Here is a 72089-nt window from a genome sequence, read left to right as displayed (position 1 = left end):
GTGCCACTTTTGGCTCGTGGACAGCAGACAGTGATGCCTGAGGGAAGAGAAACACACTTTTGAACACCTGTTCATTCTCTCCTTGCACACTAGCATTGGCACCCATCCTTCCATCACCAAGGACTGATTGTCACATACGTGGCCACACACAAAGCCTGCCTGGCAGACAAAGAACTCATAAACCAAACACTGTAATCTACTTTGCTGGCAGCACTCAATGCTATGGATGCAATTGGGATAGTGGTCTTGCTGACTTGGCAAGGGTTTCTTTAGCTGCTTCTGTTAACATTTCAAGATTTGGCTGCCACCAGGCCTTCCCAGCTGCCTTCTTTCACTGGCTTAGTTCAAAGGCCCGAGTGAACTGAGTGTATATAGACTGGTTCAACTTTGTTCCACTACATATATACACACATGCAATTAGCTGCATTTATTGAGTTGAAAGTGGTCTCCTATCGACAGTCGAGAAACTGAACATAAATTTTGAACTTGCAATTAAAAAAAAAAATTAAACTGATAAAAAAGTAATTTATATTGTTAAATATTGGGCAAAAAGGATGTAATGTAAAATGTGAGACATAAAATACATAGGAAGTGTTCTGTATTTCTGGGTGTTGTATGAGGCCTTAAGAAATGCTCACCTGAAAAAGCATAATGTGCTGTTTTTACATAGAAGTGAATCTGACATTATATGTTGGATTCTAGCCTCGCTTTTGGTGTCTTTGGCAAAAAAATGTGCATGTTGGCCTGAAACTCCAGTGGAATTACAGCAGGCTGAATTTTGCTCTTTGTGATTCATTAAATGCTTGTTTACCTCTGCCTTTGTTGGAATGGGCAACAAAAACAAAACATTCTTTTTTTTGGGAAATCCCTTGCTTAAAAATAGAGGAAATTAAAATTACTCTTCCCCAATAACTTGCACCACTGAACAGCAGTGGAAGAGTTACTTTCTAACGGTGCATCATCAATTTTGCTTCATTTGCCCAGTGTGGAATACACCTTTGAAAAGTGGAGGACAAGGTGAAAGTGCCTTTAGAATACAAATAATTAGCTTGGCTTGTTTTTTTTTTTTTTTTTTAATGAGACAATTCAAAGTCAGAAAGACTGATTACATTTTACCAACTGGAAATCCTATCCTACAAAGTCAGAAGGCTATTAGCATCAAGAGGAATGACACAACGTGGGAAAGCATTGTCACCACAAAAGCATATTACGTCAGAGGACATTAGCAGCTTATAACAGTTTTGGGGGGTAGTTTGTTCAATTTTGCACTAGTTGATTTTGATTTTTTTTTCTCCCTGAAACTATTTTACATATATTTATATTTTAAATATTTTTTTTCTTCTGCATCAGAGATTTCAAATGGTTTTGATTTATTGACTCTAAGAAATACCCAGATTCCACAACAGGAGATCCTGTGTCCCCAGGTTGAAAATCTTGCTCTATCTTTTAAATTAAAAATAAATTATAGTTTTATAATGTGCTATGAAATTTAAAAAATGGCATCACAAAAATAGTTGTATTTCTTTAAGGATACTGTGGTTTTCACAGCAAGGAACAGTTCCCAGCATAATTAAAGTAACAAAGTAAATAATAAAAGAATGGAGGATGGCTATAAAACACTTGCACCTGAGGTATTTCCATTTGCTTGATGTAGACCACTTATTGCAGATGCTGGCTGAGTCCTCACCCTCCGTCTCTGATCCTTTATGAGTGTGATTCATTCATTCACTTCTGTTCTCTACACCATTAATGGAATTGTCATCCCTTGAACCTGTCTTTGTGTAACCAAGGTTCTCTATTTTCTTTTGCCCTCTTAAAATAACGTTCAGACAGTGATGAGTACATCTAGATTCTTCATCTCTTCACACCTCCTCCACTGTTCTTTACAAAAGGTATTGGTACTTGTTGCTTTGAAAAGACTATGAAAAGGAAAAAAGAGAAAAAAAGGAACAGAATATGCTAACCAAATAGATTTCCTAAATCACTTTCCTTTTGCCAATCCAATATATTATAAATATAATATAGATTCTTAATATATACTCATATATAATTATAAATATAATACAGATTTTATTAAATAATGTTCCTTTTAAAGATGCATTTCTTGTGTATATCACAGCACAGATCCACTAAGTACACATTCCTCGAAATGATAATTTCCGTGATGTGGGAACCTTTGTTCTGAGGCTGTAATCTTTAGTATTACAAACTTGATAATGAAGTAATGTTTGGTCCCTGATATAGGTCTGAATAAAAAAAAAATTAGTTTCTGGTATTTTAGCAAAACATTTATAAATATTTAAATGTTGGCTTTTTTTAAAGGAAATTATATTTTGAAATAATATACACAATTACTGAATGTACATAAAAACAGTGAGAAAATTAATTTTTAAAATAACATCATCAAGCTTTTTAATTTTAGTAGAGGAAATCAGGTTAAAAAGAGCAAAATATTTATAGTCAAATTCTTTTTCTTTTCTCTTTGCCTGACTTTTCTCCATGGAATATATTTCTGATGCAGTAATTTCACATGTATAAAAACATCCTCTGCTGTAGTTTGGACAAGTCTGCTGAAGGCGTGGCTATGTGTGGGTAGGGCAAAGCCATGTAAAAATATTCATGTTATCTTTAAATGAGCTATTCTAGAAACTTGGTTCAAAAGAATTTCTTTAGTGGGATCAAACACTATGGGAAAAATCGCACATCACTATTTTCCAGTACACATTTTAACTCATTTAGGACTGGTTCCTATAGCTTAGTTAGGCACTGCCTACTCTGAGTTAACATTTAGTGAGTTTAATGCTTCAATGGACAGCTCTTGTAGGATAATGTCCTATGGCTCAGTCTAAGTCTACTCTGATGAATTTTGCTTCAGAATGTGTGAAGTTTGGACTGCATCAAATACCTTGACGCAGAAGAGAGCACATGGCACTTTTAATGGCACAAAAGGGAGGATATTGCCTGCCTTGCAACCTGGTCAAGAAACTGAAGGAGCAGATGGCAAAGAAATTTACTGTGCTGACTCTCTGCTCTAATCTCCCTCCACAGCAGTGATGGGTTCATATTACACTGCTTTATGATTTCTCTCCTCAACTGCTCCCTGTAACTCGAATTCTACAGCTAGACAGGTATAGGGATATTCAGTTCAAGATTTTTCATACCATTATTTAAAATAAGTGAATTTTAATTCAGGAGCAATGTAGCCAACCCCTTGATATTTTCAAGCAATTGCAATGTTCTCACCACCTGCGGGGTCACAGATGCAAGTCTCTGCCTAAGATATAGCCACAAGGGTACATAGATACCTGTAGCGGGTTGAGTTCGAAACCGGGCGGAAACACCAATTAAATGTAGTGGTTTTGGTTCAAAATATTCATTACTTACTTATTTTCCTTCTGTGAGATAAGAATTAGGAGAAAAGCAAAGCAGGCACAAACCTTAAAACAGTTGCAGTACAATGAAAGAGTTTTATTACTAATAGAATTAAAAGTAAAGAGACAATAACAAAACAAAATTAAAGCAAATCCCCCCCCCCCCCCCCCCCCCAGCACTTCTCTCCTTTTACCTAGCTCACACAAGGGATAACAGAACATGGGATGTTAGTCAGTGTTTCAGTTCTTGAAAAGTCTCTCTCTTATGCTTAAGGGAAAAAAGGGTTTTTCCTTCAGTTGCACGTGGTTCCCAAACTGCCACCAACAGCAGATCCGCCCGGAAACAAACAATCTGCTGTGTGTAGAACATCTCTCCCATGAAAAATCTCACAGTTCCTTCACACTGCAAAACATGGGCCATCACATGGGGTTATTCATCTTTTTAAGGATAAGTTCTTTTGGCCTGCACACAAAGGCTTTTCTTCGCCACAAGTCTCTAGCAGCCTCTTACTACTATAAAGCCTGGCATCGGCATTCTTCACAATCTTCACAGGCACACGAAGATACTCCATCCCCCCATGTTCTTCAAATGGATTAAAGAGACAAACAGTTTGTGGTATTACAGTTTCTTACCACGGCATGCAAGAAGGTTTCTTTTAAGCTGCCCGCCAGAATCGCGGCACCGCCCTCTTTTCTCCCGCCGCCATTTCCAGCTCCGTCCCACGGGACTCACTTCTCTTTCTCTCTGACTCTGACACCGCCATGCTGAAGAGTGTTCTTGTTCGGCCTTTACGGTGGGGAAAGCCTCGCTCCCTCTGTGCTGCTGGCTGCGTGGTGTCTTCTTCAGTTCAGCACGAAGTGTGCTGGCTGCAGACAGGAGGCTCTGCCGGCTCCCGTTGACTCCGCCGGCTCCGCATGGAGAGGAGAGGGACCCGCCGGTCCCCAGAAGCCACGCTGGATGGTTTTAGCTGTGAGCAGTCCATGGCTGGGTTTAGCTGTGAGCAGTCCATGGCTGGTTTGAGCTGCCTGTGGCTCTGAGGCAGTCCCCCCCCCAGCCACCCAGGGTCCGTGCCGCAGCGTTGGGAAAGGGGGAAAGGGGGAAAGGGGGAAAGGGGCAGTGACCCCGGTCCGGCCTGAGCTGCCCCCACCTCCCAGCAAGCGAGCTCCGACCAAAAGGGGAAGTCCCGCCTTTCTGTGCGGTTTAAATATGTAAATTGTGAGAAGCGTAATTGGTCTTAAAGACTGTCCATCAACTCAGGGTCAACCCAATACAATACCTTCACTATTAATTTTAACTTCATAAGAAAACAGTATTTTTTCTTCTAAGTAATTGTTGTGTATCATGCTAACTTTATTCTTAAACTTTATTGATCCATTTGCATAAATATTTGATGATCATACTCAAGCATATGATTAAATCTCATGTCTGTATTGAAGCATACTGATCAATATTTGATTCTTGTTCACTGCAGAATTGTTAAGGATCCTCAATAAGCAACATAATATTTTCATCATGAAAGGATGTTATCCACTGTCATGAGGCATGCCATGCTTTGGAACACAACTCTATCTCAATATCAAAAAACAGTGCAAGATTTCAAATTCCATAAAATTGTAAGTGGCATTCCTCTCAACAAACTTTTAAGTGCTAATGCAGAAGGCAGGTACATCTGGGTTATTCAGCTAGATTCTTTTTATTGGAGAGGGCATTTAAGTGGCATTAATGACACATTTAAATGGAATTACTAAATCTTACATTTATTATGATATTTTAAGTCTGTTAGTCAGGATGAGGTGAGGTGCTTTCTAGGAGTAGCTGTTTCTCATAGCAGTCTGAAAAAGGAATACCATTAGATATAGATTTCTACAACACAGATGCCTATGCTAGAGACATTTTGAAAGCTACCATTGTTGTCTGACTATAAAGGCATCTTCTGAAACACAGCCAGAGAGAGCTATACTGGGCTCTTATGTACATAAGATTGTTAAGTTTAATTATCTATTTACGCTGTGATTTACTTCAGTTCACCCAACCTACCTCTTGGCCATATTTTTTTCCGTATGAATAATGCAAATCATATCACTCTTTCCTCTCCTCATGAAAAAAAAAAAACCAAAACAAACCAAAAAAACCCAAGGCGGTTATATTTCTGTATGCAAGAACTGAGGAGAAGAAACTAAATACAATCTATTCTGTGTAGCATACATGTTCTATTAATATATGTAGGATAAATAGCAAGATACACAGGTGAATGAACTTCTTGTATCCATTATCCTTCTCTGGTTGCAATATGTTGCTAGTATAGCATTAACTTGTGATAAGAATGTCTGCTGCGCCAAGTAAGATAGGAGTTGAAAAAGAAAATAAATGAATTTGATTTGTATTCTCAAGGCCAGTATCCAGCCCAAAATGCATTATGCCCATAGCCAATGGTATGTTAATTCAACAGAAACTTAGTCCAAAGACCTTTGCCTGTATCTTTTCCAAGCTGCATTACTAAACCATTCAGAACAAAATAAATAGGAGAATAGGTCATAAAGGAATTACAGTCCCAAAGGTAGTTGACTGAAGCTCAGATGCTCTTGGCAGCATGACAAATGATGTGCATATGATCAACAAAAAGCATGGAAAAAAAGCAAAGGGTAATGACATATTTTGCTATTGTGTTTGTTTTTCTTCCATTTTGTTCATTATATACAAAATTAGAGGTAGAAGCCACAGCCAGAAATCAACAGCTCAACACAAAGTAAAACAGAACGCCTACCCAAATAGCTGGATTAAATAAACTGGGAACAACACCAGGAGCAGCAACAACACAGAAGAGTGAGTCAGGAGGGAAAAAAACCAGACCCAACAAACAAACAACAAAACAAAATACACAAAACCATCATCTTTATACCTTTTCAGTGATGAAAAGATTGTGAAAATAATAATAAACCGAAAATTAAATCATAATCAATGTTTAGTTTTCACATCTGCTTCAAGACAAATTCCTATCAGAAATCTCAGCAGGAATACTGCACCTTCCCTGGAGACCTGCGAGTTCCCACCTTTGCTTGATGGCCTCAGCCACCCTTGCTGTGTCATCTTCATCACTACCTGCTGCACACAATGAAGTTGTTGGGAAAAAGGAATTTTCTTCGTTAACAACAAACCTGATATGAATCCTGCAAAATTCTCTATGTTTACAGAAAAGATATATGTAAAAGTGGAAAAAATATAAAATATCAGAGCTCCTGACAAAAAAAAAAAAAACCTAAAGTTTGTTAAAAGACATTCCATGCCATAGAAAATTTTAAACAAAAAATATGCCTCTAGTTCCAACTTAACGTTTTCATGTTCATTTAAACCTGTCTTTACAAGAATGTTTTGTGCTCTTTAAATTCACCCAACCTATTCTGTGGGCTGTGCAGGAGGATTTAGTAAGTACAGGAGCCTTATGCAGACATGTTCATGTCAGTAAGCTTTCGTGTTTTGATCCCAAGGCAATATCTTGGCAGCTGTACTTGTGAGAGAATGTCCCTGAAATCTGCATTTTGCACAAGTGAATTAATAAAAACACAAACAACATTTTGCCTTGTTCTTCTGAACCCCTGCAATGTAACAGCTTCAGAAAGAATTATTCAGGTGAGCCTGTGGAATAGATGGCAGGGTAAGAACTCAACTACATTTCACTATCTATCCTTCCATTTTGTGTTCCAAGATTCTGTCTTTATTTCAAAGCTTCCCTGTGAGAGCAATATGGGAGATTAAACAGAGACTGAAAGCAGTGCAATCATGTTATGTTTTTCTTCCTTTTGCAGTTTAAAAGATTGGGGTTTATCCATCTTTGTGTTCTTCATTCCCTCAGCTAAACTAGACACCTCTGAAATTTTGTGTTGCCCTCTGGGTTAAAATCCATCCTGGACTTAAATCCATATATATATATCTCCATATCTATCTATATTGTCTATCTTTCTCTCTATAAATATGTGCATGTGTAGATATATATATATAATATATATATATATATATATATATACACATATTTAAATATAAAATGGGTTTCTTTGGCTCTGACTTTCCACAAGACCTTGAGCAAACCAGTTTGCAGTTGTCTGATCCAGTTTCCTCACCTGGATAATTTTTAAAGGCTACTTTACTTTCTCTTATGCATTGACATTACAAGCTGAAATTACATTATTGCCAGAAAGCCTATCACAGGAGTTTAGGAAGCAAACAGAAATGGATGAGAGACTGAATCCCTCTGAAAATCTCTTAAAATAGCATTGGTGGCTCTTCCAATTTAGGAAAGGTTACACTACTATTGCTCGTGGCATCCCTGTTGTGCATGTAAGGAGAGAAAATTGCTCTCTAGAACTGACAAAACCACAAGCTAGAGATTCACTACATAAACAGATAAAATGTTAAAACATGTTTCTCCTTTCTCTGTGTGGGTTGCACTTGTAGATTTGGTTTATCAGCTCTGCACTCTCCATACACACATTCAAAATTCAGGTGATTGTTAAAGACTTATAGGTTAAAACCATAAATAAGCTATAGTCCATCAATATAATGTGCCCCATCTTTTTCTTTTATCAGCCAAGTGAGAAACACAGGCATAGCCATTGAACACTGGTTTAATTGAATCACAGTTGCTTAAGTGCTCTCAAGAGGTGATAAATTAAAAAGTGTTTTATCGATGAAAGAAATGGGTTTCTGCAAGTTGAAGAAGCAATATGGCATGAATCTAGTAATAAATTGTTGGTTATCTACTAACACCAAATTGCTACCAATAAAAATTATCTGTGAGGTTTTTTTAACAAGGAAGGAACAATAAACGGAAGATTCTAGCCCAGACATTACTTTGTTTTGCTTTTTTTGGTCAAATTAATGTCAAGTTAAATGGAGAGCTGATCAAATTATTTCTTGAAGGCAATTATTTCACTTAATCTGATTTATTTTTCCCTGACTAAATGTTCCCCAAGGAATGCTGATTAGATGATTTTATGTCTCTTTTCCGAATTTTGAAACTATGACCTTTTCTGCAAATTTCTTTTTCTGAAAAGTTCTTGTTAACTTTTAAAAGAATTTGCTTTCCCAACCCATATTCTACTGGTTATGTAAAGTCACTGAATAGGGTTTACCTGCAAAAATCTTTTCTATATTTTAATAAAAGGTTTTTTTTTTTCCTTAGAAGTTGCTAGGTAAAATCCTGACTTGTCTAAAGTTAGTTGATTTTAGCAAGGACAAGAAGCCATATTGCATGTCTTGAAAGTAACTAAAAATGCAATTGAATAAAACAGAAAAGGCATTTAAAACTAAGTAAAAAAGAATGGCATTAGGTAAATATTAAAAATATTCCCCAGTTATGATCTCTGCCTTTTCCTCCTGCACTGGTTTTCACAGTTAACTTTCTATATAGTTGTAGTTGTATAGTACCTTGAATAGAGCAATAAGTTTTGGATTTGTGACTGAAACAGTGTTGGTAACACACTGACAATTTAGCTATTGCTGAGCAGTGCTTTCACATCATCTTGGCCTTTTCTTCATCAGTGCTGGGGGTGCACAGGCATTCAGAGGGGACAAAGATGGGACAGCCTCCCTTTTTTTTTTTTCCCTAAAGATTCCTCCCTTCCTCCCTTCCTCCCTCCCTTCCTTCCTTCCTTCCTTCCTTCCTTCCTTCCTTCCTTCCTTCCTTCCTTCCTTCCTTCCTTCCTTCCTTCCTTCCTTCCTTCCTTCCTTCCTTCCTTCCTTCCTTCCTTCCTTCCTTCCTTCCTTCCTTCCTTCCTTCCTTCCTTCCTTCCTTCCTTCCTTCCTTCCTTCCTTCCTTCCTTCCTTCCTTCCTTCCTTCCTTCCTTCCTTTCCCTTTCCCTTTCCCTTTCCCTTTCCCTTTCCCTTTCCCTTTCCCTTTCCCTTTCCCTTTCCCTTTCCCTTTCCATCTTTCTTCTCCCCTCCCTCCTTTTTTTTCAACATATAATACTCTGAAATTATGTAAGGACTGTGTTACAGCCTATGAAATGCTTCGGAAGCCCTGATTTGAAGGCATGTAAGAAGGCTCTGCAGGGGGACCACTGCTACTGCTTCCCCTGCCGACTGCTGGGAACAGCCTCAAAGAGAGTTGTCCCCAGAAACACATCTGAATTTGATCACAGAAGGATCTGCTTGATTCTCTCCAAAAAAAGATAAGACCTGAACAGGGAAACAGAGATGTTAAGATACTGGAGATATTCTCATCCTTCTGCAGGGTCCCAATCAGGAAATCTCATTTTGCTGTGCAAGTTTATGGATACAAAGAGAGAATCTTTCTGATATAAGAAAGGCAGGCCTTTGATGTATCCCAATATCAGATATTTCTGGTTCATCAGACAAACTGATAAAGATATTTGGACTTTTCTGAAAACTTGAGGACACTGCTTGGGAAGTCCCTTGGAATTTCCCTGGAGGAAACCAAAATTGAAAGATTCAAATTTAGAAAAAAGAAAACAAAATAAAATATTTTTTTTCAGTCTACAGTTATTTTAGAATGTCAACAATTTTTTTCAGGATTTTATCAATATGGAACAATATTTTTGTTGGAAAAAAATTGTTAATCTCTTTTTCTGTTCTGTGTCTTCAGAAACAATATCTTTTATTTATTTATCCTGCTGGTAGTATAAAGTTATAAGAGTTTTCCAGCAGCAAAATATAATTTTCCCATTCAAACTTACAAAATAAATATCTACCTAGTGGATAATTTTATAATAAAACAGTAAATGAAATACAATACTGTTTCATGTTCTATGGCCTTACCTCTCAGGGTTCAGAATAAGACTGAATATATTATGTCTTTGGGGAGTGTGTGATAAAAATTATCCCTGTTTGCACATTTGTGTGCTTAAAGAAAGTCTTTACAGTTCCACCCAGGTTAATAATGAAATCCTAGCTGTTAGAACCTCGTACACGAATATGTTTCTGAATGGATGTTAGTTATAAAGTAGTCTCTCCATCATGTGTGAGAAGAGCAACACAAAGCAAAAGCCCAGGAGTGATTCTTGCTAACCAAGATATTTCCCTAGGTCTCTGCCACAAGTACATTTCACTGTCATTAGAGAAACACAGGCACTTCCAAAGGGCTGTCTAGAGCATGGGCTCAGCCAGTCTCTGCAAGGCGTGGATGAATGTGGTATTCTTAAAGTACTCTTGCTAAGTGCTTCAGGAATGATAGGATGCATTAAAAAAATAAAAAGAGTTACATTTTCTTTTTTCATTTGTATACTTTCTTGTATCTTTAGGTTGTTTTACGCTCAGCTGGTGAGGGGTTTGATCAACCGTTTCCATTAAGGAAGTATTAATAGGGGACTAAACAATCTGTTGCAAGAAAACTAATTCCCTTTAGATAATGCTGGCTGCATGGAAGGGCAAAACCCTTCAGCAAATACACAAAAGCAAAAGACAAACCAAAGCCAAAATTAGAAGTAAGCATGTTCTGAGCCAATGCAGATTCATCCTGCAGCTGCAGAGGAAAAGTCACCTGCCCGATTTGTGAAATCATGAGGAGTGTGAAGAATCACAGAAAAAAAAGAAGCATTTGGTGCCCAAAGCTGGGCTTGAGGGGTGAAAAAAGCTGGAACTGGGGAACGCTCTGCAGCCAGCTGTGAGGCTGTCTCTGCTTCCCAGAGGAATGACCCTTTCAAAGCACAACCTGCTTTTCCTGCTTGGCCTTTGCCCCATGTCAGGACACAGACAGAAACAGAGACATGTCATAAATGCCTAAGCATAGCAGCATGGTAGCTGTTCCCACAGGAAGCTTATATTCGAGCAATTATAAATTCAGAGGAAAGGCCATATTTCTTTCACAGTGCATCTCAGTTGAAAGCAAAAAGGAGATAAGAAAAAAAACCCAAGACCACTAAGTTTTGAAGGGAGTCACAACAACGCTGAACGCATAGGCAGTCTGAATATGACTTCATTTGCTTAGTTAGTTACTTGCTCAGGAAAGTTAAGGCTTTGGTTTTTTTTCTTTCACTGCCTTCTCTGTATTTAATTTCAGGTTTAAACCTAGAATGATACATTGGTACAGTGTAGTTAAAATTATTCAAGTGCTTTAAACAACTATCATTCAGTGCAATCAGAATGGGGATTAGACAAGGTAAAGTGTCAGAGTATGTTCTTGCTTTTCATTAAAATTCAGGTTTCTGAGAAGTGGCACATTTTGAATTTTGATCAAATTGATTTATTTCCATTAGTCATAAGTGACAATTAATTGTCTGTTGCATTAATGAGAGATTAGATTATTTTAATAGAAAGATCCAAACCCAGTGTTCCCTTTCACTGTAACCAGCCCCTTCAGTCATCCTATTCTTAACAGTTAGAACACTAATAAAATCCTAATTTAAATAGGAATATCACCATTGACTTCAAACAAGGCCAACTTGCACCCAGTGTAACTCATCCCATTTTAGAACAAGACAGAACCTTCTTGTGATTCTGTTCAACAGAAATTGTTTTCTTCCTTCCTGAAGCTAAATTAGTCAATATTTAACTCAAAGTTTTGAATAAAGCTAATTTTTCAGAGGATTGCCATTGTTGATTTACAGTGATCCTTTGTTGAATTTATAAATTTAGAGGAAAGAGATGCACAAAATATTAAGGAAAAGGCAAGTGATATTCAAAGAAAAGTACAGAACTATGGCTTCTCTAAACCAGGAAGGTAGAGAAGGAATATGCTTGGTCTTTATGAAAACGTTGGAATCTACATATTGGATACTATTCCATCCACTTTCAGCAACAGAAAGCTGTTATTCCAAAGAGCAAATATCTGTCCTGGGTAAATTTGGGCTGAAAATCAAAGAGATTCCTACATTTGTGAGCAAGCGGGTTTTAGCAGACCTTTCTAAGTGGATTGAAGGAGGAAACACAGATGGTTTTACAAAGGAACACTTCCTACAATCATTTGTTTGTCATAGTATTGTCAAAATAGACCCAACCCCATTCCTATTGTGAGCATTTAAAGTCAGCAAAAAAGACCATGCTAATGATCTCAGCTTCATCGTCAGAATGCAACACATTACAATTAAATATCTGGGGTGGTTTTTGTTGGCAGCTTCTATAAACCTATTTGGGGCTTTCTGAAGTCAGCTAAACTGTGCTCTTTTTTCTCATTTCTAGTGAGTAACAAATATTGTTATAGCACAAGATTTACTGACCTACCCCTATCTGACCAGAAGTTAAGCTTTTAATTTGATCTGTTTTCTAAGGTTGTCAGCAGAGGTGTGGGCAGCCTTGAACATCAGTGCAGCTCCTTCTCAGATGGGTTTCCAAGACATGGGGACAAGCGTCTCCTGAGATGCTTATCACATATCCACTGAGCCCAGAGGAAACCAAGACAGTTACCTGAGCCTACAGGCCTAACCTTCCATCAGCTAAAAGGATTCAGGAAGAACCCAAACCCTACCTACCACCTGTATCTGCTTGTATGAGTTAAAACTTCCTTTTGAAGACTTTACAGAAATCTTTTCATGGTGCACCTGAAGATGTGAATTATCTTTCCCGTGTGTGGTTTGAGTGGTGCTAATACAAGACAGTGAAATTATTTTTTGTACTGATCTCTGCCAGAACAGACATTTAAATTTGTTCAGAATAGCTCATACTGTGCAGAGCAGATCCTCTTTGTGGCACATTCAACTTTCTCCTCTCCTTCATCCCAACCCAACCTCCAGCCTACAGACACAGCTGCAGGGAGGAGTCAGTCAGACCCTTTCTGCTGATTTGTTTGGATTTTCTCAGAGTTTTTAGGTAGTTGATCATCCCTATTCATGCATATCTCTATGTTCCACTCTGTGTATCTCTCCATCCCACAATTCTCCCTAGTCACTCTCTTTTTCTGCCTTTGATCCCCTCCACATCTATTGAGTTTTTCCACCCTAAGCTCCTGATAAAACCATCACAACATCACATTCTTATTTTAGCCCTTGCCTTCTCTGTGAAAGCTTGAGGTCCGAGGCAGGAGTCTCACCACTGGGAGCCAGTCTTGTGTGGCTTCTCATCACTGACATAAAAGAAAGACCAGGCAGTAGTAACAAGTAGCCACCACTTTATCACTTGAGGGAAATGACACTACTTTGGGTCACCTTTTGGATCAACTGGTTTTAAATTATACAGGATCTAGAAGAATGCTAATGTGCAACATGCAGGGTAATAATAATTTTTAAAAGTAGGGTGATTTTGAGATTAGAATTATAAATTTTTCATAAAATCAAATACTTTGATGGACGAAAGCACCTGGGTTTAAACATGCTCTTTTCAGGAAATACTGATATAAACACTAATAATCATAAACCAGAAAAAAAATAGAATACTCACTGGTTAGTCTTCCAAGTAAGCTATTTGATTTATTCCACAAATTTTAAATTCTAATAATCCTTGTCTGTTGAAAATTGTATTTCATTTAGTGGGTGGACTGTATTTGAAATATAAGAAGTGAAAACACAGTATACAGACTACTTTACTAGATGTAGAAAACTGCTTGTTTCCAAGCAGCTAAAGATAGATACTGCATGAAGACTTTGACAAGGCCAAATACTCATTTTTACCTTTAAAAACACCTGATTTTAAAGTCTGTAACTGTGAGAATAAATATTCTTTTAGCACTAGTTCTGTGTGCAGCTTGATGTTCGTCACTGTATCCATGCTCTACAAATATTATTATGTAGTGGAAGTCGGAATTCTGTTCTAAATTATGTTTCTGTAGTGATGATTGAAATAATAGCTAAGAAAGAGGTTTCTAGTGTGAGCTTTAGTTGTTAAGCAATTATTCTTTTTACCATTCATTGTAAGAAGAGGCAATATTTCTAAAATCAGTGTTCCTAGAATTTCTGCCTGGCTTTCCTCCCAGGTAGTTCAGCAGAAGCAGCTCATCAAATTCTAAGATTCCTCCAAATGTTTTGCTCTTAGCTATTGTGTAACAACTCCTGAGTAGTCTTATACTCATGTAATCAAAGGGAACAGCCAGAAAATACTAATTTTTGGAGAAAGGATGGTCTAATTCCTTGACTGGCTCAGCATGTGTTCAGATGAAAAGCAAGTTCTCACCAGGGAGGCAGAATGATTGGCACAGCCAGGAAGGCTGGATGGGGGCTGCCTTGTTAGCATGGACCATTCAGTAGGATTAGCTGTATTCCCAAACATATCCAAACATCTCGCCTCTCAGAACTGATCACACAAGGAAACAGGAAAAGCAAAAGATTTTGGGGCGATGCACATTCCCATCCCTGCCCAGTGCTGCGAACTACCAGCACAGTGTTCCAGCTCACTGCTGAATTCTCCTGAGCAGCTCGGCTCAGCCCTCTCAGAAGCAGAAACTCATGGTGGGTGCCTGAAATGGCTCTTTTATCATTGTCTGAGGGGCTGCTGTGAAGCTTGTCACGGTTGACCAGGGCCAGCTCCTACCTTCAGCTGCCACAACCTCCTGCTTCAACTTGCGGGCACACATTCTCTCTCTAAAACCTCGTTAGGAAGAAAATTTTGAGTTTAATGAGAGTATTTATTTTTCTAATTTGCTTCGAGTAGCTGAAATAAGTAATGGAAGTGGTGTACCACCTCGAGGACTCCTTAGAGCGAATAAGTACAGGCAACCTCTATGCCCCAACCTCCATGCACACATGTGCACACAGGCGCACACACACACATGTGCATACATAATTTGTGACTATCTTTCCACCTGTGCTGACATGGATGGGAATTTATAACTGCATTGAAAAAGTTACAAGCAGTACCTCAGAAATTCCACATTTTACTGAGCTGTGTTATTATGGCACATTTGTCAGGCAACCAAATGCTATGTCAGCCCCATAACCGATTGAGAGCAACATCTGTAAGAATATTTGAGGAGAGGAGGAAACAAATGTTCAGTTTTCATTCCAGCATTGCAAAGAAACTAATGGCCATAAGATATTCACAAATAGAAAACACAGAAATAAATAGCGTATCTAAAAGTTTATGTGCTAAATGTTACAAAAAGGAAGGGGAAAAGTAACAAATAAATGCAGTACTTTTCAGACAGGAAAACAACCACAGCCTTTCCAGGCATGTTTTAACTCAGCCATATAAAACACCTGGCCCTAAAAAAGCAGACCCTTTTTCTTTCTTTCCTGACAAATACATGAAGCTTGAGCAGGAAGTCCACATAAGCTTAAAACTCCTTTGTGAAAGACCTCATTTAAAAAAAAAGAAGAAAAACCCCACCAAAATTTATTAAATAGTTTCTTTGTAATTGCTATGAACTGCAAGAGCAAATTCCTGCTTTTCCATTTAAGAATGTTTTGTGAGGAGTAAAGAGGTCCAACACTACTGAAGAGCTGGAAAGCTTTGAGTGGAGGAAAGAGGTAGGAAAGCCTTTCTCAGATGACTCTCCTCAGCCCCTGCACCTGACCAATGATCAGATGCTACGGACTCTAAGAAGATTCCTCAGCTGCCTTGTCTGAGAGATAAACTGAAGTGCAAATAAAAGGCCGCATCAGGTAGTTAACAGAAGAGATGATTTGGGCATTGCTCACACAGCTCCTGAATCTGAGGTGCTGTTTGAGATCTGCTGCAGCAAGGCATCCCCCAGAGGGGGAGTTGTGGAGAGCAAGGCTGCCCCTGTGGCTCCCCTGCCAACAGCACACACAGCAACGCTGAGAGGCCACTTGGAGCTTGCTCAGAACCCATCCTGGGTTACACAGGAGGTGCAGGGACCAGCCTCCTACAGCTCTCAAAGCGCACAGGGAGCAGAACATTTCTAATCACACAGAAAAATCTCAAGCCTGACTCTTTATGATTATAGAAATTTGTTGAATCAGTACTTCTAAGAAGAAATCAAGGAGAGAAACATACTCTGGTAGGAAGGAGAATCAATCCCCGAGGACCTGCCAAACTTAGATCAAATGGATTTGGGAAGAAGGATGTGCAGCAGGGAAAGAACAAGCAACAGCTCTACACACTCCAGCTGTGTGCCTGGTCTGTGTTGCCCTGATAACCCAAGGGGCTCTGCACTTTATATTCCAGTTCTGAATGGAAAAGGAAGAATTCAAAAACAAAAATGAAAATAATTTTGAGACAAGTAATTTCAAAGTGAAAAATCAAAACATTTCTATTTTTTCAGTCTTTTTTCATGTTCTGATTTAAGACAGTAAAACAAGTTCAGTGACTCAGTGTCACAGAATTGCTTTTCGATTTCATCCTCTTCTCTTTTTTTTTCAAAGAACCCCCATACTTTGAATGTAAATGCTGTTTCAGACAAAACTGCTAGATTGTGCTGGTAGGTGAAATAAAACAGACGTTATAAGCTACAGAACAATAAACAAACACATTTTTAAAATAAGGCACTTAAGAACCTCAGTTTATATTAAAGGACAATTTTATTCATTAACTTAATGCAGCTTTCTGATTAGTCATATTTTCCATCATCACCACCATTTTACTACTTTACCTACTGTGTGGTCACATTTATGGGAAATTTAATTCATTCTAAGAATATTTTTACACGTGGGCTTTTGTGCCCTTGCCAAAATCTGAGAGCAGATTAACTTTTCCCTGCTAACAGCAAATACCTACGAGGCTGCTGCAAGCACCCCTGACACTTTCCATTCTTTAGCTTACATGGAAGGCTGTTCAAGCTAATTACAATGGAGGCCATGTTTCCCCTTTCCTGAGGGAAGGTTAATAGAGAAAGAACTTTACACTAATAAAGAATCCGATCACTCTGTGGCAGAGGCCAGGCTACGGGCAGCTGGCTGCTGTAGCACTAATGCTTTCTTAATGCTGCTGGTGTACAGACCTGCAGCAGGTAGCAGTACAAATACAGTTTATTTTAAGCCAGGAGAGTGGCTAGTTTCAGTTATGAGTTGGCTTAATTATGTATGTCTCCTACCACTTACTCAAACAGCAGCTTCTTCGTTGCTATGCTAGTCAGCCACAGCTATTAAAAAAAACGTAGAACAAAAGTCTCATTTGGAGATGTGTTAACAATTATTATGTGGTACCAGTGAATGAATTTTTTGTGGTGTGAACTCTCTGGTTAGTCAATAGACTGCTAAATTTTTCTGCATGCAGTAAGGCAGATCATGAGGGACTTCCATATGCCAAATGAAGGACCAAATCTTTCTGCTCACTTCTAAGAGTCTAGAATCACAATGAGATCAAAAGGCAGTTCCAAAAACTCCATCGTACTGTCCTGCAGAAAATGCACACCTTCCCCATTCAAGGGCTAATAAAGTGGCAGCTCTAACTCTTTGATAAGCTTATTGAATTATGGGGACTAAATGTTAAAACCTGCATAAGTTACCCCCTTAGAACAAGAGAACTATTCAAAACCCCTCTGTGGAGAGAAACTACAGCCCTCCTCTCCTGAATCCCCTTTAAAGTATCTCTGTAGCTCTGCCTTACAGTAGCTCTGACTACTTCCCTAACATGAAGCATGCCAGCACAGGACAGAACTAGATACGGCTGTCAAGTGCTGGCACATCTATGAAAATCAGGATGAAAGTAGTCTACTATTTGTTGATGAACAGAGGCTGAATGGAGTCCTGAATTCTTCATGTTACAGCAAAACAAAATGCAAGCATTTTGCAAGCAACCAAAGGACATCAATGTCTATTCCTCCATGACAGTATTTTTTCAGTACTTTCTAAAATAAGTAGGCTGAACACCAGGAAGAGTACCAAGGGCATTTCTTTAACTGGATAGGAACTGATGTGGCCTTGCATCATTTTGCCATAAAAGAAGCTGAGGCCTCACTCTCAAAGATGTTATTTCACACATCTCTATAACCAACACCTGAATTTTGATAATCCAGCAGCAGACCCAAATCATAAGCCATAGCTTCTCCATGCACACCTACAAAGGAAGTGCTGAAAATAAGTCGGTCACACATTGCTATGGCAAATGAGCGTGTCTTTAGACAATGTTGTATACCAGCCTTTCAAAGTAGGGGCCTACAAAATCCCAAAGGCTGTCTTATATCCAGGGGATCTTACTACCTCTGTCAAGTAAGTTGGATCTTCATTTCCAATGCCATATTTGAAATTCACATGCCTTAAAATTAGTCACCATTAATTTCAGAACAGTGTACATACAGGTACTCACACTGCAAATTCCTGCACTGAAACTGCTGCTCAACAGCCCATGGTCAAGAGCCAAACTGAATAGGAATAACACCAATACCCTTGTTGATGGCTGAGGCAGAGGGATCATGCAGAAGTGCTATTCAGTATTCCCTAACCTAGAGTAATTTATGGTTCCGTTCTCTGTTGTGTGGGGGAAAAATTCTGAAGTCACAAAACCTAAATTTGTTTTATGAGCAGCGAACTTAGAATCACTACCAACTTCACTGTCAGGTCCTGCTGTCCCATGGCATTCTTGAGTCACATTAATCACATGCATTCTGACACAGTGGACCCCACAGACCACATGACTCTGGGAAACTATGCACCACATCAGCAGTATTTAGTCTTGAACACAAATACAGAATAACAAATTGATCTTGTTTCTTGCCTACCAGAAAAGGAGATTTTTGATGCAGTAAGAGGTCACTCTCCAGATGATGTGCTCTTCAGTGCATTGCTGCTTTTGGCATTTGAAAGCACGGAGGATGAGTAGAATTAAACACGCAAGAAGTATTGTAAAGCTTGTAAAGTACAGAAATGCTCTTCATTATGCTCATATTATTGTATTATAAATATTTTATCCCTGTCCCCTGAATTATGCATTTTCTGCACATTCATACCGAGTTCTTCCTAAAGCTGTGGCTAGCCTGTCTCTCTCCAACACTTTCCCTCCTCTCTTCCAGCACACAATCACTTACTGTCTGCAATTGCACTGTGCTCTGTACACTGAGTCCATTTGTCCCAGCCTGTCACCACAGTGACACGGCAAGCAGAGAAACTGGAAACAGAGGAGTGTAGGTTACCAGAGAGGGTCCCCTGAGGACATGGGAGCACTACTGAGCCATGAGAAAAAGATCAGCAGGGGAAACAGGAGAGGCCACCTGTGCCTTCGGCAAGAGGTCAGGTGTGCACATATTTATTTCAGGGGAACAATTACCTTTATACTTAAGCACAACAACCAAGAGAAGCACTTTTTGCCACACATTAATGAGTCAAGACATTGTTGCTTTTATTCCTTCCTGTAACACTTCCCTGAAACATAAAAAAGGAAGGTATCTGGTAAGTTCTTAATCGGAGTACAATGGTATGAACACAAACTGCATCTTGTTACACACTGTTTTTTTCCCTTCATTAAACAGGCTGAGGCTCCCCTCTCTCATTTTCTTAACGAAATAATTTCACAAGGCTGTGAACTAACATCCAAGTAGTCAAGACACATTCTCTATGACAAAGCAATACACAAAGTGAACAAAAAAAGACAGACCTCACTGAGAAAGTATAATTCTCTGAGACGTGTCATACCTGCAACAAGAAATCTTGCAAATAGCTAACAGAATTTCTGCTTATGTTTATATTCAAGAAGGAACACAGTCCCCAATTATAGTCCTGGTTTGTAAGACAGGCAGAACATAAATGTTTGCAGTGCAAATCTAAGTCTTAGTTTTAAGCTTCTTTGAACTGGCTCAAGGAATAAAGCTTTCGTGTTCAAGAGATCCCCCAGAGTGAAATAAGAAATGTTTGGTGAAACTAATGAGCCCTCAGTTAGAGAAAACTTTGCACCTAACTTTACCATTTGTCAAGATCCTCTTACAGTTAAGAATTCTAAATTAAAGCTCTTGCTGCTGCATTACAGTAGTACTCCATAAGGCTTTTTGTGTTGGAAATTCTAACAGCCTTCAGTAAATGCAGGTATCCCTAGTGTCATCTCATACACACCATTTCGATTACTCGTTAAGAAAATGCTTGCTCCAGAGAGATTCTGGTAAATGAGTAACCCACTCATCTGTCTAAAACTATTAAAATTATTATTTAGGGCTTGCAGAAACTATACCTCAGCAACTGCTTATGTGAATTCAACAGATAATGCTTTACACAACAAAATGTTTTAAGTGGATACTACCCTTAAAGAACATTCTACAAGTTTTAAGTGAGCCCATGGCAAGATTCCAGCTGCTGCTGGTCATTAAACCACAAAATATCTGTTTTGTCATACAGCAACACAACACTTGTTTCTAACTCTTGAGATGCAGTGTAAGCTTTACTCAGGGTTGGCTGCGATTTATTTTCCCATCACATCAATTTACGATTTAGCTTTCAGCTGGGTAAATATCCCCAACTACCAACTCACTAACATCTGCATCTTTAGAGGGGAGAAGAAAAAAAGAAAGAATGAAGGCAAGCAAACTTGCAAGCCTTTAAAACAGATGTTTGGTTACATCAGTGGTCTTAAAAAGAACTACTAAGATATTGCAACTATCTTGCAAATTTCAGATTGCCACTGTATTTAAGCACAATCCGCTTATTAAACACAAAAACTCAAGCTAGCAGAAAAGAGGACTTTGGAGCTCTCATTTCCATTTCTGGGCATTTAAGGCATGAAATAAAAATTTAAGGCATCCTATGTCTAGATTGCTAAATGAAACTTGATGGAAAGCATTTAAAACTCAAGTCATTGACCCTGAACATTTATTTAGGTACAGACATCCAAGCCTTTGGAAGATTAGTATCTCTGCAAGGGAGAAGATGAAAAAGGAATAAAATGACATTGCCACTGTTCTCAACCTTCACCCACTACAGAAAATAAATTTAAAGCTTGTTTTTCATGATGGACCTTTAACATAGAGTTCTTAAGGATAAACACTAAATCTGGAGTTACTGTTTTTAACTTCAGTATTTTTTAATATGTCAAAAAAGCAATGTCTGGTTATAAACAGGAGCTATCATAGCCCCCGGCTCTCCTCTCCCTAAAAACAGGGTCATTGGGGAGGCGGGTGCAGGGCAGAAAAAGGAGAGATATATTAGTGAATCAAATTTTAGATTGCTTGCCTTATTAACCTACAGGTTTGTGCTTAACTGAGGAAAAATTAATCTCTTTCAAATGCACTTAATTATAATCAAATACCCATACCAATGTCTGTCACCACATCAGCGCATCTGGCAGCAATGAAAACAAATTAACAGTAAGTCAAAAAATCTGGCAATATGATCAACTGAAACACACAAAATCCATTCTGTAGACTTAAGACCACCAGTGCCTAAGGATGGATTAACTTCCTGTCTCTAATACTGGTGTCTAAATTAAAGGGAAATTGCATTGCAATCTGGGTACCAGGTTTCTGGCTACAGACAACTAAAAGCCCTTAGTTCAGGCAACAAAATCTTTGCTCTCACTTTAGCCCTGATGCCTGTGATGGCCTGTTCTAACAGCTGCTTTTAATTTAGTTTAAAAGAAGCTATTTGGCAACCATGTAAGTTTACACCTTCAAAGCAAGCAGATTTAAAAAGCCAATGTCCTGTAGAATTAACCATTTTGAAGTCTCGCTGTTTTAGAGCAGTGATGACAACAGGATTCACGGCTTTTTTAAAAAGTAGGCATCTGTACATAGAAAAACAAAACAGTGTTTTCACTCAGTTTTAACTACAATTTTATAGTAAGCAATCCTCTTTCTCTGACTTTGTATAGTTAAAGATATTGGGTTCATTACTACAAATATAATCCAGCAAGAGTTTACAATTGCTCAACTTGACTGAGCAATTAAATACAGCACAGATCTCATCTATAACCAGAGAAAGGCAGCCAAGTAAGGAACAGAAGCATGAATTAAACCAAAGAAAACATTATCTTGTTCTTGGATTACCTCGTGTTGAGCAGGGAGTGGTTGCAGAAGCAAAAAAGAGGGAGAAAGGGTATGGGAAAGCAAAGACTCAGGCACACACTGTGTACTTGGCAAACACTTGACACTGAGCAACTCGGAGAAGAGTGAGGTTACCAGACAGATATCCAGTGCCTTTTTTCTTTTACTTAATAGCTTGATATGAATTTGTGCATCTGCTGCATATATCCCTCCACCAGATGCAGGCACACTAACAAAGGCACGGGCAAACTGCTGGTACTACAGCCCTGTGGGCACGAAAACCGAGTGTGTGCGCGCACACATCTGATAAGGGGAATTCACACACTGGAAAATTTACAGCCTTGTTTTGGTTCAAACAGCTTCAACCCACCTTACCAGTAGCTGTGGCAGGACCACACCCACTCTTCGAAGATGAACACATTTTACATAGTAAATCTAAAGGTACATGTTTAAGTCAAATAAAGGTGCAAACATGCATCAGAAGGCACCTACATTTGCAACACTGTCTACAAACATAATTCACACTTTTCATTCTTCATACACTAATGTGGGTCAGAGACCACACGGCAGCATATTTTATTAAAGTAATGTGCAAATAAGATGCATGATACCTGCAAACAGCATGGAGTTTCCATTTGTAAAAAGGTACAAGTAACAGTACAAAATTAGAATGCTTACTACTCATTTCAGGAAAATTAAGTCTGACATAGAAATACATATGCTGTATTATTTACATCATTAATTTACAAAACATATTATCTGCATTAAAAAAAAGTTATAAAATAATTACAAATATAGTATTTTTATAAGGAATGTTTTCCCTGTATAACCAATGTAGAGCATCTTGGAAATTATGCTTTATTGGAAAAAAAATTTTTTTTTCTTCTGATTTCACAGCATCACGTGGTTTCTTTCTTCCCTTCTTCTCCTTCTTCCCTTTTTAAATAAAGTTCCATACTGAGGTAGTAGTATGTCAAATTATTTCTTTGGTTCCAGAAATCATTAAGTCCAAAAGGAGCTATGTATCCAAATCACAGGATTGGAAAGTAGAAGTCCTGAAGTTTTCAAAGGACTGTTTGCAAGTATAAAAGCTGTTTTCTCCTTTTGAAACTGTCCTTTCCCTTCCCTCTTCATCTGCCTCTGCATCGAAGTCCAGTGAGACATGATGACTATTACGGGAGGTTTTTGGTTGGCAACTTGCTGGCTGTCTACAGCTTGTAAGAGAGTCCAGCTGAGGCCTCCATAAAGGCTTTCCAAATGTTCCTGAAAGACAGTGAAAGAGTGAGCACAGAAATACTAATGCTAAAAGCTTTGTGTTTCACCCTAGTGTCCATAAGTGACACTGGAATGCAAGCCAAGGATTGACAAAAGTTCATCAAAGTGAGAGTTTACTTAACCGTTGTTTTACCGTTTAACATCCATGCAATCACAAGCATAAGGCAAGATTCTGCCACCAGAGACATTAAAACATTTCCAAGTAGTTGTACAGCCACCCACAACTTCACTTCTTTTGTTTTCATGACTACTTCCATACCCATTTTTCTTTGGGGGAAGTGGTGAGGGGGGAACGTGAGAACACAAACCAAACTGCAAATGCATCACAGGACACTTTCAAATGCGAAAGTCACAGCAGCCTCCCTGTTTTGTTCTTCAATAAATGAATGACACATGCAACCTGCCATGCAGTTCAGAAAAAATAAAAGGAATTAAAAAAAAATGTAACCCTGCAACCTCTGTCAGGTTATACAACATTGTCCCACAGTACAATCTGAATGCTAAAGCAATCTTCTTATGGCTAGCATCAATAAAGGTGCAGATAGCCACATGCTCCCTTCACCACTGATCATCCACAGCCAGTTGTGCGCAAGGAGAACTGTAGCAACCCAAAGACGATTCCACATTTCAATTCAATTTTTATTAATAATTATCTGGATTTACCAGTCAGAAAACAATCAGTGTGTGTCACTTTTCACCACTGGGAAGCTGCTAGGATCAACACCTCTACAAGAAGGGCCTTCTCTTTTTTCACTGAACAAAGATACAGCTGTCACAAGTCATAGTGTCTGTAAGGACTTATTTTCAGAGGACAATGTGCCACAGGCTGACTTTGAAGAACTCGAGTTTTTATTAATAATTTTAACACTACAATCTTTAATAAATTTTGGACCTGAATGCAACACTACTGCTTTTGCTTAGTTGCTAGAAGCAAGGGTTTCAAGTAAAACTGTGATCTGTGAAGTTAATAAAAAAGGAATTCAACAAAATCTCTATTTGCATCAATGACTTGTAGAGCAATTTTGACCTAACACAATATGAAAGGATGTTCCTCACAGCACCAAGCTACAAATGAATTCTGTCTTAAAACCAAAAATCCTATGAACTTTCTGGCTTGTGCATCAACAGTGATGCTAATTCCAGCTGTCTTCTTCACTGTGATTGCACAGGCAAAAGGGGGCTTGAATTTGACAACCATTTTGAGGAAGCAAATCCACAACTAAAGACAAGAAATATATCACAAGTTCTTATACAGCCACCACCTCCAAGATCTAACCATAGGCTCTTTGAGGGAACAGTGCTCATGATTATGAAGCATCCAAGGCAATGACAATGCAACTTAAGTGGGGTAGTACGCTCAGAGAACTGATGAAAGAAGTAACTCTGCATAGATTTTTAGGGCAGAAAGAGGACTATGTACCCTTGAGGTGACATTAACTCCTGGATATACGAACATACAGTTGAACTACTTTCTGCAGGAGACATGCTAAAACCCTATCTGCACAATCCCACCACAGAAATAGTGGCAGGCAGCCAGGAGGCCAGCCATGTGCAGTCCCAGGGTCTCTGCCAGATGTCCTGGCATCTGCAACATTTTACAATTCAAACATCTGGCTTTTGAAGGGGGAAAACTTCAGAGCTTGTGCCTCCCTTCCCACCTCCCGAGAACAAAGAGCCCAGTGGAGAACATTCCCCCAGGTCCCCTTCAGAGCCAGCAGACCCAGACCTCGATCAGCCAGTGCTGACACGCCAGCTGGGAGACAATGCACAGTACCAGGGCTGTGTTTGGCGCTAAGATATCACAAGGATGAAAGCAGTATGTGGTTTTATATGCGTTTCAAACCAAGCAGCCAAACCAACATCCAAAATTTAATGAGTTTCAAGGAGAAAGCAATGTTTTTCTCCTTCCCCCACTTCTCCCTGCAATGTGGATTAAAATTGTAAACCCTAAACTAAGCTTTGGGAATTCTTTTGTCACACACATCATGAGAAAATGACAAAGGAGGGATAGAGAGGGCATTTTTACATAGTGCCTTATTTTGAAGGGTAAATAGTTCTGGTTGACTATGTTACACAATACGTACGCATACAAGTTCAAGTCTCTCCACCTGCCCTGAGCCCTCCTTGCATACCTTTTGCCTGTCAGGCAAAACTTCTGGTATGCCTGAAGTTTGTTAAGGTATATTTAAGTTACGTATTCTAACACTCACAGAAATCTCCCAGCTATATTAAGACAGAAGATAAGAATTCCATCACTGATGAGATTTTTACATAAGTGTGAGCTATTAAGATCTGGTAATCTAAATATTCTCATTACACAGTTTTACTGTAGTCACTTTCCTGTTCCTTAGCTTCAAACATTTGGGAAAGAAAAAGCTGAACAATTAGTTTTGCTTAGTGTTGTAGGTAGGAAACAAGACAGGAATGACAATGGCAGTTTGAATAAAAAACAATAGCTAGAACATACCCATGAAAGTGCTGTTACTTGTAATAGATGAAGGTTCCAAACTTCTGCTTAAATCAAATATGTCTGAGTTGACACTTTTGCTTTTCAGTCCAGTTCCTTCATTTTGAGTATAAGTAGAGTTCATCAATCTGCTACTTGCAGCCTGTGTCCCAGTAATTCTGACACACTGGTCGAAGGGATCTTCCTGTGGAGGTGAGTATTGACAGCATTCCTTTTTTTTTAAATATCCAGACTCATAAAGGCCTAAGCCTACTGTTCTTTGGTCAGGGCTGCAACCTAAAGGAAATGAAAAATTTATTTTATATAGATTCATCATAACAAAGATCGAATTAGGACTAAAACTTCCTCCCAACAACTTACTTGTACTGTATGCTTCGAATGCATCAGAACTGTAAGTGTTTCCTTTTAAATACAAAGTCCCCGAAGTCCCATAGTGGCATAGGAATGGATCTGCAACTCCGTCCAAGTCTGTTTCACTGCTGTTATCTAGATGGCAAATGCCTTAAAAATAAAAATGATGTGTCAGCATACAGTCTTTTCTGAGTCTTCAGCTTAGAGTTTCTTGAGTAAGTTTTAAGAACCTCATGTATTCAACAACATTTCATAGTGTAGTTTAGAGTTTGCTTAACCTAACCTTTGGATGAGAATTCTAATTCCAGCAGCTGATCAATTAATTAGCTTGACAGACAATGTGTCACAGTTTGCTTCACTATACAATCCCTGAATAACAAAACAAAACCAAACCAATCACAGGGATCAGAACCAGGGACTCCCTTCTTCTAAAGTACAGAAGACAAATCCATGATCTGTCTGACAGACACCTTTTGGAGCACAGTGTCAATGTCAAAGTCCCAACTGGAAGAATCTGAGGGAGTCACTGGCTGCTTGAACAGCTATACAGATTTTCAGTTCAATGGTTCCTGAAAGCTGTGGACACAGTCTGTTGTGGGGAGAGATAAAACAGAATTGGGTTACAGGCTGTGGGATGTGCCTGCAGAACACTATGGCAGCATGGAGAAGCTTGTCTCTGCCTGACCTTAGTGGAAGGAGATGCCACACAGCACAGCCCTAGAGAGGAGCCTGCCAGGAGCTGACAGACACCTGAACAGTGCGTGATCACCCCGTAGAAGGACTTTAAGAAAGTGCACTGCTGACACAGCAATGTGTGACAGGTCGCTTAGTGAAAAATACCATATATGGAAATACTGCGTCTTGAAGAAGTGTATAAAAACCAGCTCGTTTCTTTGAGTAAGTGACTTCAGTTTCCCTGCTGGTCTGGGTCCATGTCTCGGTCACTCACAGTCTGTGGTTCTTGATCCACAAAGAGGCTGTTCCTCTCACTATCCTACAACTGCAAAACTATCTCACCATCACTCCATTCCCATCTGTCCCAGCTCCTGATTGTATCTCAACCCCAAGCCCTTTCCCAGCAAGGTGCCTTTTCCTCCCTAGACCAGGTATGTATGGGATTCTTAGGGGTCACATGTATAAAGGTCAAGTACTGCAGCTTTTAACTTGCAGTCACCACAAATCCTTTACTGACTCTGACCCTAATGATTTTTAACAGGCAACTTTAAACGGTTATACTGAAGTTCCACTGGTATTACCACACATGCCTACATTCCACTAAAAACACCCTTTTCAAGATGTAAGAGAGGAAGTCATGCTGACACAATTTCTTTTGGACACTCTTGTTTTGCAAATGTCATCTTAATTTTAAATTTACCCTTGAGACTAGAAAAAAAACTTCCTGATTTAATAAACACCATAATGTCATTTGGATGAACAGAACCAAGTTTCAGTTATTATCTTGTTGAAAAAATCCCAAGCAATAAATTTCACATCCTCTATTAAACATCAGTAAAGATGCTTCTTAACTGTTATTTCTATTAATTAGAAAGACAATAGCCAAACTGGAGCTCCTCAAGCCACATGAAAAATCTGCTTGGCATTTTCTACCTACCATTACTGTCCCTCTGCTGCAAGAAATACCCTCCCACAGAAAATGTGAGGAACTGATGGTGACTACCATTTTCAGATGAGCCATATCCATCCTGCCTTTCTGCCAGTGTCCCCTGGGATGACAGGTAACTTGGAATGTCAGTAGGCAAATTTGTTTCATCTGTGGGGAAGCAAAACACACATAAAACCAAGCCATCAGCATACTTCAGTTTGTAGAAACATTTTAAACTTGTCAGCAAAGCACTGAAAGTAACAAATAATTCACCTTTCTGCCTCTGAGTCAAAGCACACAAATGTTCCTACAATAAAGTCACTGCAAAGCAACCACAAGCATTTTTCTTTCCTTTCCAAGGCAAACCTTCAGTTTACACACCTGTATTTGTGATGCTGCAATCTTCATTTCTTCTTCTGGTGTGGTAGATGATGACCACCCACACCAAGGAAGTGCCCACCACACAGCAAACCACAGCTATGATCACAATGCCAACTGTGGCCCATCCATCATCATCAAGTGATGGGGCAATATTTTGAGGAGAGTCACAGGTGGGAGTAGGAATTACATTAAGATGGATGTTGCCTCGTTCCGTTCCAAGCGTATTAGACATTTCACAAGTATATTTCCCAGCATCTTCTACATCTGTATCCACAATAATTAGTAACTGATTGCCTGCAGCAAAGAAGTGTCTTTCTGTTACCACGAGAGGGCTGTCATCTTTAGTCCAGTTCAGTCGGGGTGGAGGGCTACCACCAGCAATGCACTGCAAAACTGCAGTTTCACCTTTTGTTACAGTTCGATCCAGCAAAGGCCGCAAAAATGATGGTGTTTCTGAAAAGAAAGCATAAGCCTTATATTCTAAATGATCTTGCAAGAGTAAGAAGTGTCCCTTTCCTTCATAGCTCAGAAGCAAAAGCTAATTTAAATGCCTTAGTAAGGCCTAATGAAGCTTACTCTCATTCTAAGAAGAAACTAAAGGATTTGTACTTAAAGACTACAATTTGTCAATTGATCTGATTGAGATACTTGACTACCTTACAAGGTAAAAAGGCCAAATTATATATGCTTAAGATTTCAGAGAATTACAATAAAAATGGTTAACAAAATGTCAAGAAATCAAAAGTTAAACCAATCTACTGTCTCCAAATGAAAACAGAAGCCCCTTCTTCCCTCCACCCTATGCATACCAGATGTGTATACACTGAGAAATGTAAATAACTTTTATTATTTTGCATCATAATAGTGATTGTGCTGTTAAGGTTTGCCAGTACCTTACCTAGTACTGTTAATGTTGCGTTAGCTGAAATGCTTCCAGCAGTGTTTTGAGCTGTACAGCTGTAAACACCTGTGTCCTCGATCTTTACATCAACAATAAAGAATACATCATCTTCAGGCATGACATGCATGCGTCTCTTGCGTGCTGCAGGAAAATCTGTTCCACCATCTTTCTGCCAAGCAATCTGTGGGATAGGATGCCCAACTGCAGCACATTCCAAACGTGCTGTTGCCCCGGCTCGAACGGTTAAGTCCATGGGGATTTTTGTAAATGAAGGAAGCACTAAAGAAAAGTCAGTGATACCAAAATCAATACATGAAACATACTTTTCCTTTTTTGTACAGCATTTTCTTGAACATCCTTCATGGGCCTAAAAACCCTAAAGAAAAATACAACCTAAACTGATCAGTAGCTAGCAGAAAGGGAGGGAACTGTGAAGTATGTGAGACCACCTAGATCAAAATCTCATTTTTGCTAACAGCCTCCTACATGACCTTTCCATAGCATCTTGAAACAGAGCACACGCTTACCTCCTGTGAGGAAAAGATAATATTTTTCCATCTTGTAACATTGATTTTGCCAGATTTACTATTAATTGGGTATGTTATTTGTTTTTTTCTATACTATGCTTCAGCACACTGGGACCAGAGGTAAAACTGAATGGTGACCTTGGAAGTGAATACATTTTTAAGAAATAATCTCATATTAAAGGATCTTCTAAAAGATGCAGATGATGAGAATGGAAAATCTATGATTACCTATCTTGATTAAAATCATTCTAAGTCCACAAGCAAAATACAACATACTTACTGTTTACTGTAAGTTTGGCTTTGACAGAGTAGGATGAACCAAAATGATTTGAAATAACACACTGGTATTTCCCTTCACTACTGAACTCGACATTGCGCAGTCGAAGGATGGTGGTGTACTCCATCACTTCTCCGCCCTGGGCCCGGAGGTGCGCGTAATTCTCCATTTCAGCATCTTGCAGTAATTCGTTGTCTTTCTTCCATGCAAAAGTCATTGGGGAATCACTGCTGCTGGCTGCCGAACACACAAAACTTAAATTGGAGCCTTTAATTGCTGACTGGGTTTCTGGCTGGACAGTTATCTGTGGTTTAGGAAAATCATCTGCACAGAGGGAAAAGAAAAAATAATGTGATGCCTGAGGACTCTTTCCAGAGAGTTTGTAAGCCTTGTTTTATAGGTTTGAGAGAAGAGTCAGATAAGTATTTATTAAAGGGATCCACAATGCTTTTGTTTTAAATTTTGTTAGCCTTAGGGGCATTTAAAGATGCCGTATTTATGAGTTTATTGTGCCAAGCCATCTCTTATTGAAGAGAAAGCACACTTAAAAGCAAACTATGCGCATAGTTTATTCAATAGGAGCACTAAAGACAGAAGAGTTACCTCCTGACATCCATAGGAACTATTCTGAACATCAGTCATGAAGCCTACCTCTCATCTTTACGACACCTCATTCTGCTGTGAGTTTTTCTTTATTGAAAGCATAGCTCTTCTGCTATCAGAAACTGCAAGTTACAGCTGAGGGTTTTACCCAAACCCACCAAAAAAATCATGTACAAGTCAGTGTTCCAGTGATCTGCATCTGTTTGGGCCAAAGGGGATGGAAGGTCCCTTAAGCAGGGCAGAACACAAGATTTTCAAGAATTCCTGGAGGTCCCTTTGCAATAGGGAAATTACCTTCAAAGTGCCATTTTGGGAGTTTACAGAATTAGTTGACTTCTGAATTATTTATTCAACTGTGTGTACACTGCATGTACAAAAGCAATGGGCAAGTAAATGCTTGGTCACCCAAAAGCAAAAGCCTTTAGCATATTCCAAACTTTCAAGATGTCTCCAATCTGTGGACAAACTTCACAGGAATTGCAGGGAAAGCCCTGTGCCTCAAAAATTCCTCCCTACAGACCCTGCTGTTTTTCCTAGCCCCTTTGTCTCATCACATCTCAACTGTGTGGGAAACAGCTGGGGTCAAAGTGTTATTTCTTTGAAGAGCCTCCACGCTGTTTGCTACAGAAGAAATGAGATGTGCAGAGATAGCCTAACCTTGAACTGTCTGCAAAACTCCTGCAGGCATGAAGCTGTGCTCCAGAGACAGGGCAACATGGATCTGGGACTCTAGACATGGGCTTTAAGAACCTCCCAGGCCATTTGCTTTTCATGCTTCATACCCACGTCTTAAATCCTCCATGACAAAATATACCACTTGCAACTTGAGTTAATACATTCACTGACTTTGCACAGGGATAACTAAATACAACACTCTAAATACTTAAATTAGCCTTGTGAAAGGACAAGAGAACTACTTCAATCTTAATTATTTGAGAGGAAGGGGTGATAAAAAGGTCACTCAAATAAGCATACAGTACAGAATACAGAAAAACACACTAGGATAAGACTAGCACTGGAGACTTTAGCTATTGCATGGCAATTGCGTTAAGTATTAAGTGCAACAACTGACGCAGTACATTTCTTTTTACTAATACATCTTAAACAGTTTGAAATTAATTACTTAAAAATAGCATTCAGAAGCTAAAAGAAAGAACACAATTCCCCCTGATTTAATGAATGAAAGATACATATTTAAATCCCCAGTTTAATTTTTTGACAGAATGCATTTCTCATAAATCAGGACGTCTATTTCATATATACTCCTTTAGCCACTGAGTAATCTGTAACTCCCTGTATTATGTCAACCTCTCCTTCTCACCAGTAGCTAGAATCTGCTCATTATTTAATTTATTAAATATTTGACCACTAATAGGAAGGGAAAAGGCAACATTTTGGTACACTATTTTATATTCTGCACCTGCTTTCACACTGAAAAAAGGCTATGAGTAGCAACAGTAAAAATTAACCAGCTATATTTGCTATGAGAGGAAGTTATTGAGAAAACACTTATTGTTTTGTCTCCAAAGAATAAAAAGTTTGAATTTTCTTTAGTAAGAAAAATAAAATGTATTCAGCAAAAATACATGAAATGCAGTTAGCTTTTAAATTTCCTGGTATTTTCAAAATTCCCACTTTACATATCAGAGTACTCAAATATATGTCTTTACTCTGAATGCTTAGCTTCACTTTGCTTTAAATAGAGAACATAACATAGGTGATAATGAATGCTACTAAACACATAGAAAAATTTCATTTTTAAGGCAGATGCTATCACCTTAAATTCTCAGGTCTTAAAGTAAAAATATTTTACTAGCATTTACTATCTGGTGAACTGAAATAAAAAAACATCAGTATTGTAACTGTGGTAATCAGGTATTTTTTTTAACAGTTTATAGAAAGGCAGTAATTTACATACTACAAATACTTTTTGAAGCAGACAACAAGCACACATAAAAAATGTCAGAACTGAGGCTGGTATGGCTTTACTTCCAAATTTTATCAGCCCTGGAATAACCTCAAGACTAATGGAGTATGAAAAAAAATTTCATATACTCAAATCCAAAAACTGCATCCTAATTTTGCCAAAATATGCCTCGTTTAAAAACCACAGTTATCTAAGCCATCTTTTAAATCTAGAGGCACATTCATTTACCCTCACAAGCTGATGAGCTTTCACTTGCATGCTATGCTATGTTCTATATAAGCTGTACTTGAAATAAAAGTCAGAATACCATCACTCCCTGTGTTACACAAAGCCACAAGCTTTGAGCATCTTCACCATAGTCTGAGAACAGAAGAAAATGTTAATAAGTATCACATCCTCTCCATTTTGTTGCAGAAATCACAACACATCAAGGAACCACAAAAAACCCCAAGCACACAGCAAAATTTGGTTTATGGAATGAGAAATTGAGGCTACACTCACCACAGACAAACCCATCCAGGCTAACAGCAAAAATACTCCTCCCTTTTAGCAGCTGAGGATGGGCACAACTGGCATTTACAAAGTTCTGGAAGTTATTCTCTGACATCCACTGTGGTAGCCATTTTAACTGGCAGTCACACAAGAGACTTGATGTGTTGAAGTGCCTAAGAAAAAGCAATTAAAATCAAAGCCTGGTTTTTTCTGTTTGCAATACAGATCTGCATGAGCAAACTTTTGTAACAAAACTAAGTTTTCAGGTTGAATACAGATATTGAAAGAGAAAGACAGCAATATTGTTCAGCTCTAATTAGTGACACCCATTGTCATGACTCCTACATGCCAGAGAGCAGACATGTTATCCTGATCTCCCAGCTTCAGCTATGAGTTCAGGCAAACAAGCATGTTTGTAGTGTCTCTCAATACAAAACTACAGTCTGCAGCCACACACACAGAATGGGCATGCAGGAGAGCAGTCCAGAAGGCAGGTACTCTGAAAGTCAACATCTGAGACAAATTCATTCTCTAATTTCCTTTTCAGCCAGAATTTATCTTGGCGAAGATATTTAAAAAGATGAGTGAGAAGAAAAAGAATAGTAATGTGTTGAAATAACAAGTGCCAAACTAGTTATCAGCTTGCATAACCTGTAAGAGTATCTCCATTCACAGAGGGAAAAAATAAGAAAGCTAAGGAATATTCTGGTAAACATCTAGAATCAGAGGTTTAAGCAAGAGAAGTTCCCAGTTTTGGCTGAAAACTCAAATCACCCTTAAAAAACATATTAAAAACCCACACTCAGTAATAAAATACCGTTTCTTCAAATCTTACTTGTTCTTGAAAAAAAGCAAAAATAATTCACACAGATCCACAGAATATGCTGAGTTGGAAGGGACTCACAAGGATCATGAGAAGTCCCACTCCTGGCCTTGCACAGAACCATTCCCAAGAATCACACCATATACCCAAGGGCATTGCCCAAATCCTTCAGCAATGTCAGGCTTGGTGCTGTGAACTTCCCCTGGGGAGCCTGTTCCAGTGCCCAACTACCCTCCAGTGAAGACCCTTTTTCTAGGATTCAACCTGAATCTCCCTTGACACAACTTCAGGCCATTCCCTTGGGTCCTGTCACTGGTCCCCACAGAGCAGATATCAGTGTCTGCTCCTCATCTTCCCCTCATGAGGAAGTTGCAGACTGCAGTGAGGTCTCCCCTCAGTCTTGTTGACCCCAGGCTTAACAGTCCAAATGACCTCAGCTGCTCCTCACATGGTTTTGCCTCAAGGCCCTTCACCATCTTTGCTGCCCTCCTTTGGACACACTAAGAGTTTAATATATTTTCTTGTACTGTGGCTCCCAAAACTGCACACAGCGCTCGAGGTGAGGCTGCCCCAGTGCAGAGCAGAGTGGGACCATCCCCTCCTTTCCCTGGCTGGTGATGCTGTGCCTGCTGCACCCCAGCACAAGGGTGGCCCTCCTGGCTGCCAGGGCACTGCTGACTCACATTCAACTTTCCCTCGACCAGGACACCAGGTCCCTTTCCAGGGCTCTGCCTTCCAGCACCTCATTCCCCAGTCTGTACCTACATTCAGGGCTGCCCTACCCCAGGTGCAAAACCCAGCACTTTTTCTTGCTGAACTTCACACAGCTGGTGATTGCTCAGCCCTCTCACTTGTTGAGGTCTCTCTGTGGGGCCTCCCTGACTTCGAGGGAGTCAACAGCTCCTCCCAGTTTTGTATTGCCTGTGAACTTGCTCAGTATCCCTTCCAGTCCTGCGTCCAAGTCTTTTACGTAGAGCACAGGGCCAAGGATGGAGCCCTGCTGAACCCCACTAGTGACAGGTTGTCAGTTTGATGTCACCCCTTTCAGTATAACCCTCTGCATTCAATCCCTGAGCCAGTGCTGTTCTGCACTGATCAATCAAAAAAAGGGGTAAAAGGACAAAAACCCATCCTCACTAGAACACATTTTACGCAGCGACCGCTTCATGACTTCTCTGAAGATCTGTCTCTCTGTTGCTACAGGAGAGAAGGAGCCAATTACAAGCACTGACAACCAGGTCTTTACAAAAGAATTACAGCACTGCATTTCACTGGTCCAGCAAGCTTTAGCTCAGTGATAGCACTGCTGATCTTAGAGCACATTACATCAACGTCTCTCTTATCTAAAACCTGTTAGAGTTCACCCAATTTAAAATAAGAAGACAACAAACGTAGGAGAAAGTGAAATGCCTCCTATCCTACACTTTCTCATTTAAATACCCCCATCATATAAAAAATAAAAAAACCCAAGACACTGACATAACCTTTTGATGTTACTTCAGAGAGATTACAGCAGGAGTCTATCACTGCATCAGGTGACGTCTTACAAGGCTCTTTTTTATGTATTTATCAGGATACAAATACTTAATAGAGATCATGTCTTTTGATAGAAACTTACAATTCTTTGAGTTTCTTCATTTGTGAAAATGCATTCCCTTGAACTGACATAATTGCATTGTTACTTAGATCTCTAGGAAAAAAAAAGAAAAACAGAATGATTACAGTAATTTATTAAACTGAATGGATTTAAGACTCAAGCAATAGTTTGTTATTTTATTGATATACAAAAAACTCTCCAGCTCAAAAGTGAAAGAGACACAAATAAGGAGTTTCATAGCATGCTTAATATGTAAGAATTTCTGCATTAATTCCAAAATTCATACTCAGTGTAACTCCAAAACAGAAAATCTTCTGAAGATCACAGCAGCAACCATGGTAAGTGTATTGCATCCCAAGTCATAAGCAAAGCTTGTTAGTCCTACTTTAATTTCAGTTAGTATCAAAGTTCATTTTATTCCAATTTTGCATTGAATGTGACTTTCTACTACTTACAAGTGTTCAAGTGCATCCAAACCAGAAAATGCTTTCTTTGTAATGGATCTAATCCTGTTCCCTTGGAGTACCCTGAGAAATTTAAGCACAAGATGCAAAAGAGATGTAATTAAATGGGAGAATTTTTGAGCTGAATAATTACATTTTTGGCATTTGTTTTTGAACTGTGACTCATATTCACCACTAACCCATCTCCAATGGAGCCAAATGTCTCACATGTAAAAAATACTCATTTATTCCCCTTGAATAAATATCTAGATTACAATGATTTTAGAAGACATTTAAGATGTCCAGTTAAGTGACATGGATTATTCTAAATGTAAAACTATAAACACCTTTTAATTTCATAAATATGCATTTGAAAATTTCAGTGCAATGGAGCCACTTCCACTAGATGCTGTTTTATCTTATTGAAGACTATCCCTATCACTATGCCTTTGTCATATGATACACTTATTACTCCTTGCTATGAAAAACCTCACTCTTTGATAAGTATGTCCATAAATATTAATAATACTTAAAATATTTCAGATTAGTTTGACTTGGAAAATCTGGAATTTCTTTTCCTGAAAAGGAACAGGTTATAGAGAATAAAGTGGTAAGGAAGAAAAAAATCATCTCTGCTGTGGAAAATTTAATATCCTTAAGTGTTGCACTTGTCCCTTGAAAGACACATAATAAGCTAATTTTTTTAAGGCATGATGATAATACAAATATTGCAGCAATACTCACAGCTTCCTAAGTTTATCTAAGCCAGAGAAAGCACCATTCATATCTTCAATAGTCCATGATATTTCATTGTTTTTCAGATCCCTGTTTAAGAGGGGAGGGGAAATCAAACCACAAAAACTATTAAAAAGAACAAGGTACATACTTCTTCAACAGCATGTATTATTTTTAAAAAAATTCTAAACCAGCTTTTTGTTAGGTTGGATTTTTGTTTAGCTGGTTTTTGTGGGTTTTTTAAGAAAAGCTTTTCCTGATTAACTTTGTAATTTCAATTTTTTCCGAGAGACTTTGAAGATTATTAGTACTTTTTGATAATTAAAAAGATCACAAACTCAACAATTTTTAGAACTGTGAGCAAATAAACCCACATACCCCTTCAAAGGTATTCAGATACAGGACTATCTTAAGAGAAGGTGCATCGCAGGAAGAGAAAGGATCAACTGTCATCCCTTTGAAATGAAACACCGTCATGTCTTTTTAAGTCCATAATATTAACACCCAGAGAATCATTTTAATATCCCCAAATACCTGCTTAATTATCTGTGAAGCATAAAGAGATTAGAGATTTGTGTACATAATGGTCTGTCAGCAAAGAATCAACAGGGTAGGGCTGGAGGAGAAAGAAAAATCTATGAGGAAAAGCCTAACGCTTAATTCCTAAACACCTTGCAATTTTCTAACTTCCTCTCTTTATGATCTCCAACTCTGTGTATTCTTAAAAAACAGTGTACACCCCTCTAATCTGCATCTTTCCTGGATGCCCTGTGAGTATGTGAGCAAACCCCTGAAAATAAAGCCTAGAGGGAAAGGCAATCGTTGTGCTCATCTGGCTGACAGATGGGTCAGTGGTATGCAGTGGGAAGGTTTTAATGAAGTGAAATATATTTAGATTAGTTTACTTTGTTCTTTCCCTTCCTTTAAGAAACGCTATTTCAAAACATGCTCAAATGCTTAATAAAGCAATTGTCCAGTCATGACAATGAGTTTTGTCTTCTTACTTCTGCCATGAGGGAAAATGATTTAATTAGGATACAACTATGATCCAGATCCCCAAAACTGTGTGTAGCAGTGCTCTGCTTGCTGCCTTCAAGCAGAGATATGCCTCTCCCACAATAATGCTACTGAAAGTTTGTACCACAGTTACCATCAACACTGTGCACAGCCTTAACAAAAGAGTCCCTTCCCCAACTATTCTGAAAAGAAATCCTACTGTACCAAAATCATACATTGATGAGGGGAAGTTAACAGAACATTCTTGTCTATTTCAAAAGGAAAAGAAAGAACCTATAAACACAGGATTTTTCTTAAGGTTTTTTACGTTACAAATTGAGTTTGTCAACTTACAGAATCTGTAGACCGGAAAGTCCCTTGAAGGCACAATCAGCAATGTAATTTACTTTGTTGTTTCCAATGTACAGTCCAACCAGCACGCTTAAACCAATGAAGCTTGAATCATCTAACCTTGCTAATTGATTGAATGTCAAATCTCTGCAAATTTAAGGGGGGGAAAAAAGCATTTTAATGTTCATGCTGAAGTGCTTATTTAACTCAGTTCAACCCACATAAATTTTCAGGGGGGAGCACAATTTTTCCCCTTATGATTATCACACAAAGCTACTACATCATTTCTGACCACACAGCATTTTGCACTGTTTCGAACAATTCACAAATTACTGCAGAAATAATTTCCTTCATTTGAAAATGACTGTGTTACAGCTTTAGTACAACTGCTACAGTGAAACAAAGCCATCACAGTTAACTTCAACTTCTTTCAACAAGACATAACTGTCTAATACAGTAAAGTTGTTGTCACCTTGGAAACTTTGCTATGAAAAATTCACAAATCAGTGGTAGGAAACTCATGTTTTGGCATGTGCCCGGCTTTTGAAACTGGAAGAGAATAAAGGTACTCACAGCTCACTGAGTTTTTGGCAAAACTCCCAGGCATCAGGGCTGATCCTGCTGATGGCATTTTGGCTGAGATGGAGTTGATGCAGCATCAGTAAGCCATAAAGCCAGCCTTTGGTTACCTCTGTTAAGTTGTTATGGTCCAGCTGCCTACAAACACATACAAACAGAAAAAGACATAAGGTTCAGAAACTCAGCAGCATGCATTGCTATGCCACAGGTCCACATATGGACAACACACATCTCACAATACTGCTAGATAGCTGGAGCCTCTATTTAAATTTAGAACTGCATGCATGCATTTAAAATGTGCTGCTCTACACATTCACTAATGACTGCTTGCTGCTTTTCAGACCACACCACAACATTTTAATTCAAAAACGCCTTAAAATTTTACCACGCAATTCTATTAATTTTGTGCAAATCTACTTAATATGTTATCAGCAGAACCTACCAGCAAGTTTGATACTTACAAGACTTCCATGTTGGTCAAACCCCAGAAAGCACCATCCATGAGCCTCATAACCCCATTTCTCTGCAGTTTTAATGATTTCAAAGCAGGAAGTCCTTGGAAAGTAAGCCCATCTATTTTTTTGATTTTGTTGCGATTCAGCTCCCTGCATCAATAAAATTTACAGTTACAGCACAGTAATTTTACCTATGTGCCAACAACCTTTCTTCCCTCTCTGGAAAAAACTTTATTTAAACACTTTTCTTGCACATAAAACAGAGACAAAAAGTAATAAAAATCAAACATTTTATTGTAACACATTATGTTCAACCATGTTAATACCATTGTGCCTTTCTGATACTGAGGACAAGTACTTGGTAGTTCCTTGACTTTCAGTCTTAAAGAACCCCTGCAGACCTAGAATGTCATGGTTAATCCCGTTCGCTAATTCAAAACTGAAAGCAAGTTCCTGGTGTTTATCCAGCAGTAGAGCTGTTAAGGTTGGACTGTAATTGCAATCAATAATCAGTCAAGAGAAAGTTAAAATTTTAGTTGTGACAACTAGACAAAATTGAGTATCCTGGGTGACCTCTTCCTGTACCTGTAGCCAAGCACTCATTACATATATCTCTCCCTCCTCCACAACCAGTTACACATAATGCCTTCCCTCTTTCTCAAGTGGTCCTGGCACACACCCTTCTGCCACTACACTCACCCTCTGCAGTCAGAAACCGGGAGCAATGTGTATCCTGTGAGGGAGCTGGAGGGCATAACTAGCTGGAGGGCAAGACGCAGTGACAGGATTAGACAATACTACCAAAAGATGAGTGATCATCTGCCCCCTCAAGGAAGTCTTAGCTCTACCAAACCAAGAGGAATCCTCTCCTTCCAAAACTTACTGCCCCATGCAAAGTAAAGGTCTAAATAATCCTCTCCCCACAGTTATACCATCATTATTTTTCAGGGTGCCTGTCCCGAAAGAATTCACCTTTCCTCTATGGCAGTCTGACACAAAACCTACCTGATAACAGACCTGAGGGAGAACCCTACTTCTCATCGTGTGTTTAAATATGAATAAAAAGTGAAGAACATTCAATAAGAACAGGCTTTAGTTCTTCCCCACTTCTCTCTGAATACTTTCAGGTGATACCACAAATTTTTTGCCTTTCTTGCAAATGAACTACCTAACATAACTCGGTCAGCATACCAACTATGAACAAAGGGAACATTTTTAGGCAAGAATATAACCAACATCCAAAATTTAAGGTGAATTTAAGATCAGAAAGTCTACCAAGATCATTAACAAATCCCAAGCTCTGCAGGACTGTTCTCATACTCTTCTACTGAGGCCTGATTAAACCCTTCCTGCATTTGTATACAGAAGAAACACAATCACTGTTTCCAGAAGTGTCAAGAACCCTAACATTTTGGTGTTCTTATAACCTATCACTTTCAAGGTTAACCTAAGAGAATCTGTCATTTTTAATTCCTGACTATCTGATATGGAAAATAATTATACAGGATTTGACAAAGTGCAATCCATTCTTTTGTCCATTTTCTGCACTTTCTAAGCTTTCCAACAACAACAAAAAAATCCCACAGTCTCTTTCATGTAACTTTATTATTTATTCAGTAAAACCTTTATGGACAGCACTCCATCGGTAAAGCTGAAGGTCCATTTATTCAAGCATATTGCTTATTGTCATGCCATGTGAAAGCAAATTAATTTCCTTCACTTCATTGTGAAAGCACAAAGTAAGTAAATGACAGCTGCAGTGAACTACATAGGTTTACTTTACTTACTATTTTCCTAATGCTTTTTTACAGAAATATTGCTACTACCCCTTTTCCAGCCTTTTTTTCTTTTTAAACTTTTAAAAGGTGAACACAATTTTAAACACAAAGACTGTTCACATCTCACCAACATATAAGACTAGTTTTGTTCAGTACAACGCTGCAGTTAGTAAGGGTTGTAGTAATATGTTTTCTCTGTCTGTCTCACTCTGCCTCTGGTTAAATTAAAGGCTAAAGTTCGAGCACTGCCAGTGCTTTGGAAAACCTGAAAACAATTAGTCAATTGTAGGTTACACTTACAGGTGCTGCAGATGGGACAGTTTAAACATCTTTTGAGGAATTGCTGAAATTTTGTTCCTGTTCAGTTTCAGTACTTGAAGTGTGGTAGACAAATTGTCAAATGTACCAGGCTCCATAGAGGTTATTCGGTTACTGTTAATATACCTGTTGAAACAATGTCTAGAAGGTTAAATTTACATCTATTTAATAAATTCTTAACAACAAGTAGTGAAACACAAAGCTCTTGTGGTGCTTACTCATCTATAAATGGAATTTTGTATTAATTAGAGCTCTTGACAGCTAATTCTATAGTCAAATAGTATTTCACCCCCACCATTTTACTCTATTCTGCCAGAGTGCGATAATGGAAGAAGATAATGTGGCAATCCTGTTACTGTTTTATCAGTGAGTATATCTGGCATTGCAATATTCCTGAACAAGAATTCAAGTGTATTCACAAGAAGTCTATCAAACTCCATATAACTACAAACTAGCCTATCCATGGGGAACTTAAATTCATTTTATTGCATAATTATTTCTCTCAAGAGACACGTCTGTTTGTTTCATCTCAAAATAATGGCCTTAGCCTTTTTTAATGAATTAAAACATCTCATTGTAACAACTCATACATTCAAGTTAGCACCTTATCTTAAACTAGACAGGTGAAAGTAGGAATATTTAATGTCATTCTAACTAAAAGAAGATTTAGTACCTTAATAAACAGCTGCCAATCTAAATTATCAAAGAAGATTTTTCAAAGTAACCTGAAAAGAAGGAAAAAAAAAATAATTTTTACTTACAGATACTTGAGCTGTAATGGTGGAAATGATGACATTTTTAGCTCAGATATATTGTTGTTGCTCAAGTCCAAAGTTTCCAGACTCTGAAATGGCTTCAGATGTTCAGACAAAATGCTGGCGATCTTGTTACTGGTCCTGAAATTTAAGGGCAGTAGGGAAAAGACTGTCATTTCCAGAGTAAGCACATCTTAACTACACAACTCTGGCAAAAGTTAGTTCCTAATTCCCCTACTTGAAAATACCTTTGAGTTACAGAAAACCAATAAAGTATGTTCTTTATGCATAACATTAAAAATTTCCAAAATCACAAATTGGAATAGTTTAAATAAGCGTTCATTAGTATTTCTTAAAATATAATCCCAGGAAACTATAAAAAAATGCAGTATGATAAAATTACTGCACTTCATGACTGTTAAAAAGAGATGTAAAACTCTATAATCATCTGTTTCTGAACAGTAGAAATATCTGGTACTTGCACGGAACAGTATGTCACAGTATTGCAATGAAATAAGGTTAGAGCTGTTTCCTATTTTAAGCTAATTAATATCATAGTAGCTAAATACAGTGTTTTGGATTTTTTTGAAAACTCCCTTGGCATGAAAGTCCAACTGAATTTCCAGGAAAAAAAATAGAGCTGGATTATAAAAGATGGATGACAGTGCACCCCCTCTGAAAAACATTCTCTAATTGTGGAATTAGACCTAGCATTTCAACCTACAGATTCTTCTACTGAGTTGGCAAAGAACAAAAATTCTGCATATTAGAGGTCATTACAGGAGTTTTGGACTTCATGTCTGGTCAAACTTCAGCTCAGCATCACACCCAATTCCACAACAAAACATATGCAACAATCTGAAGATGTGGGTATCATAGTCTGCTCTAAGAAACACCTCTTTTTTCACTTTCAAGGACATGAACTTTTTCCAGAGACCCTATTTCATGTTCATACCCAGCAACCTACAAGTTTTTCCCATCTCAGCAGCAAAATGTACAGAATCATACATGAACATCAGCAACATTAATAGGGTTATTCCTTTGGGGCTACCAGTACATAGGTGAAAGCAGATCATGACCAATTAAACCAATGAAACCTGAAATTATTCTTGTTACCTTGGTAAGTTCAAGTCAGTTCTAGTTGTGGTACGTTCTGTACCTTGTCTAATGAATTACCAAAATTTAGGGGCTTTCCCCAGATCGTAGAGATTGGAGGCAAATGCAATTTTAGTAAAACTATCAACAAGAATATTAATTCTGGAAGGTGTTTACCTTTACTGGAAGTACTTGCTCTGGATCAAACAGTAAGCCAAACATTAGGCAACCCTCATGTATTCAAGGGATGTGGGGGAACTACTGCTCTAGACAAAAATGTCCCAAGTCACAAACTGAACCAGAAGTGAGATTAATGGGCTTTCTGACCACGTGTGGGAATGGGTAAGTGATCCTGCAGCCTCTCCAACGCTGAGCTTGTATCATGTTTCATTCCTTAGGCTGTCTGGTAGAGGTACACTGCATTTTTAAACTCTTAGCTAAAAGTATTTATAACAAATGGAAACAAATTACTTTAATAAAAAACAACAACAAACACCACCACCATGCATCAGTTCCACCAGCCAAATAATAATGTGAGTTAGATAACAGGTCATAGAGCCTTGCATTTATGCATTACTTTGTTTATAAGGTAATTACTAACAAGGTATTAAAACTGCCAATTACTTGAGTGACGAATAAAATTTTCCTTGCAGTAAAAGTGTGCTCCAGCACAAGCCAGCAATTTCCTGAACTGCACGCCTCCTAAACTGCAGTGTGAAAGTGTTCAGTTATAAGACGGCTTGCACAGTACTGTCTTTGTGTCAGCACTGCTCCATAAAACAGAAATTCCTCACAACTGGCAGGATAATAGCCCCTGTATTACAAAGTTTAGTTGGACCTAATGGAACCAAATAAAACTCTTACAGTCTTCAGAGTAGCACTTAAACCAGCTGGCAAATTACCTGACACAGACCAGGTTACAACAACAACAACAACAAACCCCAAACAAACAAAAAGCCCAGAGCTTGTTTGTTTCAGGAACATTTTTCTTTTTTTTGGAGATGGTAAGGCCATATTGAGGAGTGACGAACAACTTCTTTTGCTCACTGAAACTGCACGACACATTGCAGTCCTAGTCCATCTCACAATCAAAATCAAACCAGCCCTCACTGCACCTTCCTGCTTAATCATATTTGTAGAAGTTACTCAGCTGCGAAACAGCTGAACGGTTCACTCCCTATTGCTCCAACACCCTAGTCCAGTTTCTTTTCGAAAGAATGTAAGCGTAGTAATTCACACCTGGAAGATTACTCAGCACTGATGATATCCAAACAGTTTAAAACCCAACTTTATTTAAAATGAGAAAGTTCAACTCTAATTTGATATTTCTTCATCACTTAAGCAAATTGAAAAAAACAATGTATCATCTTTCTCATAACTGCCAAATCACCATCAAAATTAGACAAGAAGGACATGCTTGAAAACACAAGCCTATCTTAATTGTCAAGACAGAACCAAACAGTATGTGTGTGGGTACAATGACATGAAAGTTTTTTCACTGAGAGGAGGGTGGGGGTAAGAAAATCCAAAAGAAAACCTTTCCTGTGAGATGCTGCTACAGACAAAAGGAGCTGCATACACCCCATTGGTTTACTTTCACAAACCTTCAAGGGGAGATGAGAGAAATAGAGATCCCATGCAACAAGAAAACCAGCACATCAAGCTCTCCCAGAAACAAATCTGCAGCAATTTGATAACAATTTCTTCATGTGGAAGGAACAGCAACATGCTGCAGCTTCCTTACAACTTCTCCTGTTACAGCTAAAGCAGCAGGAACACCAAGGAATGCAGATAAAACCACCAAAAATATCTACATGAATTTGAACATGCCTTTTGCAATTTGAGTGCCTACACCCTGACTTGCAGCAAAAAACCCCACAAACCAATGACCATGAATGCATACAGCCTGATTTAATTACTTTTACATAAGCCTGTGTGAATACCAGCTTAACAGAGAATACCAGTTTTTCATTATGTGTATGAGAAACCTTAGCCTTCCCTCTCAACATTCATGACTTTAAACACACCAGGTAGGCCAGAAATCCTGTAACAGCCCTCTCAATCCTGATCTTAAGCTTCATTCCATGTAAACAGCTACCATACATCTGACATACCGACTTTACTTTCCTTACTCAGGGGAAATACAAAGCAGCACAGAAACTTCTGTATCCATTTTGCTGAGGGTCTAATTAACGCCTTTCAGATGTAAAAGCTCTTAAGTGCTCAAACACTGCCCCCACACCAGTTTTTAAAGATCTGAGATAGTCATACTGTCTCTTGATAAAGATTGTCAGTATGAAATGTTTTCTACCGAAGAAAAATATCCATGTAAGCTTCATGGTCCTGATGGGTTGGAACTCATCAAGCACACTGTAACATGGAAAATCCAAGGCAAGAACAGATTAAAATCTGAATTCCTATCTTTTGTTTCTCTTTGAAAGCTCAGAACAAAAAAAAAAAAGACTCCTGCACTTTCAGCATAACTTTTTCTTCCAGCTATATCCTGATCAGCAGTGTTTTGAAAACTTCTTAGTTGGATCTTGCCCTACTATCCTGACAAGGAGTATGTGTAGGAGCCTGGAGGTAGAGCAACCTGGTAAAAAACAAGTAAAAGTAAAGTAAAAAAAAACCCAAGTAAAAACCAAGTAAAAAAAAAAGTAAAAGACAATTTTGGAGAACAGTCCATGCAGCCTGTTCTGCATACCTGTCAGATGTAAAGTAACTATCTTAACATATGTGTGTATCTGAACTAATACAGTACCTCCTGTTCCTCAACTAAGCCCTGAGAGGCAGAATAATCTGAATCACAAACAGGCAAATTAAACCATAGTGGAATCTCCTGATGGAAAATAAGTGGATACATGAAGAGAAAAAAACCACATTTTGCTAGGACTAGATGTACCTTTCTAACCAGTGCTGAGGCTGAGACATGGAAATTGATGGATGCCTAGTCTGACCATCTTGTGTTTGCACGGATTCCAGATTAGAGCTCTCTTGGAGGCAGCCATATCAGAGTCCTTGCAAAACCAACATGACTGTCCACATCTGGGAATGTTCTGGGGGGTCTCCACTGCGTGCCACTACAACTCACAGCCTCCTTTTAAATTTTTCTGGATTTTTCACCTGTTCTTGCTGCCACTCACCAGCTGGCATCATATTCATATAGCTGGCATATTCTTTCTTGCACTCCCCCTCCTCCCCTCCCAAACTCCTTTGGGAACAATGATGTAAACATGCTGTGTGGAAGAAAACAGAAGCAAAAAGAAAAAACACATTATACTATATACAAAGGATCAAGACTGTAATTGGAAGTGCTGGAAGATACATACCTTGTGGCTTTTAGGATAAAGCTAGACAACTTTAAGGAATACTTATCAGAAGAGCCTCCGTAACTACTACTTCCAGAAGATCAAAAATGTTCTTTTTTTCTTCAATTTCTACTCATTTGACAACTGAGACATATTGCAATGAACAATTACATCATTTAAAATACTGAAATTGTGGTTTTAAGCTGAACACTACCCTGAAAAAAAAAAAAGTCTCTGATGTGAATGGGACTACATGCTCTTCTCACCATTAAGAGACCCAACTGGACTGAATTAAGGAAGTCTGGGGGTTTTTTAAAATATTTGCAAGTGTTAGTCACAGAAATATTACAAGTGAAACTGTTTGTCTCCAAGACAAAGTTAGCAGAAATGGAGCCCAGATTCTGGCTCACCTCCAGTTCTACTGGTAGGTTTACAAGTCTGATGACTCTTTAACACACAAGCTTCTTGTGTTCCTTGCGGCAAGCAGCTGTTCTTTCTTTTGAAGGTCTCCTTCATTCCATGATCCATGCCTTCATTCCTCTTTCAAGCCAGATGTCAGAAAGACTCTGCTTTTATATTTTGTGTTTTTTATGGTATACAGGCATAAAATAGAAAATGAGAACTCAGAACTCTGTAGGCTACTGATACCCTGTCCAAAACTTGAAACCAAAGCTTTATTGATTCCCAAATCAAACATAAACTGGCAAAGGGGGAAGAGAAAGATACAGACTGAAACAACTCAGTGATCAGATATGTCTTCATCATCAAAAAGAAGAAAGAGGCAAATTCAAACTTTCAAACACATGATACTTCCATAACAATTCTCTTCTGATTCCAGTCACAGTACCAATATGCAACTAATTAAGCTTTCCTTCCAAACTCACTTCTTAATACCCTGATGTCTGTTTCCAATTCAGTTCTCTGCCTTTTCCAAAATAATCACAAGTTACTCAGCATGTGATAGACAAGTGAATGTGTAAGTTCATCCCTTTATTTTAACAACTGTAAACACAAGCAATGCAGGCATAACTATTTTGGGCAAGAGCTGACTGCAGGAATAATAGCCCAGTGCAGACTTGGTGTGCTCTGTGACAGTTAATGCTAAAATCTTGGAAAACTTTAAATATGACTTAGATTAAACCCACCATAGTGCCCTCCAGTACTATAAATCATTTTTCTAATCTAATGTATAGAGTTCCTAGGTAAAAACACCTATCCTTTATTGTTACAGAGCAGCCGCTCCTTTTAGAGGGTGCAGAGCAAAGTCCAGCCAGTTTAGACTGCACACCCTTTTAGATGTATCCCTAACTTCAATACAAGGTGAGGAATGTTCTCCCATCCACTTCTTTCACTGAAGGCCCCAGTGATTTCACTGCTCTACTGCAATCACCACCACCAATTCTCTAAAACATAATCCAAACGCTTTTGCCTGACCTCTTAATTTCATTCTCACTTCTCTTCCATATCGTATGCCCTACTCCTCTGTAAAATTCCTACCACTCTTCCATTCTGTCATATCAGAACAGTGTTCTCTGTTTTTGTAGTCCATTACTACTCTTTTTAATTCACCTTTTCCTTTACCACTGTGATCAGAAAATCATGACAGATTTATCCACTGCAAATAGATCAAAGTTTGCATTCTTTTCCACTCTCATTGCAAAAGCATTAATCTAGGCTCTCACTCTTTATATTTTTGCTACAAGAAACTCTGGGTTTCTACATACTTCTCTTTCCCATCATTCAGCCTAAATTGCTGCCATAAAAACTGAGTTTCCATGTCTGCAAGTCTGAGTAAGTCAGGTTCCTTTTCAGATTCTTTCATTTACTTCCTCTTAAGTCTCCACACCAAATGTCAAAGACTCCAAGAACTAATTCCAGTAAGTTCCTCGCTCTAGCTTTTTGCTCACAACTTCAGACCAAGTCACACATGGTTTACCACCACTCTCATTTTTGGGACATTCTCCAAGTAGCCTTATGCCTGAAGCCCAGTCTGGCCTTCCTCTATCCTTTCTTTCACTCCTTCTTCAAAACAAACTCTTCCAGGCAGCATCCAAATCTTAATCCTTCCCATAATAAAGTGGTAGCTGAAGAGATGACAAGGATGTAAAATATTTGACCAGCGTTTTCTTAATACTGGGATCCAGACTTCAGTTTAGCATGCTAGCTTTATAAACAAACAATACCACTTTCTCTGGCAAGCACAGGAGGGAAAGGCATCCACTCCTACTGAATGTAAGCTTTCATTTTCAGGAGTTTCGTCTAAACATCTTTCTAAACGCATACCGAGACAGTGTTCTCCTGGATTTTACACACAGATTTCACTCCCAGACCCCTGTGAGATGACAAGGAGGCAAATTTCTCATACCTACCCCTATTCCAAACAATCTTGAACACATGGATTACAAAAAAAAAAAACCCTTCTGTCTTTACTGAAGGCCCTTCACAGGGGTTTAAGTTACTGCCACGAATTGCAAACTATCACTCTTATTTACAAACTGTCAGCTGGGACAAATACGTAATTTATTTTGCATGTTTGCTTCAATTAGTTGGATTTTATTTCTCAGTATGACTATCTGAACCCTGATCTGGGATGCCCATTATCACACAACATACATAAATACACTTTTCCACATTTTAAACAGAAAGGGACACACAATACTAAAAAAAAAAAAAAAAAATCCCTTCTCAGTAGTAGAAGGGATTAATTGCCACTTTTCTGCTGTAACTATGTTTGTGCAAGAAGATAAGTAATCACACTAATTTTGTGGTGGCTGATCAGAAAGCTACACATAAGGCTGAAACAGTTTTTTGTACTAGAAAAACTTGTGACCTGTGCAGTCACCTAGGACTGGCTACTTTACAGTTTTTTTGTCCTGTTTTTATCTTCTGACCTTCTCTGTTAATACTTTTTGTTCATTTTAAACATCCAGGATACAAGACATGTATTCAATGTCAGTGAATTTATATTCAGCACATATTGACAGAAAGACATTACAAACCAAAGGCTGTAGAAAACCTTCAGAAAAGTGGCTTGTGGATTCTGTTCATCATCTAACAAACACATGGACACATTACAAAAAACTGCCTGAATTTTGGCAGCACTTTTAGCTATCTCAGAATTCAAAAGTGAATGGTCACTGCCTTAAACACTTCCTGGACAGAGTTGGAGGGTTCCCCCAGCAGAGCAGAGAAAAACCTCTACTATCTTACATTTTCATTATGCCTCTTATAAACAGAAGATTTCGCATTCTAAAAAAAAAGTGAAGCAGGAACCTAATATAAAGCACACATTAATGTAAGACTTGAAAAACATTCCTGAACTGTGAACCATCCATGCTCCCTTTAACTTCCACACCACGACTTTTGCATTTTCGTCTCTGGCTTTACTAAGAACAAATATTTTGTTTGTGTTCTAGACTAACATGATCAGTCCTTACAACATAATTTAAATCACCTACACCATATACACGAGTGCCTTTAAATAAAATATCTCCTATTCAATAAAATGTAAAATTACAAGTTTATTTAAAACACTCCTTTGTTGAAAACTACTCTAATGTTAGAATTTCATTATACCCACTAAAGACTTGGGCATGTACAGCTTTTCTCGTCCCTACTAACTGCAAGTGGATTACTACATTACATATCCTGGATGTGGGTAATGTGAAAAAGGGGGTTTTAATATTAGCTCTACACATATGTTTTGATAAGAACAAAAAATTCTAGTTGGAGAGGCAGGGTACTTTAATACTCAAAGCTGTTCCATCTCTTCATAGTCGCTGCTACCTTCCATTTTCCACAGTACTCAAGGATACGGTGTACTGGTGATGTTGGATGGTGTCTACAATGATGTATTTTTAAAAATTCTGCAAGTAAAAGTAGCATGGGTCTCTTATCTAAACTGTATATCCTTAAACAAAATTTTAAATAACACTGCTGAATTTGCAAATCACTGTCTCCTTACAAAGCACTAGTAACATTAAAAGTAGTTAACATTTTCAGAAGAATTTTAAAGTAAAACCTCTATGCAAATAGTAGTTGGTAGTTAACCAAGCAGGACTTCTATACAAGGCTATCATACTTACATTATTTAGTTTCGATCTATTTCTGGATTTTTACCCTAGGTCCAAAACTACAACTGTGATAGACCAAAAAGGCAGTATTAGTTTTCCTCTCATGTGTCAAGATCACTGGTTGAGGCAGATTTTTAGGATGAATAGGACAGAACTGGTACATTGTTGATAAGCAATGTCATTAGAATGGAAACAATATTCAGAACTTTTGCTTGTTGCCATGGAATGAGGGCACTAGTGCTCATTTTTGTACCTGGCACAAAAGCAATCCACCTATTTTGGAACAGTAAAAAGTAATTTTTTTTTTCTCCAAGAAATGAAAAATGTTCTACTACAACCATTTAAAGCAATTCTATATTAATTTAACTGTTTTTACATTTATTTCAGGAATGCAAACTAGAAAACATCTAACCTATTTTCCTTCTAGGGATAGATAAATACACCTACATTACTGTGTGTGGTGTCTGCACATTATATATCTGTGGTAATCAGTTGTTAAATACAATATTCTCCTCAAAAGCTTATGTTGCAAGCACATGGGGGACCTGGCCTCCTGGCTAGAGCTATTGTGCTGACAGTCTCCAGCAAATACCTGAACTTCCCTCTTCATGCCTTCTCTCATACAAGGTATAAAAGTGCTTGGTGGCTGTGCAAAAAGAACACCCTGCAATATAATTTTCAAAAACCTGACCTAAGCCTCCTGACCAGATACAGCCCAAACTATCACCCATGTAGCTCACAGTAGTATCCAGATTCCCAGGAGGCTCACATGCTCTCCTGTGACATGTAACAAGATACATACTCATCACATGAATAAAATCATAGATATCTCCAGCCGTGTAATAAAGAGTGTGCCTGAATATCCTTGTATACTCACTCCTTCACACGGACACATCTTCCCAGGGTGGTGGTGAGGGGGTGTGCCTGCCTGATACTTTTCACTCCCAAGATGTTCAACCCTCAACAGGCATCAGTAAAAACAAAATGCTAGCATCACTGTTTCATGTTACAGACAGACTGGGACCATCTCCTGCTCTGGGTATGTTTATCCTGAATAATTCATTAGTATGTAAATATCTCATTTAGATAAAATATCAATTAGATAGCTAGAAATGAGGTAGCTCCAGAAATGGAAACTGGACTAACATGATAATCCACCCATGCTTGTTTATATTGTTCAAAGAATTCAGACACACATGGCTGTGTGGACTAACCTGCACTGTTATGGAGACACACCAGCAGTGTATTTTCCTCTGCAGGGCAAGAGAATTCTTGCAGAACATGTAAAATTCTAAGGCTACCCAGCTCAGTGAGAGTTCTTAAATGAAAGAAAAAAATCTTGGAAGAGAGCTTCTTCAGCAATGAAGATACTGGCAAGAAAAGAGGGTACTACTTCTACAGCATTCCTTGAAGATTCCTTGGAAAAAACCAGCTGGCTTTTCAACTGACAGTAATGAACCAACATATATGTATCTCGTAAAAAGTGTAATCAAATCAAGTTTCAGAAGACTATCACCCTCTTCTATGCTATTATTTGAATGCCAGAACAAAGACTCAACATGGAAACAGTGGTTTGCTTTGGAAAGGCTCCACAAGCTCCTTTCTTATAAAAGTTTAAGATCCTGGAGAAAGTCATCAGATATTTCTCTGAAGAGTGGTTCTAAAACTTAAACTCTACTTGTTCCGTATGTGCTCTCTTTGCATGACTTAGACATATTAACACAGTTCAATTCAACCCCTTTAAATAACATCCACCACAGAAAAAACAAATGCACGTCATTTTTTCACTTCTAGAAAAAAAACCTATTAGATTTTTTGTCTGTTTAGGCTACCACAATACTATATATATTTTTATGCTAAACAGCTGTATGTTTATTCCTCTTTATTTATACTATTTTCTATAAAATTAAATTTAGTATCTTTACATAAATATCATCCAACTAATAAGAACAGGAGGCTCAGGGGAGACCTTATCACTCTCACAACTACCTGAAAGGAAGGGGGGGGGGAGTGTCAGTCTCTTTTCTGAAGTAACAAGCAATAGGACAGAAGAAAATGGCCTCAAATTGTGCCATGGAAAGTTCAGACTGATATTACGAAAAATTTCATCACAGTAAAGGTTGTCAAGCATTGTAACAGGCTGCCCAGGGAAGGGATTAAGCCACCATCTCTGGAGGTATTTACAAGATGTGCAGATGTGGCTTTTAGGGAAATGGTTTAGTGGTGGCCTTGACTGTGCAGGGTGAATGGCTGGACTGGATGAACTTAATGGTCTTTTTCAACTTAAATGATTCTATGACTCTACTCTAAGTTTTAAAGAAAACCGGTGCAAAAGAAACAAGATACTTTATTTTTGAACAATACAATACCACCCTAATTTTATATTCGGTGTTCATCTGTTTTGATACAGAACAAACCATTATCTTAACTATTGTAGACTAGTATTCATAAGTTAACACAAAACATTAAAATAATTATTTCTGCCATATTAATCTCAAGCAGTCTCTGCTGTAGTCATAGAATAGGTATTAAATCTCAGCTGAAGAACAGTTATATTCAGTAATCTCCTCCTCCACACATAGAATTACAACAAAAACAAGCTAACACCCAACCAGAGCAACTTTAACTGCATCAGTAGTGTGATAACAGCTTTTAAAAAATACTTTTTTTTTTTTCTTTCAAGTGTTAGCATATACAGTGCATAGCACAGATCTAACAAAGATTTCTCCACGTTTGACCACCTAAGTAAATGCACCAAGCCAGGGACCTAAGGATATGAAACAAACAATTCAACAGTGACTGATAGTCATTTATTCTCTCAAAGGAATACCAAAATTTTTGCACAGCTGCAAAAGAATGATTTTAGGTTCCTCTAAACTTGTTAAGTTTCCATGAGAAGGAGAGATACTAAGAATTCAGAAGTAAAGCAAGAGAATATAAACCACTTTACTATTATGTTAGTACTTTTAGCCTTGTGGTAAAAAAGACCTTAGCAAGGTGGTAATATGAAATGTAATGTTCAGATCAATTAGATGCTTAAACTACAGAATGCCATGCCACTGTAAAGGTAATGGCAATGCTACTGCAAAATAAAAGATGTGCTTAAATTCAACAGTTATTTGTCAGACACCATCTGCTTTTTCTTTCATTCTCTTCTGATTTTGATCTGTAAGAAACCACATCAGTATCAAATGTCACTTAGTTCTTATTCAAACAGAGCAGTCCAGACACAGCGGCTGCACCAGCTGACTTAGCTGACCTAGGCCTAGAGTAAAAACAAACCCCTATAAATCACCAGATGTAAGCAATTGAATAGTGATCAATTTAATTAACTGAACAGCTTTCCAAAGTTTATTGTATTGTTTCAACCCTTCAGGATTCTTCAAGAAAGGTAACTTGCAACTTGTATTCAAGGACAGGATTTGGCCAGAGGGCTACATATTAATAGCTTTTTTAGATTCCCATTGATAAAACATAAACCCCACATGTGAAAACCAGGTCTTCTCTTTTTTCCTAACTAATAGTATGATAGTAACTACTTTTCTACACCTGCCTTCAACAGTTTATTGAAACTAAATCACATAAAAAAACCCAACTGACTTATCGTTAAAACATTAGGACTAAGATTTCCTTTAAAATCAACTTTTTCTGTTATTGGCCCTACATGCCTTTTACAACTTTATCCTCTTATTACAAATGAACACCAAGTAACCTACTCATTTCTTTCATGCAAAGCAATGAACATGGACACAATCATGTATTACAATTTTACATATTAACTGCAGTCATAAAAAAATGTGGCACCCATTAAAATGGGCTCAAAAAGAATTTTTCAAGACATTGGCAAAACATCTTCTAACCTAGCTACTTGTTCTGAAGCTGCACCTCAAGGGGATTTCCCTGTACTGTCCAGTGAAATTAATAGAATTCTGCCATGATTTAACACATCAGGATCTCAGCCAAGATGCATAACGACAGTGTATAAGTCTTGTTTTAAAGACAGCACTATACAAGTTTGTGTAACATTTACTGATGTTTGTACAGTGCCTAGCAATATAGGACTGAGGCTTCTGGGCACTATTACAACATAAATTAATTCTAATGCAGTCTTTGTATCTGGGAAGCACAAAAACTACAAGGATTAAGCTCAATTATACACATTTTAAAGAACTACTAAATAACATGACATAATCAACTCCCTAACCACAAGCCGCTCTATTTCCAATTATTTCACTTTAATCTCGGTAATGCACCCATTTCCATGAACCCTGTAGAGTTAGTTCCACTAACTAGGGACAAGAGTAAGATTCACTTACAAAGACAGAAGAGTTATATTTGCCGAGACTGGTCCCAGATCTGGAATGATCTCCAGTTCATTGTTGTTCAACTTCCTATTAATATTACAAAAGGGAGAGTTAGCTTTGATGTTAATCAGAAGTATGTACATTGGACTTGCTAAACTGCTGAACTGTGTCACCTCAAAATTAAAAAATAATTCCAGTTTCACTTAATGTAAAATATCAGAACAGCAAGTATCTTTGTTGTTCAAGCAACTATCCCTAGAGAAATAACTATACAATTAGCATACACAAACACAGGTTGGGTATTTTTGGTTGAGGTTTATGTTTTGGTATGGTTTTTAATTAAGACAAATTAACTTACACTTCCTGAAGACTATGAAGGTGATCCAAGATACTGGTCTTGATTGAAGATAATTTGTTGTGACTTAAGTCCCTATGAGGTTACAAAAACAAACACCCTGTCAGTTTTGCCATACAATATCAGGTAAAGCAGTACAATTTAAATCCAAATTATATTCTCACTTGTCTCCAAAAACATAAAAAGATTTTTTTCTATTAGTAAAATTAGAATAGAAACTCATTTGCTTATACAAGGTATAAATATACAAATTCAAATGCAAATACCTTGATCACTGCTAGCAGTGTCAAAGAAATTCCTGTACCTCTGAACAATGTAGAACTGTTCACTGGAATGTGCATAAGACCCATGGAAAACATCTTAAGATTTTGACTCAGATACACCAACAACCCCTCTCCCACATCCCCTCACAATGAAAGATATGGCTAAAACAACCTTCTAGTTATTTTAACAACAAAAATTCAAAAACCAGTAGTCATTGCAGTCTCATTCCTTAGGTTAATCATAATATTTCTACCATTTACTCTTCTCACTAATGTCTCTAAAGCAATGCATAGCTCACAAATACACAATGAGGACTGTCCATAAATTGAAATTGTATTTTCATGCTTTCACAAAAGTTCAGGACACCATTTCCACATAACCAAATTTAATGGAGATCTTAAGAAATAGCGGAAGAAAACAGACATAGCAAGGGCTAATTCTAAGATGTCTGTACACTAGTACTAGTAATATTAATACCACACTTAATTACACTTGAAGAAGTAGCTTGAACCCTTAGCTTGTCCCATGCTGTACTGAAGATCCCCAGCATATATTGATGCAGTTAATATGCAATCTTGTTAACACCTTTGTAGCATTTGCTGCGAAACAAGCCAGGTACTAAAAATGCAACACTTTTTGTTGACCACAAGAAATACTTTTCCTTACAGTGCCATGTATCTTTACCCTCTCAAACATTTATGCCCTCTCAAACACTTGACACCATACAAGAGTCCTAATAAATTTTTGCTGTAGCCTCAGAAGTACTGGAAATGTAACAGAAATAAGAGTGACCATGAAGTAAAAGACAGAAAAGCTAGTTGCAGGAATTCAAATCTGCACATCTCCAAACCTCTGCAGAAGTGGTACAGACTCACAACTCATCTTGTAACCGTGACTAGATCTGTTGAAGGCCTCCTTCTCAGTCACTCATCCACCAAAATGTGCACTTTTCTGTTCCCCTACTACAGACTATCACTACCTCACCAGCATCAATCCAGCCATCTGCAAGCATTTGTTACAAGTTAAAACACTGCATTTATCCAAGCCAGCAAACAAAACCTGTATTTTTTAAAATTAGTTCTTAAATTCACTCCAGTGAGTGTTTGTAATGCAGACACATAAAGAAATTAATCAGCACACCTCAGCAGTGAGCAGCTGTAGCATCAGGTAAACGTTGCTTTAAAAAGCACGCTTTTGAAAAAATACTGCACACACTTCATGATACTTTTCCCCATGCTAATTAAGCACTGAAGAGTCATCCACCACACCTGGGGTCCTCATCAAGCCACACAGGCACAAAGTGTTATTTCAAGTTGAATCTATGAGGAAACTACATGATTCCTCACTTTTTCTGGGTAAGATGACTCAGTACAGTCATCTGTGCTGAGCACGCCAAACACAGGCCTCACTGCCACAGATGTGTATACTCTCCATCTACAGCTCCAGAAGGGAAGAAACCTGATGAACAGCATATCCCTGCTGCACACAGACCAGAACTGGTTTAAATGAAGCCAAGTTCAGTGTCCGTGCTAGGCATTCTGCTCTGTGACTAAGCCCTGAAAAACCACAGATGCAGAGAACTCCAGTTTCCCCACACCCATGACTCCACATCCTCAGACACAGGTGTAATGCTGCAACCCAGCCAGGCACCTAGGTTTCCTCAGCAGAACATGTGGATAGTAAAACTGTATTTTAGATTCTCCCAGCTGACTTGTTCAATGTTGCCAGGACAGTTTCACTGTCACTTTTGTCCTCTCCTGCAGCTGGCAGTTAAAAAAAAAAAAAAAAACAGTAACAAGAAAAATTAAGTTTAAAAAATAATCCCAGGCACACATGGGTATTATGAGGGGTACCACCAGTACTTGGCTGCAAGGTGTGCTCTGAGCCAGCCAACTGGACCAGGCCCAGTGGGCTGCTGAGCTGTGGTACCAGCGCCTGGCTCAGGGCCACAGGCAGGGAAAAGAGATGTTCTGTGTTTCCCAAGCCAGGGCTGCACAAGAGAGTGCACACAGCAGACCCACCGGTGTGAATGGCACTTTCCAGAACAAAAGAAGGGGGTAAGTGTGGGGGGAGAGCCACCCAGAGAAGGGGAACACACTCCACCACCTCCAGGTGGCCTGAAGGGATCTTTTCAGAGACTCAGCTCTGGACTCCTCCTCTTAATGATGGAAGACCAATTCAGCGTCAATGTTTTCAAAAGTCCACTAATGTTAGTTTCACCACCATGATTTTGAGTTCTCCTGTATATTAATTAGGTTAACCACACTTAAGTTAGAGGACTGCATCTTTCACTACCTAAAAATCTAGTGCAAACATTCTCCTGGCAATACACTGGAGAAAAATCCCTTTGTTTAACATCTGAAGGCATCAGCTGCACAGATTCAAAATTCTCACACTGCATTCTTAAGTGTAAATACTGAAAAAGTATGCTGCTACAAAAATCTACATGGCAATCTAACTTCGTCCTTTAAAGCAGAGTAGAGACAGTTTTTGCCCTTAAACTTAATTCAGTATTTGGCTTTAGTCTGTAGGGATTATAAGAACTATGCAAATAAACAGCCAAAATTCAGTTAAGTTATGGCTGTTAGTGCCTAACATGTTACTGTTGTTCACGCTTCAGACAAAACTTAGGAATCAGTAATTATTTCAACAAAGAGCTTTCAACATTAGTGCTAAAAACCTGCATTTCTTCATTTCACCTAAAAACTCTGCAAAAGGTTTATTTAAAGCATGTTTGCCTAAAGGACCTACCAGACAGTAACAGACGTGAGTAGATTTGTTCTGCTGGAGTTATAACATGTTAAAAAAAAAAAAAAAGTCTGGCAGAGTCCTTAAACTATAAAAATCCTGCAATTACAACCACTGCTGTGCATGATCACCACACTGGAGCCAGACACTTTCACTCATAGCTCAAGCTCACATCCATCTGGAGTCTATCAAGGCAACTGTGAGCATAACTTACACTAGGTTTCAAACTAATTTTTTTTGTTTGTTTTTTAACACTAAAGATACATTCACATTTTCCAAGTAGCACCTACTTTAAAAAATACGTACATAAAAATTTCTTATGCCTAGTTTACTTACAGCAGGTTGTCAAATACAGGTTGGAAAAAAAATCCCAAAGCAAAAGAACAACAAAAAACCCCCAACCCTCCAGACAATACTGAATTGCCTGTTTCATACAGTACACATGCTTGTCTACCAATAGTTGCATAAAACATGTTTACAAATATTTTATTAAACTTTTTTTCAGTACTACTGGCATAAGAAACTTCATGAAAATTCAGTGAAAAAAGCCTTGCAAGCTACATTTTAAGTTCAAACAGAGTGGCTGGAAGTGAACCAAGAGTTAAAATATTTGCCTTTTACTAATAATCTAACTGAAGCTTAAGCCTGTAGAAGTTTCTCAAATTTATAAGCACTGGATCAGCAAAACTTTTAAAATATAAAAGTCTATCATCCCAGTTGCAAAGCTACAAGTACATTTCAGTCAACTGCATTTCTCGACACACCTTATAACTAGTATAAAGAAAAAGTTTGAAAATTAAATTCTATTTTTCCTTCACAGAAATGGAATGGACAATGTTCAAACATAAAGATTATTACTATGTGCCTTCAATTTCTGAATTTTCCTTGTATTTTAAAACCACATTACAAGGGGGAAGAAAATTCCCTCTGTGATCACTTTTGCTACTAGAATTTTGAGTCACAGAAGATAGAACACACTCTGAAACATCAGAAATCAGATGCATATTACGAAATTCTTTATAGCAATAATAAGCATATATAGCTGTTCTTCACCTCACAAACAGAAGTGATCGGACATTTAAGTAGAATTGCCTCCACTTGAAAAAGCATGCCATAGTTTTTGCCCTCTAAGAACCTGTTCTATGAAAGAAACTATTTTCTATGTTCCATTATGTTTGTATGACCATCTTTTATAACTCACAAGTCTCAGCATTAGCTGAAACTTAACTCCGAACATCAATGTTTGTGTGATTAAAAGCTCAAAACAAGCCTAACGCAGAGAGGGAGAGGGCAAGTGCTTCTTCACACATTTTATGGATATAACTTTTAGACTCTAACTTAATTTACAACACTTAGTCACAATTATCATCATCTTCCTTACAAAACTCAGAAACCTGAGCCCCAAGTCAAATTTTAAAATGCAAATCCAGCAACAGTTCCTTAATCAGTCCCACTGGGGCCTATACAGCTGCTAATTCAGCAGAAATCAGCAGAGCTGAAAAACAAAAAGCCAGGCTGTAGCTGTTTTAAGACACTGATCCAAAGTGACTCATAAATCAGCTTGCTATGTTCAAGCTTTAGTCTGGAAAATATTGAAAAACAGCTGTGAAAACCATACAGCTTTTTTTTCGGGCAATTCTGGTAGAGAACTAGAGGATTTATAAAATGTAAATACTAAAGATGTAATACAAACACAAGTGAAAACCATTTTTCAGACTTTCCCTCCTGCCCCACCGACAGTTCTAGCATTCCTGAGCGAACCTGGTGAAGGGTTCAGCCATGCCAGTGGGAGTTCGCACACATGGAGGACACTGGCCAATGCTCAACACTCTTCCTCCAGTTCTGCTATACCAGCTCTAACAATGCCACATTCTTGCAGTATCAGGAATCCTGGACTGGATTTAATTTCCTGGAATTAAATGGAAATCTAACTTCAAAACTATCTGTACACAAAGCCATTATAAATGTTTATCAATGTTCGGCACACTGTTACCTCTCATGAAGGCAAGGTAATAGAAGGTATTTTTGGCTAAAATCGCACTAAAGTTGGCAATTACAGCCTGTTTACACTCCACTTTGTGAAGCCACTTCCATACAAAGCAGTAGACTCCCACCTGGCACCAAGAAGGGGACATAACTCAGGCTCATTTTTTTACCCCTCCTTGTCCATTCTGAGGTCACACTCATTTTACTTCAGCAGGGAATTTGAACAAAAAAAGGCATGAAAGAATGCAAAAAGAGCTTCAAAAACCCGCTCTCCATCTGGGCGAGTGCAGGTGGGCAAAGGAAGGTGTAAAAACCTAACGTGGGCCTAGACCTTCTCAGGCAGAAGAGCTTTGACTCTCCTGCTTGGGGGAGCTCGCCTGCATATGCTGAGAACGCAGTACAAAAAAAAAAAGCCTGTTGCTTTCTCAAGAGGACAGGAAAGCCTACTATTAAACTACTAGCCTTTGGCTATAACCACTATAGACTTCCATGGAAAACATGGTACACATATAGCAATAAAATTCATCAACAGTCTTTTACAATTTGTAATGTGCAGTTTGTTGCAACAATAATCCAGACTAGTCAAACCTTTTTTGCGTATGTAAAGCTGAACGCATTAATTATTTTACAGATTGCACAATCCCAGGTCCAAGTACCGAGTAGCTGGAGGTAACAGACAACGCCACACTCTTCCTTGCTCTTAAGAGAGGAAAGAAGAAAGAGCTGGGTACTTCTAAGGCATTTGTCACAAACAAAAGAAATATTTACACAAAAGTGGCCAGACCACATGGTTTGGTGACACCTACAAAGATGTACTTCTGTGAGCTTAAAAGCAAGTGACACAGCTGTCCAATGAGTAATCACAGCAGGGTTTCTTACAACAGACCAAAGCTTATTTATACAAGCGGAACTTATTTTCTCACACTTTTAAAGGAATGTGAACTTACATAAGGGCAATTTACACTACCAAGGGAATTCTAATTAGAAAAATGTCCCTTGTGCTAACAAAAAGCCCTGCAATGTGCTTTATTGTCTCTCGGGAACATAAGTGGAAAAGACAAATTTGGATTACTGCTAAGGAAAAATGCTTTTTAAAGCATCTCTAAAAAATTAAAAGTTCTGTGATTTCTCCCCTTGTGTTTTTATTCACCACATCTGAATTTTAACAGCACTGATGTATGCAAAGCTAAGAAACTAGACTATAAAGCCTACCTTAATAAATAAAAAAAAAAATCCTTACTTTTTGTAAGAAAAATTAACAGGGCATACTGAAACAGTTCAAAAGAATAAGAGGCATGAATATAACAGAAAGCAAAACCAGTTGTTGAATGTAAAGCAGATCCAGCGTTAGATCTGTATGTTTCAATCACATAAGCAAAAAAAAAAAAAAGTTTCTTTCCCTTCACACTTTCCTGTACCAGTCCTATTCAACTCCCAGAGCCATGCCTGTATTCAGTTCCATATGGTGTCAATACAGCCATCCACATTTCATGAGTAAAGCAGCATGACCTCCAGACGAGGCAATTGAACAGAATTAGCCACAGCTAATTGAAAGTCTTCCTGTTTACTTTAAAGCCCTTATCTCGATCTGCTTTGAAAATGTAATAGAAAATTAATACGAGTAATATAGAAGATCTTTCCATGGCAAGCGATTAAAAACAAATGTGAGTGCCTCGGCCATTTTCAAGATTTTAGAAAGCTGACCTAATTTATGCTTGCTTTGTAGAAGTTTGTCACTGGAAGTAACTTTTCCTCAGCTGGCACTTGGCTTCGCGCTGCCAGGGGTTCGGCCACCGTGCGGCACCGGGCCGAGCGGGCCCGCACCATCGCCAGCCCCAAAACTACCCAAGGAATGAAGAGCTGCGCGAAGAAAACCGATAGCACCTTTCCCGACACACAGATCAGCGTTAAAGCGATGATTACTGCACGTTGTCCGAAAAACTCAACAGAACTTTTTCCTCGCCCTCTCCGACACTGAGCAGCGCTCCCGGGCCCGTTTCAGCCCGGCGCTTATCGCCACCACCGCTCGGGGCCGCAGCCCGCCCCAAGGGACGCCGTCCCGCTGCGGCCGCCGCCGCCCTCGCCGCGCCCGCTGACAGCTCGGCCGCGACCCCGGCGCTGCCCGCTCCCGCACCTCGCTGCGGCCACCACACCCGCGCTCCCCTCAAAGCCCGCCCGTCCGCGGCCCCAGGGGCAGAAGATGGCGGGCGGGCCGGCGCCCCCGGCCCGCCACGGTGCCCGCAGCCCCGATACTCACAGCTGCACCGCCCCCCGCGGCAGCCGCTCGGGCAGCCGGCTCAACTCCAGGCGGCTGCAGACGACGAGGTGCCCAGCGCAGCGGCAGGGCGCGGGGCAGCGGGCGGCAGCGGGGCGGCCGCCCAGCAGCAGCAGCAGCAGGAGCAGGGCCGGGAGAGCGGCGGGCGCCGTGCGGGGCTGGCGGAGCATGGCGGGCTTGGAGCCGCTGCCCGCGCTCCCGTCCCTGGCGTTCCCCACTGACAGAGCCGGGCGCGACACGACGTCCTACTTCTTAGCGCGGGTGGCGGCTGCCGCTCATGCCCCGGAGCGGCTGCTGAGGGGGGAAGGCGGTGGGAGACGGGGGTGTAGAAAAAAGTAAAGACAAGAAAGCGGGAAGGGACCGCAGCGCCGCCAACGCCGCCAACCACTCCGCAAACTTTCCGCCGCCTCAGCCCGCCTCCGCGCGGCCGGGGGAGCCCCGAGCGCGGCCCGCCCCGCCGCAGCCCCCTCCCCCTGCCATGTGACAGCCGTGACCGGGCCCCGCGGGCCCCGGGGTGCGAGATGACGGGCCGGGGTGCGAGATGACGGGCCGGGGTGCGGGTGGGCGGGCGTCGTGCCCCGCTGCTGCCAGGCCTCGGCGGTGGCACCCCCGGGCCCCCGTCGCGCCCCGGGCCGGAGCACATGGCCGGCCTCGCAGCACGGCGGGTGCTACTGTGGGATCCTGCTGCCGTCCTCGGCCTCTCCATGGGCGGGCGGGAGTGGGCAGTGGGTCCTGCGTGCCCTGAGCGTCCCACGCCTGGGCCGAGGTGGGAAGGCACGGGCACCATGGCCCTGCTCGCGCGGAGTTTCCCCTTTGCCATCGCACCAGGTAGCGCGTGTCGTGGTAATCCAGAAGCTGCTCCAGAGGCCCCAAGGGGTTCCCCGCCAAGCCTGGGGTCACTGGCATGTAAAAGGTGAGGTGAGGTTAACTCCTGCCTTCCGGGTCCTACATGGCTAGTCCAGACACCGTAATTAAGCCCATTATGTTCCCCACAGGATCCCAGCTCCAAAGGTTCAGGGAAGTGGGCAGGGCGTACAGATTCCACATCTCTGAGGTAATCTATGTAATTTAAGTAAATACCTATTGTTCAAGTTCCATATGTAAGCCCGGACCTTGCAACGGATTCAATTACTGAAGGCTTAACACCTCCGTACTCTGCAGCAGCAACCATAAAATTGCTCACGAACACTGCTTTCCCTCCCACCTTTATATGTTCACCTGAAAGATTGTAGACATCTTAGACACTGTGAACCTGGGGCCTCTAAAAGTTTGACAGCTCCAGTATCAAGATATGTAAGGTTGAAACTTTGTCCCGGTTTTTATCTTTTCCATCTGTATCTCATAAAACAGGGATTTTTGTTAAAGAAACGAAACTACATTTTAGTCAGGAATCGTGAATTTGCAAGCCAGACTGATGAGTCCTAAGTAACTACAAACATTCACGTGCCACTGTCAACATGGCTGTTTCAGGTGCTTAGGGTGTGCAAAGCTGTGCAATGTTTTGTCAGCTTGTGCTTCATTGACCACTGGTGTTCGTTAAGGAAATTACCATGGGAAAACAAACAAACGCTGCAGGAACATGCTTTTTTCTCCATAGAAAAGCAAGCAAGCAAGCAAACAAAATACAGGATAGAAATTACTTAGTATGTCTTGACAAGTTATTCTTTTTTATTTAAAGTAGATGAAAACTGTCCCAGTACCATTGGCATGTCAGTATTGTAGTCTCTTTTCCAGTCGTCCTTTGGAAAACATTAGGGTGACATTAGATCAAAAAACCTCTGAAACACTGAGCTGTTCTAAATAGCCAGCAGGACAGTGCCAAATTTGGATTTTTGAAGCTATCCGTCATTAGTCTATACCTGTTCCTGTCGAAGTCAGTGGGAGAGCTTCCTTTTTCAAGTGCCAGCATTTGTTCCAGCTGTCCAGTTGTTTCACACCATAATGCCAAGATACAGAGACACTTGAACATGTTGTGTTCCTGTATAGGTAAGATATGCTATACTTGCTAATTTTGCAAAGTAATCAAAAATTCAAGAGAAAGATCTTTATGTTGCTCCAGGTGATTATTGAACAACCTACTAAAATTAAAACAGATTTAAAGGAACTAAACCTTGTATTATGGTTCCCAGAGTGCACAGCAAAGGGCCTCACTTTTCTGGGAAAAGTGAGCTTCTCTTATCTTGAGTGTTGGTAAGGGTGGTGATTCAGTAGTAGGTGGCAAGAGAGTCATTAAGCTGTCAGTTTTAACATTCAAGGAAAAGAAAAATTAGAAACAAAGCATTTTGAGTTTATTTTATCACAGCAGTCAATAATATATACGGTGCATATATGAACTATGAAACAAAAGAGAATCTGAGAAACAGAAGCAGAAAAAAGAAGATGAAAAGGACAGGAACTTCTGGTTTTGTAATTTTGAAAACCACTCATGCAGTGAGGGAATATTGTGTCTTTAGAAAAACCTAATGCATATTTAGTGCTAGTAATATATGAAGCTATTTTAAATTAAGCAAGGTAAATCAATTCAGAAAATTAGCTCATTTGTCTTTGCAGCTTCTTTTCTCAAAATAATCGATATTATGAATCCTACAATGCTTATATGCTGTACTTCAGAGTCCATGACAGAATGTCTTTCTTCCCACAGGGAGATCTGCTCTCTTCAGAAGTCTCAGGGACCGATTCTGCATCTCATATGAGTACTGCAAGCTCTGGCAACCCTCAGTTCCAGGCGTCTCTTCATCATTGGTTTTAGGTTGAGAGTGCACTGTGACTTGTACATAAGCAAATACAAGTCCCTCCTTCACAGGTTTGGCTGGACTATATCTTATAAGCTTAAAAGTAAGCTTATATCAAAAAAGAGGTCTCCTGTTCCTCTACCCTGTTATCTCCACATGTAGCAAGGAACTTATGGTGACCATTGTTTGGCATTGGCATTAGCATAACTGCGGATTCACCGGGATTAGGGGACTTATTTGACTGAAACCCCTTAAAAATAATAACACTACGCACACACGCAGAGACACACTTTAATTCTGAGTTGGAATAATTTCCTTACCCAGTTTTCTGTGTAGCTGCACAAGGAAGAGACCTTGCTTGTGGTGGTGATGCAAAGGCAGGCCCTTTCCACGACAGCCTGACTACAGGTCAGCCTGAGGGGATGATGTTGAGGAGGGGGAAGCATGGCTGCAGAGAAAAATTCTTGTAAAACTAGACCCTCAAGCTCTCTCTTTGCCTAATGAGATTAGTTTCCTCCACAACACTACCGAGCATAGTCCTGTGGATGAGTTGGGAGTGGAGGATAGGGGGTTGTGTAGTGAGCTATAGCCCATTGTTTGGGATGTTATGGCTTGATTCTAATGGTGTCATTTTCAGTCTCTGATTTTAAATCAGATAAACACAGGTTTACAACTTCAAGTCCAAACATATGTTGTTTAAAATATGTATTCACTTCAGGCAAAAGACACACCCAGAAGCTAAGTATGATTTTTTTGCATATCATTAATGCACTGAAATCAGGCACTGCTTTCAAATAACCTACTTCCAGAAAAACCAGTGTGTTTATTAAAAATAATTTACCTATTGTTAAATTAAGCACAACCAAATAAAGATGATATACATTTTCTGTTCTGAGTTCAAATTAGAACATCTTTTATAACATTAGTAAGAATTCAGTTAATCTAATTACAGGTTTTTTTATTCATTTTGCGAAGGAATCTCAAGTCATCACATCAGACAATTACATATAGTTGTATATAGATACCTGTAGTTAAATCTGCAGCATTAGTATCAGAAGGTCAAAAGGACTGAACATCTACTAAAAACTAAATGATTTTGTCCACTAAGGCCACCTCAGGAATTAAACGTCTTCCCATGTACTCCTGGATCACCTTGTAATCCAAATCTGTGTCTGGTATTCATCTCAGGTTTTCTGCTTTTCATGGGTAAATGAAGTGATGTGGGTAGTGTTCAGCAGCAAAAAGCAGAAGCAAAGCAGGACAACATTGCTTACACTCTGACACATCTCAGTTTGGATAGTGAGATAGAAACCAATGGCCTATCTACTTGCTTTCCTGTCAGTAAATGACCCTGTAGGAGCATCGGCAGAATTAATGTCCTGTCTATTTATTCCTAAACTTTCACAGTTCAGTTTTATTTATTGTCAACGAAGATGTTTAGGGTTATGTGGGAGAAGGAAATGAAGAGTTCATGCTCTCAAGATCATTACTCCCTGCTGGAGATTTACCAATTTAGTCCATTAAAAAGAATAATTTAAAGGCTAACAAAACTTTTTTTTCTAAAACCACAGCTGGAAGGAGAGATGAACCAGGGAGACCCATCCTGCTTATAAAACAAAAGTGGAGCATGACATGCTTTTTTGTGGAGGCTGCTTGCCTACATTAATACCTTGCAATAGGCGAGAGAAAGTTTTGCCTCAGGCACCTGTCTGGAAGTTACTCTCTGGAAGAGTCCCACAAAAACTCCATATTGTGTGCAGAAGAGCCTTTTCACTTCTTTGTGTGTAAACAATAATCACATCCAATATAATGGAATCTTTTTCATGAAAATTACTTTAAAGGCAGGGCTTTGCCACCCTCCTTTGCTTCTGCCCATTTGGTATAGCAATTGATACTACTTTTAGATTATTGTAACACTAAGACTTTATGACTATTTATTTCAAACTCTGTGATTAACCATAGTAATTTTATTTGCATTTGAGGAAAATAATAAAATATTCTTTAAAAATTTCCTAGTAATTGTGAATCTTCTTCTAGTGTGTCATAACTCCATGGTGAATATTCCAAGGTGCATACAGAAATTTATTTTTGGTAGTAATTTTAATTGACTTTATGTTATCCAACACTGAAACCATGAAAACCAAATTATGCATAATTTGAATGCACTGATTGCAACCAGAAAAACCATATGAGGTCTTTCTGAAAACTTTGCCTAGGGCAGAAAATGTTCAGCTTTTATAGAATTCATCCCAACAGTGAGTGTTTGTCTCCTTTACAAATAAACTTGAAACATCCTTAGGCAATCCACATTAGTGACGATTGTTAATGTCTTCAAGTCATGTCCTGCGTGGGGCTAAGTAGGAATTTGAGTGCTTGATTGGAAGGACAATTAAACAATCAACATTTACAATGATGTAACTTCAAAGTGGAAAAAGGAAGACTTAGTTTTATGTCATTAAGGAACACTCAAGTTGAAATGTTTCAATTTGAATAAAAATAAGTAGATGTAATTTCAGGATGGTGCTACTGTAATAAAACACCTGCCAGGTGTGTTCTACCTGTTGTTTTAGTTTATTGAGGGTTTTTAAATAATCTTTTAAAATAAGTAAACATTTTGTGGTAAGAAAGATCAAGGAGTGGTCCAAAAGGGAATCTGAAAGAGTGCTCTGTTGAACCTAGCAGTGGCTCTTCCAGACAGTAATGTCTTTGGCTCTTCCCTCCTCCCCTTCCTTGGGGTGGGGGATTATGGTACCTGAAGCTCAAACATATGTTCCTTTCTTCAGTGGGGATGGAAACTTTTGCCACAGGAAAAAGGGCTTGAAGGCTGTATCTGCTTGGTCACAGGCCGAGTTGGTAAGATTTTTATCAGTGTTTTGCAGCCCCGATGTTAAGTATTCACTACCTTTAGGTGTGAAACTCTCACCGAAGTCAACTGCTTGAAGAATCTCACAGTGAGAAATGAATGGGAGTTAGGTCCTAAGTCTTTGAAGAATTTATGTCTGATTGTCTGTTCTAGGGGGAGAATGAGCTGCAGCTGGGACTCATCTTGTGTAATTTTAGCAATTTGGAAGTTTGGTATCTCTTCTAAAGCATTTGCATTGGCTTCTTCTGTAGTCAGTGGAAAAAGACACATCCAGGAAGTGATTACTACCTTTCTAAAATAGACAATCAAGGCATTTAGAGTGAATCGGTCTCTGGAGATTTTCTCATTCTGCCTAAAAGGAGCCTTATGACTAGTTTAGTCTAGACCCTGTTTTTTCAGATGATTCTCAATGTGTGCCTTCAAACATTCACATTAAGTAGTTAAATAGAATAATATGGAAGCATATTTCTCAAACTTCTTTCTGTAATGGGGACCTGTGGCCTGGTTTTGGTAGTGGGGAGGCTACAGGGGTGGCTTCTGTGAGAAGCTGTTATAAGCTTCTTCCATGTCCAGCAGAACCAGTCCCTGGTGGCTCCCAAAATGGACATGCCACTGGCTAAGGCTGGGCCGATCAGAAATGGTAGTAATGCCTCTGTGCTAACATATTTAAGAAGAAAGATAAATAAAGTTGTGGCGTAGTTTTATTTCGGCCCGAGAAGCATGGACTGAAAATATGTGAGAAGAACAACTCTGCAGACACCAAGGTCAGTGAAGAAGGAGAGGGAGGAGGTGCTCCAGGTGTGGGAGCTAAGATTCCCTTACAGGCCATGGTGCAGACCATGGTGAGGCAGCTGTGCCCGTAATAGCCCATGGAGGTCCATGGGGATTCAGAGATCTACCTGTAGCCTATAGAGAACTCCCACACTAGAGCGAGTGGATGCCTGAGAGAAGGCTGTGATCCTGTGGGAGACCCATGGAGAGAGGGGCCCTCATGGGAGCAGCCTGTCCTTGAAGGACTGTGCCCTGTGAAAGAGCAACCCACACCACAGCAGTTTGGGGAGGACTGCTGCCCATGGGATGGACTCACGTTCAGCAGTTTGCAGGGAGCTGTTGCTTGTGAGATGGACTCACACTGGAGAAGTTCATGGAGAACTGTCTCCAATGGGAGGGACCCCACGGTGCCACCAGGGAATGACTCCTCTCCCTGAGCAGCGGGAGAAGCCTTGGGTGGTGAACTGACCATAAGCCCCATTCCCTGTCTCGAGCCACTGGAGTAGGAGGTAGAGCTCAAAGGAGGGAGGGGTGAGGGGAAGGTGTTTTTCAGGGTTTATTTTACTTCTCATTTTCCTGCTCTGATTTTGTTAGTAATAAATTCACTTCATATCTCTAAGTTGAGCCTGTTTTGCCCATGATGGTATTTGGTGAGTGATCTCTCCGGGTTCTTATCTCAACCCATGAACCCTTTGTTATATTTTTTCTCCTCTGTCCAGCTACAGATGGGAGTGAGTGAGTGGCTTTGGTGAGTACCTGGCATCTGGCTAGCATCAGCCCATGACAGTACCTTAAATATCATTGTAACAATAGTAAGCAAAATTTATCACAAACATGAATTGTAGTTTTAAATTTTATTATACCCCTGTAATAGTTTACTTTGTTTCCTGCTGATGTAACAAGTTCTACTAAGGATTTATTAACAGGTTAAATCTTACAAGACTTAGTAAACCAAAGGGGATGTGCTATGCATAAGTGAGGTATTGTGTGCAAATACAAAATGAGGACCACATGGAAAAGAACAAGTAGTGCATCAAAAACTTGTGACAATAAGTATGTGTCAACAATAACAGTATAGGAAGCATTTTGGGATGTATCAGTTGGAGTTTTCCATGTGAGAGAAAGAAATAATATTCTGGTGAGGATTGAGATGAAGTACTATATCCCATTTGGAACTCACATATTAAAGGAGAGGAATGGAGGAGGCTACAAAAAGCTGGTAGCAAGGTCAGGAGGACAGAGTTTCCAGCTCTCACAAAATGAATACCGAGTGTCACAGTGCAGCAAGTAGCACTTGAGATTTTGCACAAAGCTATCCCATTGCCATCATTGGGAAACCAGTGAGTCAGAGCAGACTGTAGTGTCGTCTGGACTTGCTCCCCCCCTTCTGCTGTCTGCTGCCTCTTGCTTTCCCAATTATTATATGAAACAAAATAAGCAAGCACTATCCTGGTAAGAAGTTGGCCAAACACACATTGCACCACTTCCACAGCTGTTCAAGTGGTTACTTGCAATAGCTATGTTTGCCAGTAAAGTCTGACTTTCCAAGCTGGAGCATCAAAGAGCAGGCTGGATCCGACAGCAGCAAACAGCCTGCAGATCTGAATGGGCTGGGTGCCAGCTACATCCCAGCAAGGGTTGCAACCAACACCAGTCCTGTCCACCAGCTGGCCAGATTGGTGAACAATGGTCTGCAACACACTCTTTCTTTGATCTTGTTAATATGGAATCAGGAGAAACTGAAAGGGATCTTGCTATGAATCCTTTTGGGGAACCTTTTACAGGCAAAAGTTTCTGTGGCTTCTTGTACATCTCTGACATTCAGGCAACGCGGTCTGGGAAGACTCTGAAATGGAGATGTCACCTTCCAAATACCCTGTTAGCTGCCAGTGAACACTGCCAGAGGTTTGTCCATTTCCTAATGATCATGGCACTTCTTTTGACTCTAATCAACTTTGTCAAGTGAGTTTTCTGCTAGGCTAAGATAAGCTAACCCTCAGCATACATTTCTATAACGTTGTCAGTTGTGAAGTTTTTCCTTTGTTGTTTTCCCTCACAGGTTTGAAGCCTAGTCATCTCCTCTCAGTCATTTCTCCCTTTCACTAACCTCTCTACACTCTCCAATATATCAATGAAAATATTTAGCAGGACAGAGAATTGCATGTGTTGATTCTTCATATACTTTCCTGGTAGTGAGCTGTAATCTCCAAAGAAAGAACTTCTGGTTGAGGAACTCTCCTCGCAGTTGTGTTCTCTATTGCTGTTCAGCTTAAGGAGAGGAAATAAATAGGACAAAAGGGTGCAATACTTTAGCAGTGATACAAGACAAATAGTTTAGTGTACAGTTCTCCTCAGACTGTACTGACCTCAGCATTAGAAAAAGCAATCTTCTAGAAAGATACCAACAACACTGTCAGCATCCTACTGCATCTGAGATGTGAGGATCCAAGTCACAGTGTCACAGTGTGGGATATTATATACCTTGGCCCACATGTGCAGTGTCAAAGCAGTACTACCACACACGTGGTCAGGCTGGGCACAAGTCTGGCAGTGGTGATTAAGAAACCATGGCTTTCACTGAGTTGCAGACACTCAATAATTTAGTTATCCTTTGAGTGACTTATAATCACCAAAGTCTCTGTAAGGTTGGCTAAGCTACTGCTAGAGTATGAATTTCCGAATTTTGTGGGGGGTTTAAAAGAAAGAAGCTATAAACTAAAATAAACAGGAAGAGGTTTGCTGATCATTTTAAACTTTGGGAAAATTACATCTTATTTTAATCATAATGAAAAAAAAAATCCACCACAAATACGCCATGTTACCACAGTAATAATTTTTGTTCTGAGTTTTTGTTAGAAAAAGCTGCTAATGATAAACACAAAATTACTTTTCTAGAATTTTGATAAAATCATACACGCCTTTACCAAGTACCACATGTGAGTAATATTGCAGTTATCCCACTGATGTCACTGAGATGGAATTAAAAGTGCTGAAATTTTCAGTGATGGATATTTCACTGCAGCTGTGAGCAATGTGTTCCTCAGAAACTAATTCTCCTGGGGCAATGTTAAACCCTTGGACTTGCATCTTATTTGTAAAATAATACTATTTAAAAATAGGATCAAAAGAGGTCTACCCAAGAAACTTAGCCTTGTGTATATTTCAGTATATAAATTAATATCATAAATTGTAAATAAACGTTATTTTTACACATATATATGACTGCATGTCATACAAAATAAACCATAAAGTATGTTAAAAGAAAATCAACTAGAAGAGAGCATTCAAAGTTAAAACTAAATGTGATTGTCTAAAAAATGGCAACAGCTAAATATAAAGTGGTAGAATTTTGTTAAAAATTTTGAGATATAGCTGCCTGACTTCTTGCATTTTAAATCTCTTGAATTTATTCTACTGCTTTCCAAATACTTCATTCTCTAATTTTCTTAAACAGATAAAATTAAGTGTATAATTAATTATAAAATATGTAAAAGCAATTCACACAAATGAATAATTCTACCAGAGAAGCTACTTTGCAGAAGCAAACAATCCTTTGTTGTCGTCTTTATT

General features: G+C 39.1%; 1 protein-coding gene across 1 annotated transcript; it reads right to left on the bottom strand.

Moving 5' to 3' along the window:
• Positions 1–23051: 23051 nt before the first annotated feature.
• LRIG3 (leucine rich repeats and immunoglobulin like domains 3) lies at positions 23052–62418 on the bottom strand. Its single transcript, XM_082280950.1, has 19 exons — positions 62136–62418; positions 54884–54955; positions 54538–54612; positions 41752–41886; positions 40973–41116; positions 38901–39044; positions 38434–38577; positions 37864–38007; positions 36523–36603; positions 35791–35862; positions 35357–35428; positions 32925–33088; positions 29897–30217; positions 29087–29368; positions 28189–28641; positions 27817–27975; positions 26214–26354; positions 25854–26129; positions 23052–23374 (listed from the first exon to the last, which is right to left on the bottom strand). The coding sequence occupies exons 1-19, from the start codon at positions 62321–62323 to the stop codon at positions 23130–23132; spliced, it is 3312 nt and encodes a 1103-aa protein (XP_082137076.1). The 5' UTR covers positions 62324–62418; the 3' UTR covers positions 23052–23129.
• Positions 62419–72089: the final 9671 nt, after the last annotated feature.

The sequence above is a fragment of the Coloeus monedula genome (genome assembly GCF_965178545.1).
Source record: "Coloeus monedula genome assembly, chromosome: 4".
NCBI lineage: Eukaryota > Metazoa > Chordata > Aves > Passeriformes > Corvidae > Coloeus > Coloeus monedula.
The sequence above is the reverse complement of the archived record's forward strand: the minus strand, read 5'-3'. Positions and strand labels throughout refer to the sequence as shown.

Coding starts and splice junctions, on each gene's coding strand:
- LRIG3 (XM_082280950.1), bottom strand. CDS start 62,323: ATGCTCCGCCAGCCCCGCACGGCGCCCGCCGCTCTCCCGGCCCTGCTC. Junction 41,117..41,751: donor CCATTACAGCTCAAGTATCT/GTAAGTAAAAAT, acceptor TTGTTTCAACAG/GTATATTAACAGTAACCGAA. Junction 38,578..38,900: donor TTGACCAACATGGAAGTCTT/GTAAGTATCAAA, acceptor ATGTGTTTGTAG/GCAGCTGGACCATAACAACT.